The 72,089-nt window shown below is 39.0% G+C and overlaps 1 protein-coding gene across 1 annotated transcript; it reads left to right on the plus strand.

The window, feature by feature from the left end:
• Positions 1 to 7,585: 7,585 nt before the first annotated feature.
• LOC147633370 (uncharacterized) lies at positions 7,586 to 47,272 on the plus strand. Its single transcript, XM_086805725.1, has 3 exons — positions 7,586 to 7,898; positions 7,999 to 8,129; positions 47,213 to 47,272. Exons 1-3 carry the CDS (start codon positions 7,586 to 7,588, stop codon positions 47,270 to 47,272), a joined length of 504 nt encoding a protein of 167 aa, XP_086661851.1.
• The last annotated feature ends 24,817 nt before the right edge of the window (positions 47,273 to 72,089 follow it).

The following is a 72,089-nucleotide window of genomic DNA, read 5'->3' on the forward strand; positions in this document are numbered from 1 at the left end:
ATTTACAAGATCAAGATACTTTGTGTAATGCCTCAAGATCTATCTAGTTTCTTATTTGGAGTAAAATTTTATGAAATTAAGACCACTATGCTCTTACTCTAGAGTTTAGGAGGCCTACTAAACTCTAGTGTATACATAACTAGCTTAACATAAAATCATTTATCAAAGATATGAATGAAAGAGAGCAAAATATCGAGAGAAAAGAATGCTATAGTATTGCGATTCTAATAGATACAATGATTACCGAGTATGTTGATTTTATCAAAGAGATAGCTAAGAAATGTAAAATAAAGTTAAGATCTTAGACAAGCAAGTTGTCAAGTCGTTCTTTCTAAGGCTACTTGAAGAAATCTCAAGACGAAGACATATGGATATTTATAGTTTTCTTAAAAGTCAAAAGCATATGACTTCTCAAGTACTATATCAAGTATAATAGCTAAGTAAGAAAAAACTATTTGTCAAGGTCCAATGATTGAGGATAAGATGCTTTTATTGTCGAGGAACGTTGATTTCTTAACGCGGAGAGAATGTAACATACCTCAGACATTAACCAAGTTATGATTAAAGATAATGCTAAGTTTTGGATGCTAAAGATTTCAGTAATGAATTCTAGCAGGTTTTCAATGTTTTTTTAGCAGTAAAGATTCTAAGTGTTAAAATTAAGTGAAAATTCAAGATTGAGTTTTAAATTATTTAGTCTGCTCAAAGGAAGCCTTTAAGTGTGTAGATGGACATCCAAATCAAAATTATTTAGTCTGCTCAAAGGAAGCCTTTAAGTGTGTAGATGGACATCCAAATCAAAATTTGATGAAAAAGTAAAACGTGACCTATTTTTGGAGACGACTTTCACATAAAGCAGATTTTAGCGATTCCGCCGCCGGTGGTGGGTTGTAGACCGCATACATTCTGGTAATTTTAAGTATACACATGACTAGTATATCTGATAATCGTACGCAAAGTTATACCAGATTGTAGCCCTGATAGCAGCAGATCTAAGAGGCTTGCCAAATTAACAAGCAGCTCTTCCACAACTTTGGGAGGGTAGGCATGGATTGTCAATCAATCAAGACATCAACAAATTTATCAAGGAAGTACACAAACACTCTTTCTATTATTTTTCTTTAAATTCTTTTGAGACTAAATAAATATATCGATAAGCTTGTATATGGGAGAATCTGAGTCAATGTATGGCATGCTTAACCATGGCAATGATGGGGAAACACCGCGAGAAAAGGAAAGGGGGGGTTTCCCACAAAGAACTATTGTTGATTGCCTTAGTCCGACCCATAGAATAAACACTTTTGGAGTTCAAGAATTAGAAGATAGAATATTTGACTAGTTTGTGACTAGATTCTAGGTGTAACCTTCATTAGGGGATGTTTTATAAAGCATTTATCTTTCCGTGTGTTCAGAATCAGATTTTGACAGTTCCATGCTAAAAACACAACTTTGACTATTTCGAATGCTCTCAAAGAGACCTAAGAACTCATTCTTAGAGAACTATCAGTGAGACGCGCTTTATAGAGCATTAGAAGTCCTAAAACTCTGTGGTTTTAACTTTTCTCTAATTCCAAATAGATTGGAAGATATTACTCTTTCAACAAAGAGACCAGTTATTAGGCTTTGCCTTAGAAATTATTATCAAGATTGACTATCTTATCTTTATAGACTAGATGGACTAATGCATAAGCATATTTAAGACTTAGCTATAGTGACTGGAGATGACCTTGCTCATTAGAACATGATAATTGATTATGTTAAAAACAAGGACTCCCATGTGACTTAAAAGATAAAGAGAAGTTAAAGATTGTTTAAATTAAAAGCTTGTTTTATACTTGAAATCGATTGTGATTGATTTGAATATGCATGCCTTGAAAGATTATGGACTAGAGATGATATGTATGAGTTATGATTGCTTTGTTTTGAGATAAATGATTGATATGCACGCGTATGACTGATTGATATGCATGTGTATGGTGAGACTCGACATGAGATTTTGGGATTCGGGCTGGCCGTCCTTAGACAGGGAACGCCGGACGAGAGAGAACGTGATTTATGCCCTCCGAAAGCCATTTGGTAAAACCCAGAGTGGATGCGATTTACTAGAGGTATACTCGAGGAGATAGCCGCCGCGATGTCGAGAGATTGGGTGGACGGGCATCGGAGAAAGTCGTAGATTGGATGGATTTTGGTCATTATGAGTCTAACCATGTTGTCGAGCATGGTGATGATGATAGAATCTTTGAGATAGACACATACATGGTGATTGATTGAGATGCTATGTTTTAATTGTTAGAGATTTCTATTATATGAATGTTTATTTGAGATTCTATGATTCTTTGCATATGTGATAAGAATCTTAGAAATGATATGCATGCTTATTTTGCTATTTAAGAAGGTTGATTTGATTGTGCTAGTATCTGGAAATTGTTGGAGCTATATATAGCTAGCCCTAACTCACTCTAGGTCTTGCCTATATATATGTGACTTGTGACTAATATGATTCATTCTTGTGGAGCGTATGTGGTGTCGCTTGTCTCGTCTCTCTCCCTCTCTCAACATGGTATCAGAGCGATTCTAATCATAAGGGAAGCATCTACTAGGTCTTCTTGTTCAATTTTTTATTATGATTTCATGTCTTACAAGATTGATCTTTGTCAACAAATTTGTGTAGGGTTGATTGGTTCTTTGATTTTATGTTGTCTACATGTTTTTATAGCTCCACTTTTTGTAATCAGAATTGTTTCTTAATTGCATCCTTAAAACGGTAGAGTGCTAGTGAATCCTACTAAAACGGTTTGTCAATCGGAGTTCTAAGTCAAAAGTTAGGACAGTTCACGCAAACTGCATCTAAAACAATAAAACAAGTTCTTTGTGAGAGCAAACAGGTAGTTGTCTTTGAGTCGTAAGCGGGATTTGATCGTCAAAGATTTCCGTGAAAGCTTCAGATGGATGCTTGATGTACAAGCTACAATTCGATACAAAACTTGCCATGCAAGTTGCGTCATAACGCGATGCTTTTTCTTAACGCGGTGCTTTTTCTTAATGCGGTGATTTTTCTTATTATTATTTTCATCTTTTATGGACCTCTAAGTTTGCTTACGTGCATGAGACACGGGTCTCCACTTTTAGAGTTCTAATTTTGGTTCACGTTCTATTCTTTACACAATCACTTTATGCTCGTCGTCTGGTGCATGCCTATTTTTGGCTATGTTTCTCATATCTCGTACATGGTCTGCAAGTTGTCTGCAAGTTTTGCAATCTTATCTTGTACGTGTTCTCACAACCCGACATGGCAAACACCATACTTGCTAACGAATTTCCTTCTGGGCAGCCTTCTGTTCCTCTTTTCCAAGGCCAAGGATTTGGTTAGAAATACAAGATGTTATTACTTTTGGAAAGGATAGGAATCACTACAAGGGATCGGGCTCATACCCGCGCTCCTAGCCGCTAAAAATGACTTGTGAAAAAAAAGTAGCGGGCCCGTGTATTAGCGTGTGTATCATCGCGGCCAGAGACATGCGTGTAAAAGCGCGTGTATGGGACTGCTTAGACGCGCTCATAGACGGGCGTATACACACGTTCTGTCACTTCAGATGCATTTAGACACGTTGATACAAGCGTCTATACACACGTTTTGTTACTTTAGATGCGCTTATACACGCATATTCCTCAGATTTGACGCGTTTATACACGCGTATTTTACAGATTTTCTGCGTATATACACGCGACTTTTTGCAGTTCTGACGCGTTTATACACGCGAACAGAGAGCCCAAAAAAAAATCCAGAGAGTGCTATTTGGTGCCTGAATGCTGTTCCAGCATTCCAGCACCCAATAACACTCTCTGGATTATTTTTTTTTGGTGCATTAGACCATCCACGAGGAAGATTAAGACAAGAACGACATGAATGCATACATTGTCAATACACGATTCAAGACAGACATGAATGTAATACTATCAATTCACGATTCAATATTACTATCAAAATTTCACACATATATACAAGGGAGTCCATATCTCGAAGTAGCCCATGGCTTCAGTTTACAAAAAAATATATACAACCACATCCTCAATATGGAATGTGATACTATAAGTCTGAGTACTACTCAGACCCAGATGATGACTCGGTGCTCCCTCCATGCTCAGATGAGCTCACATCGGTCGGAATGTCTGATGAGTAGTGCTCACGTCCACCCTCTACAGTGGCGGCGGGTGGATCATCACCAGCTTGTGCCTGTTCAAGTAATATATAGTATATAAGTATATATATATGTAATTCAATAAACCAAAATCATTCGTTTAGAGTTTTCAAGTACCTGTCGACCGTATGGTCTCATGGCCATCTCAAACTGCGTGTCCGTAATACGTCCCTCGGCTCTGAAGATGGCCCACATGTCACGTCTGCTATGCCGGTGAGCATACGCAGTATCGTGGGTTGTGGGCTTCCTCCCTGTAACCCGTCTCGCGAGATCATAATCAACACAATTTGTAAGATTAAAACAATCATAGAATCAATGAATTAAGTAAACAATCAAATAAAGTGGCAAGATACTTACGAACTCTGCCTCCCGTGACTTGACGCCGCCAGATCCGAAATGCGAAGATCCAATGGTCTCCATCTGGATCCGTCGTGCCTCCACATGCTACCTGCTCTTCACGCCACCCTCTGCTCATTTCTTTGCCTCCTTCCACTCGCGTTTGTGCGCAGTGGTGGTAGGTTTCTCGGCAGGATAGCCACCCGCAGCTACATTTAGCCCATCATCGTACGTGAGTTTTTTAAGGTGAGATCTTTTATTACTTAAGATCTCCCTTATTCGCGTCCTTCCCCATACATCCGCCGAGAATGTAGCATGTGGGGGATTGGGGTACCGACTATGTACAGCCTCTATCACCTCCCCAACTAATCGGCTATTTTGATCTTTAAATTTAATAAAACAATTTCTATACAAGTTTGATACTACCCCACGCATGTACTCCATTACCTCCCTCCCCCTCGCATCCATCACTATCCCGCCCCTATCCGTCACATCATAGCAGATCACTCCCTCCACATCTCTCATCTCCTCCTCTTCCAAACTGTCTCCTCTAACTCTTCTCCCTCTATCTCCTCTCTCACCGTGTGCCCTACTACCTCCCCCACTTCCCCCACCAAAGCACCCACCGCATCCTCCACTCCCACTCTTCCTACTGCTGCGGGTGGAGTCACCACTGGGGGATTGTCTACGTGACGGTGGCTGTGAGCCCTGACGTGACGGTGGCTCTGAGGGAGCACGTGATGGTGGCTGTGAGCCCTGACATGATGGTTCTTGGGAGGGTGTACGTGAGTGTGTCTGGGACGAGGTATGTCTCCTCGGTGGACATGGAAGAGGAGAAGCTGCATGCCGTCTCGTCAGACTCGTAGGCATAGACGGCACTGGAGTGCCCTGGATACTCGCGGTAGGGGTATAGACACCAAGCATGGAAGGAGGGGGATGGGCATACATGTACTTTGTAAGCTCAAATGGACCAGGATGGCGCCCAAAATGATTTAGCATCTCCATCAGCCAATTGCTGTACGCAAATGGATCGGATGAAGAACCTGGAATATCCATAAAGAATCTGTAAAAATAATCCTCATGTACATCATGGGCTGTCTCTTGACTCACACAAATATCATCATTCAAGTCACCTATCAGCCTGCAAACCATAGAAACAGGAAACGCTGTCTCGTGTATACACCCGTCCAGAAACGCGTGTATACACCCGTCAAAAAATGCGTGTATACACCCGTCCAGAAACGCGTGTATATCCATGTGAATAGTCTGTGCAGATAGGATACACGCGTTTATACACGCGTTTCTACACGCGACCTAAGCAAAAAAAAATTTGAAAGCGACCGACCTCCGACAATGTGTTCTTATAAAAGGCCCACTGTCGACCCTGTCAGAATCGTTCACCCAAAATCGTGTGCACAGAAGCAAAAGGACGGAGACAAACCCAAAAAGCAAAGAGAAAATAGCATAAACAAATCCGAGGAAGGAGACAAGGCAAAGGATAAACTGACTCACCTCTGAAAAAGTGAGTCTTCTTTCTTGGTCGGTTTCCTCCTGTGTGTGCTCCTTCTCTGCTCCCTCTTTGCACTTAGGTTTCGTTTCTGTTGGAAGAGGCGAAAACGAAAAAGAACAGATATGTTAGTTCAAAATCTTTATTTGGGGAAGGCGGCCTATTTTTAGTTTAAACAGATCGTCACGTGTATGATAACTTAGCTGTGTTTATACACGCATTTTACAGAAATTACCCGCGTTAATACATGCGATTTTTAGGAAATAGCCGCGTTAATACACGTAATTTTTAAGAAATAGCCGCGTTAATACACGCAATTTTTAGGAAATAGCCGCGTTAATACACGCGATTTTTATACTTTCATTAAAAATATATTATGATTTTGTGTTTTCTGGTTTGTACATAGGATGTCATCAACCTCCTCAAGCAGTTCTGGGGAAGATGAGACAATGCGTCATCGTAATCGCGATGTGTGGTTGGGACAACGGATCAAATGTATGTGTAATCGATGTCAAGGATGCATTGTACGAGCACGTCGAATTACCTTGAATCACATCTCCATGTATGGAGAATGGAATCAAAGAGGTTTAGAGGTGAGTAGATGTAAATTGATGGTATTCAAATGACTCATGGTATCCAAATTAAATTAATAGAGTTGTAATATATAAACTCTAATTGAAGCAGGATGCAGTACCACACCCTAACATGGTGCCCTACGCGCGACGAGAGCACGCAAAGCGTCGACGAGATGATGCTGGAGCTTCGGGATCTATTGTCAGAGATGAGTGGGAAAGGGATGACAATAGCCCTGCACCCCACAAAGTTGTGGAAGAGGAAGTTGCGGAATCTTTTTAAGGATGATCCCAACGGTATGGACGACGATGATATGGAACAAGAGCATCTTTACAAGGCTTCATCGACACCGGTTTTTGAAGGGTGCACATTCTCTATTTTACGTGCTTCACTTGAACTACTCAATATACAAACAGTTTATGGATGGAGCAATGCAAGTCTTGACGCGTTATTCAAGTAAGCATTCTAACTTACAAATTTGAATTAGTGGTTTAAGGTTTAGGATTTAAGACTAATTATAATTGATGATATTGGATGCAGGCTATTATCAAACATGCTTCCAAAGGGAAATAGACTACCCACCTCAAGAGACATAGCGAGGCGCTATGTGACATCTCTTGGAGGATTGGATTATGATCGCATACATGCATGCATCAATGATTGCATTCTCTTTCGTGGGACGCATAAGGAGGCTCCACATTGTCCCACTTGTGGTGAAGCAAGGTATAGAACAGATATGAAGAGTTTTGATGTACCTCCTAAAGTCTTGCGACACTTTCCTATAATTTCTCGCATTAAACACATGTTCAAGTGCAAATCCATAGCAGAGCTCATGTCATGGCATTCCTCACATCGATCGGATAATGGCATGTGGAGAATTCCCGCAGACACTCCTGCTTGGAAGCATATTGAAGATGAGTGGCCCAGCTTTAAAACAGAGCCCAGAAACTTGAGACTTGGCCTAGGTATGGATGGAGTGAATCCATTTGGTTTCAAAAGCACCGCATACAGCGTGTGGCCAGTGGTGTTGGTGAATTACAACCTTCCACCATCAATGGCGATCAAGAAGGGACATCTTATGTTATCCCTTCTAATTCCAGGGAAACATAAAGTCAAGCATATGGATGTTTATCTTGAACCGTTGATTGATGAGTTGGAGGAACTATGGAGAGGTGTTGCGGTGGTGGACATTAGTAGGCCTCCCTCCTCTCGACACTTCGACTTAAAAGCAGTGTTGATGTGGACAATGCATGACTTTCCAGGATACAGCGATTGTTCTGGTAAGAATTCTAATTACCTCCCTACTCTAATACTATTGGCTATATATATTAATTATAAATATTGACTTTATTATTCTAACTTTTATTTATATTTTAACAGGTTTGAAAACATCGGGTAAACATGCATGTCCTGTTTGTGGCCCTTCGTTAGTACATGAGTATGCTGACGGTTTGTGTAAGACCATATTCGATAATCATCATCGATTTCTCCCCTCAGATCATCCTAAATATGTTGCTAGTAAGAGTAACATTCCTCCACAAACACTTCGTGCAAAAGATTGGAAGCGTATTTGGGAGTCTACAAATATTCTTCCTCCAGATGGCATGAACATGTATAGTAATGTTTTTTCAATCTTGTTTTGTGTAGTCTCTAATGGAAAAATTAGTAGCTTTGAGGGAGCTAATGGAAAAAATAGATGATTATTGTGGCACAATCCAAGACATATTTAGGCTTGACTTTCGTCGCTTCTTTGTGTATGTTTTGGATGTCAAATGGCAAATGAACGTGGTGGAAAAAGGACCTGATGCAACGATAAAATGCCATGCAAGTGGCTATGTAACTATTGACTCTACAAAGTTTTGGCAAACAAAGAAAGATAGGCTCGTATTGCCACAACAATGTGAGCAGGTATGCATTTTTTTACTAATGTGTTTCATGTACATATATATCTAAGCTCGCGTACCCCTTGACTTTTGATATGCTAATTAATTACTGTAGTATGTGTATTTGAGTAGGTTATCTATCTACCAATGGTGCATGACATTAAATGGTGGTACGTCATCCCTATTGCACCACGTTCCAAAGTGATGTATAATACATTCACTGATATGGAGCATATGGAGGATGTAACAAGCCGCAATGAAGATGATGTCGAACATGCCAATGAAGATGTTGTGATCGATGATCAAGAAATAAGAGATGATCATGATAATGAGGATGAGCGTGCCATTTCTCAAGATCATGAGAATGACCCTACCATTGAGGATGATGGTGATGTTGATGAGGATGATCAGGACATCGATACCATTATCAATGGAGTACAGAATATCGATAGTGGAATAAATTTAATCGTAGCCTTACAAATTGATCAAATGGATATTGATGTTGATCGTTTGGCAAGGATGGATCTTATTGAAGATGAGATCGAACCCTAACCAATCCGTCACTGTATCGTTCTAAATTGATGACATTTCTATTGTATGTGTTGTCTTTTAATTATCATCTCATATGCATGATTTATTTTTGAATATATTTCATTGTTGTAAATGCATGCAGTGGGATTGTGTAATGGTATATACTGTAATGTACTATGAGATGGTTTAAAGAAAATAGTTTTTAATTTTGTAAAGAAATTCAAATTTTCTTCAGTTTTTCTTTACCAAGCGTGTATGGCAGCGTGTATTGATGCGTGTATTATTACGTGTATATAAACGCGCTTATACACGCACTGATAAATGCAAATATACATGCGAATTTTAATGCCAAAATACACGCGCCCGATTCTATTCAAATACATGCACGACCATACACGCGCTCGTAATTTATCGCATGTATGAAACGCGTGTATGGCAGCATTGTCTTGTAGTGAATTGGTAGATATTGTTCTTGGTATTCTTGCATGCCCTCCTCAACCTATTGATCCACTTCAAAATAATGTTATTATTACCGAAGGTCCTATTTTTGAATAGTGGAAAATTGATCATTCACACTAGATTCGTTGTGATGAGGCTACTCATCGGTATATACTAACTACCCTTAACAATTCACTCATGCTAGATGTTTATCCATTATCCACGTCATATGCTATATGATGGGACTATCTTATCACTAAGCTTGAGAAAAAAACTGTTACAGAGATTCTGTATCTCCGTAATCTTCTGGGCGAGCTTCAATTCAAGGCAAGTACATCCATGTCTAGTCACATTGAATCATTCAAAGGTATTATGAATCAACTTTCTACTGCTGCAGGGGATCCTATTCCTCGAACTCAATTGGTTACACACCTTCTTGATATGGTGAAGAATCCTTTGTATGATAATATTGTCACTATATTATCTAACAAGGATGGAATTGACTTTGAGCATACATGTATTTCTTTGATTGAATATTCTCAGTGTCATGATCATCAGACGTCGGCGGTAACTCATGAAACGATCACTTGGTATCTGAATGTTGGGCACGAGAGTACGATGAAGAACATGGTAGTACAAATAAGCAACCTCATTTATCAAGGGGTTCTTCCTCTTCTACAACCTGTGAATATTGTGGGAGCACAAGGCATTCATCTAGTCGATGCTTCAAGAGGCGTTATGACATCTGAAGCTCGAAGTCAAGCTTATGCTACTCAACAAAATCCTCATGATGAAGACAATGTTCATCAAGAGGCTAATTTGGTTCATTATAATGTCTCTCCAGAAAAGGTACTACATGTTCGTGATGGTTCTCTCTTTATTGTTGATTCTGGTGCTACTGGGCAACATGTTATATCAATTGCAATGGTTACACAATTATCATCCAATTCCTATCAAGAAAGTGGTTTATCTTGCTGATAATACAACTTGCCAAGTAATGGGTATTGGGGCGACTTGTATTTGGGAACTTCTTCCTCAACCAAAATATTGCGAGGAGTTTAATATGTTCCTGATTTACAAAGAAACTTACTTTCTGTTGTGCGGCTTGTGGATCTTGGTCTATTTGTTGGATTTGATAATACAAACTGTCACATCGAAAAGGATGGCACCACTATTGCGGTTGCTCCTCGACATGGTAATCTCTTTAAACTTTCATTGAATGAGGATGTTGCAAATGTTGTTACAGCTCTAGGAGATCTAGATTGTAAGCTATGGCATCATTGGTTTGCTCACTCAAATTTTTCAAAGCTTCTAGATATTCATCGTCATGATCTTGTGAGAGGTATGGACCTAGTTGTAAAAGATATGAAGGAGGATACATGTGGTCTTGATATGACTTCATGTCTTCAAGTCAACATTATCGAAGGCCCATCTTACATGGTGGATCCTATGGCTTTCGATCATGGGTCACTCAATTGTGACAATAAGTTCACAGTGCCAAACGCCGGATGGGTAGATGTCAGCCATGTAAGATTCCTCCGCAGCCTAAATAATGAATAAGCTTTTACCTCAATCCCCTGTAATCATTCCCTATTTTTGAATGCAAGAAAATATTATTTTCCCATGTTTTTTCCTAGAGAGAAGAAAATTTATAGAGAGAGGTGATTCAATATTGAGATATTTTTGGATATAAAAAATCTCCTAATGACTAAAATATATTTCCTTGAAACAAAAATTTAAAATAGATTATCTATTGTGCATTAGGAATCAACTAAAAATGTGTATTGAGGACCTTCGCCTAAGGGTCCATATTTTAAAAAAAATTTAGATTATGGTCCAATTAAGGTTCCTATGGGTCAATAGAATTAAGGTTTCTATGGGCCAATAGAATTAATCCAAGTGTTGGGATAAGATAAATCCAAAGAATAAAATAAAATAAATTTTTTGGATTATGGTCCAATTAAGGTTCCTATGGGCCATCAGAATTAATCCAAGTGTTGGGATGAGATAAATCCAAAGAATAAAATAAAATACCTAAAAAATGAGTAAATGCTCACATAAGATGAAGAGTTGACTGAGTACAAGGTTTATTAGTTAAAAATTAAGAGATATTAGTTAAAAAAAGAGATATTTAGAGGAAATGATGCATTTTTGACACCTCAATAAATAAGGAGAGAATGCCACATCAAGGAGGCACCTTTTTCTTCATGATTACTTGAGTTTTTTAATCCAAAAAATGTGATATTTTTCTCTCTTCTCTCTCCTAGAACAAACTAGATCAAAAAGGGAGACAAATTGGTCCAAATCTTGTCCAAATTGAGTCAAATCGAAGCTAGAAAATTCTAGAACCCAGTTGGACTTGGTTAGTGCCCTCCCTCACCTATAAATAGACTCTAATTCCTTTGTATTCTCATCCTTGAGCTATACCATGCCAGTATTATAATAATTATATTTTCTATTATCCCTTAATTTTCCTCTACTTTTGGGGAGCTTGGAGCTTCTCTCTCTCTTCAACAACTCTTGGACTTCTCTTCTCCTCTTGCTAACCAATTGATTGGTTGGGGGATTCACTACTAAAGGAAAGATTCAAGCCAATCTTAAAGGTAAGAATGATTTATATGGTTTTTTCTAATTTTTCTCAATGACTTTCTTCTTCTCAACCCCTCTCAAGCTTGAGAAGCTTTCCATATGATTGTTTTAATTCAAATTAAGCTTTCCCTAATAATATTAATGTTTAATTAAGAGAAAGTTATTCTTGATGCTTATTTGTAATGTTTTCTTTAGTAAATCTCTCTCTCAAAAAGAATAGTCATCTATGTGGCTGATTCTTTAACAAAAGAATGTTTCTAAAAGATAATCTCTTATTTCAAAACTAAACTCTAGGCTTGATGAGCTAGAGATTAAGAGAATGATATTTTCATGATTTTGTGCTATTAAAATAATGGTTAATTCTTTTAGATTATTTATGTGAGCAGTTAAAAAACTACTTTAACTCATTCTAAATGAGAAATGGATTATCGTAACAAATTGGAAAAAGAGGAATGTTGAAATTAGCTTAATCTAGTGGGATAATCATAATTATGGTTGGGTGTGATGAGATGTGAGTGGATGTGGTGAGATGTGAATGTGATGTAATGAGATGTGAATGGATGTAATATAATGTGGATCTGGTTAGATATGAATGGATGAGATATGATGTGGATAGATGAGATGTGATGTGATATGGACTTGGGTAGATGTGAATGGATGTGAATAGATGTGAAGTGATGTAAATAGATATGAACGTGATGTGATGATATGTGGATGTTATGTGGATCTGAATAAATGTAGATGGCTGTGATGTGATATGAATGGATGAGATGTGATGTGGATATATTGTGATGAGGATAGATGTGATGAGATGTAATATGATGTGATTGGATGAGAATGGATAAAGGACGATGGGAATACATATGACTGGATGTGGAATAAGCAATGTGGATTGTTGTAGAAGAATGTGGAATAACGAAAAATGATGTGGAACAATGTGGAAAGATGAGAGTTCGTTAGAAACTGTATTTATGAAACCTGTTTTTAAATGAGTGTTTTATGTCAAGAATGTTAGGGAAGCATTTTGACCATCTCGTAAATGAGGTCGTGGTGGAGACATAAGTGATAAAGTTGCAAGAGCTGACGAAGAGTCAATGGAGGACGTCTCCTGTAGTAGCAAGGTCAGTCGGGGTCTTGACTAGCCTTAGTTTGATCTAAATGGTTAGCTTTTGGTACGATGGATGAGGGACCAAGGAAGCAGCCTATGAGTGAAGTGCTATAGGTGGCCTGCGAGAAGGAGCCTAGAGGGTGCTCACCATATGGTTTTTGGGCTCTGGGTCACCAAAGATACCCACACGTGCATTGAGGAAGAAAATGGAATAACGTGTTAGAGTTGTTTTCTGAACTCGAGCATGGATCTAGTTGATTGGCCTTGCTGGTCTTCAACGGATGAGTCCATGGCTCTTTTATATGAATCTGTTGGTTGATCTTGCTGATCTTCAATGGAGAGTCCATTTAGATTTTCTTACGTGAATATATTTTCAAGTACTATGAGCTAGGAAGAACTATTGAAAAGGCCCTTGACTGAACAGGTGGTGGTGAGTGTTCTGGTTGCCAATGATGCCATAGGTACATCGATGAAGGAATGATTGTAAATTGGAATTCAAGCTAGATATTTTGGAGGATTATGATCAGTGATACTATGGTTTCATTAAAAGATTGTTTTAAAGACAACTGAATCTGTGAAACAGGCAATTTCATATTGGGTGTGTAAGTGGTTTGACTATCTTAAAGTTTGCTAGATGCGTCGGCCATGGGGCCTGGGAACTCTTTTCCATGGCACCCGAGGTAAAACATAACCAAATTCCTAAATGGATCCTATCACTACAGTGGTTGTAACCCATGGGATTGGATGGGGTTAGGCTCGTTTGATGGATTCTAAATTGAGACTCAACGCTGTTATGTACGATAGATGAAGTAAATCCCCGATATTCTTGCTCTATGGAAAAGAATCAACGGCTATGGAATTTTTTTATTATAAAAGTGTTATTCTTATTAAAATTGATTTCTATGCATAGAAGGATGCATAAAGGAATTTTTTAATTATAAAAGTGTTATTCTTATTAAAATTGATTTCTATGCATAGAAAGATGCATAAAGAAATTTTTTTTATTATAAAAGTGTTATTCTTATTCAATTTGATTTCTATGCAGATGCATAATGTAATTTGTTTAATTATAAAAGTGTTATTTTTATTAAAATTGATTTCTATGCATAGAAAGATGCATAAAGGAATTTTTTTTATTATAAAAGTGTTATTCTTATTAAAATTGATTTCTATGCATAGAAAGATGCATAATGAAATTTTTTATATAAGTGTTATTCTTATTAAAATTGATTTCTATGCATAGAAAGATGCATAATGGATTTTTTTATTATAAAAGTGTTATTCTTATTAAAATTGATTTCTATGCATAGAAAGATGCATAAAGGAATTTTTTATTTTAAAAGTGTTATTCTTATTAAAATTGATTTCTATGCATAGAAAGATGTATCATGGAATTTTTTTAATTATAAAAGTGTTATTCTTATTGAAATTAATTTCTATGCATAGAAAGATGCATAAAGGAATTTTTTAATTATAAAAGTATTATTCTTATTAAAATTAATTTCTATGCATAGAAAGATGCATAAAGGAAATTTTTTAATTATAAAAGTGTTTTTCTTATTAAATTTGATTTTTATGCATAGAAAGATGCATAATGGAATTTGTTAAATTATAAAAGTGTTATTCTTATTAAAATTGATTTCTATGCATAGAAAGATGCATAAAGGAATTTCTTTAATTATAAAAGTTTTATTCTTATTAAAATTGATTTCTATGCATAGAAAGATGCATAAAGGAATTTCTTTAATTATAAAGGTGTTATTCTTATTAAAATTGATTTCTATGCATAGAAAGATGCATAATGGATTTTTTTTTAATTATAAAAGTGTTATTCTTTTTAAAATTGATTTCTATGCATAGAAAGATGCATAAAGGAAATCTTTTTTAATTACAAAAGTGTTATTCTTATTAAATTTGATTTTTATGCATAGAAAGATGCATAAAGGAAATGTTTTTTATACTCTTAGATTTGCTGCTGTCAGGGCTACAATTTGCAACAGGTATAACTTTGTCTACGGTTATCAGATATACTAGTCATGTGGATACTTAAAATTACCAGAACTCATGCAGTCTACAACCCAACGGGGGTCGCTAAAATCTGTTGTATGTGAAAGTTGTCTTCAAAAATATGCCATGTTTTACTTTTTTATCAAATTTAGATCTGGATGTCCATCTATAGACTTAAAGGCTTCCTTTGAGCGTACTAAATAATTTAAAACTCAATCTTGAATTTTCACTTACTTTTAACACTTAGAATCTTTATTTGCAGAAAAAACACTGAAAAGCTACTGGAATTCATTACTAAAATCTGTGGCATCCAAAACTTAGCATTATCTTTAATCATAACTTGGTTAATCTCTGAGGTATGTTACATTATCTCCCCGTTAAGAAATCATCATCCTCAATGATAAAAGCATCTTATCCTCAATTATTAGACCTTGAGAAATAGTTTTTTCTTACTCAGCTATTATACTTGATATAGTACTTGACAAGTCGTATGCTTTTGACTTTTAAGAAAACTATAAAAATCCATATGTCTTCGTATTGAGATAGAAAGTGAAACACTTTCAAACTTTACAACAACAAATGTGGCTACATAATCTTTGTACTGACAGACTTGCGTTCTACACAATAGATATAGATTTTCCAATCTACACTTATTTACTTCACAATGATAATTTACTACTTAATGAGAAAATAGTATACTACATGAAATACTTTTCATGCTCTGTTGTAAAGTAGATATCATTCTTAATTCTACATCACATCTTTGACCCTATAAGTAATAATCCTTACTATCATCTCCAATCATGCAAACCCGCTTCTCATGAAACAATATCTTGGCCCTTCTAGGCACTAACCAATCTATCCCTAATATGGCATCATATCTTCCCAAAGCCAACACATGGAAAATCAGCTTTTGACTTGAGGTCGTCTATGAACGAAAAGCATATTCTTGAGGTACTCATTACATGTCTATTGCTTTCTCAAAGCAAGCTCTACCATAAGATTCTTTTGGTAAAATTAAGCTATTCCTAACTATTTTACCACATGGGTAAATGAATACTATGGGTACTTCTCGAGTCAATCAACACTTGAAATACACTATTCGCAATCTTGATAGAAATTTTAATAATTGAATCTTGGTTTTTTACCTTACCTGTATAAATAGCAACATTGACATGTGCATATTCTTCAATCTCCTCGGTCACAATTGTAGAACTTTTTCTCTTTCTCCACGAGTGTTGTCATTACTTGAAAATACACGTATATTCTCTCGTATATTTTGCCTTGTTTTTTGATCTCCTTTTCTATCATCTCTGGGAACAAATATGTGACCTATTTGCATTCTTTTATTCTGCATAAAATTTTTCTTCTCATCATAAAATGAATTTGTAAGCCATCTTGTGACTATAAAATAAAATTGAAAAAGCTTTTTCAAAGAAAATAAACTTCTAGCTATATTACAGAAAAAGAAATTAATAATATTAATCATCCAAGACCTGCAACATCCGCAATTAAGTGCAGACTACCCAACCTATGCTGCTCTGATACCAACTTTGATGGTCCCATAATCTAGCCATATCTTAATCGTACAACTTAGTCTAAGAAAACATTAAAGTCACTTAATCGTGCTATTTCCACATAGCAACACAATCAAATCAACCTTCTTAAATAGCAAAATAAGCATGCATGCCATTTCCAAGATTCTTATCACATATGCAAAAAATCATAGAATCTCAAACAAACTTTCCCCATCCTTGCCATGGTTAAGCATGCCATTCATCGAATCTGATTCTCCTATATACACGCTTATCGATATATTTATTTATTCTCAAAAGAATTTAAAGAAAAATAATAGAAAGAGTGTTTGTGTACTTCCTTGATATATTTGCTGATGTCTTGATTGATTGGGAATCCATGTCTACTCTCCAGAAGTTGTGGAAGAGCTACTTGTAGATTTGGCAAGCCTCTCACATCTATTGTCCTCAGGGCTGTACTCTGCAGCAACAGGTATAACTTCACGTACAATTATCAGATACTAGTTGTGTGGATACTTAAAATTACTAGAACGCATGTGGTCTACAACCTAAAATCTACTAAAATCTCATCTATGTGAAAGTCGACTCCAAAAATAGGACACGTTTTACTTTTTTATCAAATTTCGATTTGGATGTCCATCTACACACTTAAAGGCTTCCTTTGAGTATGCTAAATAATTGAAAACTCAATCTTGAATTTTTACTTAATTTTAACACTTAGAATCTTTACTACAGAAAAAACACTGAAAACCTGTTGGAATTCATTTAGTGATATCTGTAGCATCCAAAACTTAGCATTATCTTTAATCATAACTTGGTTAATCGCGGAGGTATGTTACAGGTATGATGGTATGGGGAAGATATGGATTTTCCATGGCCTCTTAAGCACCAAGAGACTTGAGAAATCCGCACCGGGCACTAATTAATAACCCAAACATGCTCCGATCATGACCAAACTTTGCAAGCATGTGGGGGTGGGCCCCCCACATGCTTACAAAGTTTGGTCCCCATCAGAGCATGTTTGGGAATGATTGTATGGGGAAGACTTGGATTTTCCATGACCTCTTAAGCTCCAAGAGACTTGAAAAATCCACACTGGGCGCTAATTACTAACCCAAACATGCTCTGATGGTGACCAAACTTTGCAAGCATGTGGGGATGCCCCCCCACATGCTTAAAAAGTTTGGTCCCGATCAGAGCATGTTTGGGTACAACGGCATGGGGATTTTCAACAAAAAATATGATAGCCAAAGTGTTAAAAAAATAAAAAACCATGAACATTAACTAAAATGTAATGATACTCAATAATGAAGAAACTCATAATGATATAAACATCAAATAAGTACATCAGAATGTGAGCTAACCCAGCTACTATGGGTTTAGCCACTAACTCAAAAGATCAAGGCATAATGAAAATGAGCTACCCCATCTAGTCTGAGGTTAGTCACTGCCCATAAATCTAAGTATAATGTAAAAGAGCTAGCCTAGCTAGTCGAGCTACCTAGCGAATTAAAATTCTCATCTCTGATTGCTGGTCGACGTGCACGTCGAGGCTGCTATGCACATTGAGGAGGCTGTGCCGGCTATAGGGGTCATCGAATATCTACGAGGAGGTCTGCCTCAAAGGTAGGATCATGAGCTGGTGCTGGTGTACTCAGGAGCTCAAGTCCCATAAGCTGCTATAGACCTCTCCCTCTCTCTACGTCGTGCTACTGCAAGACGTCTCTGTCTATAACCCCAAAATCTGTAATCAGCAATGGTATGTGCCTACCACTCTACGCGTGTAAGCTCCTCCTCTTCTATAAGGACATGCTGCTCATGAGAAGGAGCATTGCTACTAGCACCATCACCTGAGGTGCCACTAGGACCAACACCACCCACACACCCCTATGTTGTGATTTAGCTCTTGTGAAGGACTCTTTGGTATGCATCAAACTCGTGTGCACTCCACTCAATCTCTGGAGGCACCTAAGGCTCCTGAACTTTGTCATCGACGGCGTCGAGTCCCAAGTGAGTAGTTGAGGTAAAATCAAGAGGCTTGCCAGTCCTAGCATCTACTCAAGCGAAGCCTGGGTGAAGATCGTCAATGCCCAAAACTCCGTATGTCGCTAGGTCTAGGGACATGCTGAGAAGCATACTAGCGCCTAGGTGATGCAAGACAAATGGAAAAAATGTCCACATCCCAGAGCATATCCACCACTAGTACTGTCAATGTCCTCAATACAAAGAGCGCAATAGGCATCATGGAGGAATGGTGGTGCATCCTGAGGGAGAGGTCGTCAAAAAACCTCTGTAATAGGCCGTGGATATAGAGGCAAGTAAGGCACTGTCACGTCTAAGGATCTGCGGAACTCCCAAACATATAACATCAACTGCTCTATCCTTAACTTTGCAATCCGCTCCATAATCATGTGGTGCTGCGCCTTAGCTCTAGAGCTCCGTATCTCAGTCTGAGCCTACGCAAAAAGTAAAGCATAAAAATAATTGATTAGTCTCTCTCATTAGGTATTACTTAAAGAAATTTATAACTTAGGACCTTAATTATAACTCTTTTATGTATAAGAGAGGCCTACCTGCTGGATGTCAGACTCTCTCGCATGCCGTGCCTCTACAGTAGCTACCTCTGTTGTTCTTGCAATGTAGCTCTAAGGCGGTCAATCTTTGCTCTCGCCTCTCCCAACTCGTGAGTGAGTCTCTCAGTGGTGGTAGGTGTGTGACCTATGTGAAACAATCAACCATGCTGCTCATGTAAAAATATAGAAAAGTACATATAAACATGTGAATAAATAACTAAAAAAACTTAAGAAGTAATAAATGTGTAAATACCTCGATATCTATCGCCAGTATCGATCGTAGAACAAGCGCACCACATGTTGGATGCTCTCCATGGTATTCCGTACGTTGATGCCAACTTGGGTTCCAAGAGCCTCGACCGTCAACATAGGCACAAATGCCAGATCTATAGGAGCTACACGAAGGGCTGGTGGAGGCCGCCTACCCAGTCCTAGAGACAACCTTGTCCAGCACCACCACCAGGTCGATGGCCAGTGTAATCCACCTCCTCCCCTAAGACAAACTCTGCATATAATTGCTTTGCGAAGTATATGGAAATCCGGCTGTTGTTCCGACATCCTCCCATATGCGGCAATATATAAACTATAGATATGTGCCGCCATACGAGAATGCAAACACCGCGAAATAGTAAGGGGCTTACCCATCCTAGGCCTCATTCCACGGCTATCGAAGAAAAGATCTAAGTAGGCTCCATGCCTAATCGGACTAAGGTCACAGACCTGATGATATGTCAGGCCATGTGACACAGGAGCAGTGCGATGGTGAGCTATCCACTCATCTACATAAACAATATCATGAAGGCTACGAAGGGACGATAGCATCACCTCCAAGTCTGCCACGATATGTAATGTTGTCTAGCACTCCTACAGATAGCAGCTAACTCGTGGTCTATGTCCGCCGATGAGGTCCAAAATAGACGAGCAGCCCTCGTCGTGGCCCTCCTCACATGACTCCATGCTAAAACCTAAGCCTAACACAAAGGTCCAATGTGTAAGGTCCAATGCTTAGTGCTAAGTAGCACTAATGAAGCTATAAAACAATGCTAATGGGCCCACTAATGCTAATCCAAATCAAGAAAGCAAGGAAAAAGAAAACAACTTGTGAGACAATGAGGGGAAAAAAAATTCTGGTTTTATAACCTTGAATGAGGTTCGGTGGCATCATGCACTTTAGGGTTTGCAAGATGTACGCTCTCGATTTTAGGGTTAGTGAGATGAACGACCAAGATATGCACTTAATTTTAGGGTTGGTGAAGGATCGACGACTACAATTTGAATTTAGTACCTCGTTTTCGAGGTACATTAATGGCTTAGATTTTAAGTCATTACCCACGATTGAGGTATGTTTGACGATCGAGATTCATTTAATACCTCGATCGAGATATGTAAACGGCTGGGATTGTATCTTCAAATGTGCGTGAATTGATGGGTAAGATTCTATAGATGTACCTTGTTTGAGGTTTTTTAACGGTCTTGATTTCATCCCTATACCTCGAATGAGATATGTGGATGGATGAGATTGCATCTCTATACCTCGAACGAGATATGTGGATGGATGAGATTGCATCTCTATACCTTGAACGAGGTATTTCAATGGTCGAGATTATATTTATGTATCTCATTTGAGATATGTAGACAATGGAGATGGGATGATTAAATATGCAGAATGTACATTTGAGGAGGATGTCTAGGGGGATCCACAGTGGCATTGATGTGGATCCGAGTGGCATGAATATCTTGATCGAGATAGTGTGGTGGTGGTTACATGTACGGGTGGTGACATGGATGGTAACTTGACACCTGGACCTACTAGCGTGGAGTAAGTTGGTATCTCGTTCAAGATATGTCGCTTTCGGCTTGGGAGACATGTGTCGTGTTTTAATTGATGCCATCATCCGATCGATGTGAGGAATGCCATGACATGAGCTCTGCTATGGATTTGCACTTGAACATGTGTTTGATGTGAGGAATTATAGGAAAGTGTCGCAAGACTTTACGAGGTACATCAAAACTCTTCACATCTGTTCTATACCTTGCTTCACCACAAGTGGGACAATGTCGAGCCTCCTTATGCATCCCACGAAAGAGAATGCAATCATTGACGCATGCATGTATGCAATCATAATCCAATCCTCCAAGAGATGTCACATAGCGCCTCGCTATGTCTCTTGAGGTGGGTAGTCTATTTCCCTTTGGAAGCATGTTTGATAATAGCCTGCATCCAATATCATCAATTAGTCTTAAACCTTATACCCTAAAACACTAATTCAAATTTGCAAGTTAGAATGCTTACTTCAATAATGCATCAAGACTTGCATTGCTCCATCCATAAACTATTTGTATATTGAGTAGTTCAAGTGAAGCACGTAAAATAGAGAATGTGCACCCTTCAAAAACCGGTGTCGATGAAGCCTTGTAAAGATACTCTTGTTCCATATCATCGTTGTCCATACCTTTGGGATCATCCTTAAAAAGATACCGCACCATATCATCAAACACTTCCTCTTCCACAACTTCGTGGGGTGTAGGGCTATTGTCATCCCTTTCCCACTCATCTCTAACAATAGATCCCGAAGCTCCAACATCATCTCGTCGATGCTTTGTGTGCTCTCGCCGCGCGTAGGGCACCATGTTAGGATGTGGTACTGCATCCTGCTTCAATTAGAGTATATATATTACAACTCCATTAATTTAATTTGGATACCATGAGTCATTTGAATACTATCAATTTACATCTACTCACCTCTAAACATGTTTGATTCCATTCTCCATACATGGAGATGTGATTCAAGGTAATTCGACGTGCTCGTACAATGCATCCTTGACATCGATTACACATACACTTGATCCTTTGTCCCAACCACACATCGCGATTACGATGACGCATTGTCTCATCCTCACCAGAACTGCTTGAGGAGGTTGATGATATCCTATGTACAAACTAGAAAACACAAAATCATAATCAGTTTTTAATGAAAGTATAAAAATCGCGTGTATTAACGTGGCTACATCCTAAAAATCACGTGTATTAATGCGGCTACATCCTAAAAATTGCGTGTATTAACGCGGCTACATCCTGAAAATCGCGTGTATGAACGCGGCTACATCCTAAAAATCGCGTGTATAAACGCGGCTGATTTATTATAAACGTGAAAATACACGCGTTTCTACACGCGACGACCTGTTCAACCTAAAAATAACCCACCTTCCCCAAATAAATATTTTCAAAAAATAGATCTGCTCTCCTTTGTCGTCGCCTCTTTCAACAGAGCACTAAACCTAAGTGCAAGGAGCAGACAAGGAGCACACACGGGTGAAGGAAACCGACCAAAAAGAAGACTCACTTTTTCAGAGGTGAGTCAGTTTGTCCTTTGCCCTGTCTCTTCTCTTTCCTCAGATTTGTTTATGCTATTGTCTCTTTCCTTTATGGGTTTGTCTCCGTCCTTCTCCTTCTCTGGTTGCCATCTGGTGAACGATTGTGACAGGGCGACAGTGGGCCTTTTATAAGGACGATTTGTCGGAGGTCGATCGCTTTCAAAAAAAAAAAATCGCAAGCCGCGTGTAGGAACGTGTGTATGTCTGCGTGTATCATGTCTGCACAGACGGTTCACACGCATATACACGCATTTTTTGATGGGTGTATACACGCGTTTCTGGACGGGTGTATACATGCGAGCGACTGTGTTTACCCCATTCTATGGTCTTAGAGCTGATAGGTGGCTTGAATGATGGTATTTATGTTTGTGCTGATTCACTTGGTACTAATGTGGAGGTGAACTATGGCTTATGTGATGAATACAAGTATGCTATCATGATGACTTATCTCTCAATGTGAGTCAAGAGACAGCCCATGATGTACATGAGGATGGTGATAGTCATGGTGATGGATGTTGTGGTGATAGTGATGTAGTTTTTGAAGAGTTGTAGGAGGATAACTCTATAGTTCTGAGTGTTGTTGAAGATGTGAATTCTCTAGATAGTGATGTCAGTTTGATGGTGGAAAATCATATGTGCTAGCTTGCATTTGTTCTTTGATGCAATCATGTATATACTTTTATTTTTGCAGATTCTTTATGGATCCAGGTTCTTCATCCGATCCATTTGCGTACAACAACTGGCTGATGGAGATGCTAAATCATTTTGGGCGCCATCCTGGTCCAGTTGAGCTTACAGAGTACATGTATGCCCATCCCCCTCCTTCCATGCCTGGTGTCTATACCCCTACCGCGAGTATCCAGGGCACTCCACTGTGCCGTCTATGCCTACGAGTCCGACGAGATGGCATGCAGCTTCTCCTCTTCCACACCCACCGAGGAGACATACCTCGTCCCAGACACACTCATGCACACCCTCCCAACAACAAGCACGGTCACGTCAGGGCTCACAGCCACCATCACGTACTCCCTCAGAGCCACCGTCACGTCAGGGCTCACAGCCACTGTCACGTAGACAATCCCCCAGTCGTGACTCCACCTGTAGAAAGCAGTAGAAAGAGTGGGAGTGGAGGATGCGGTGGGTGCTTTGGTGGGGGAGGTAGTAGGGCACACGGTGAGAGAGGAGATAGAGAGAGAAGAGTTAGAGGAGACAGTGAGGATGAGGAGGAGATGAGAGAGGTGGAGGGAGTGATCTGCTATGATGTGACGGATAGGGGCCGGATAGTGATGGATGCGAGGGGGAAAGAGGTAATAGAGTACATGCATGGGGTAGTATCAAACTTGTATAGAAATTGATTTATTAGATTTAAAGATCAAAATAGCCGATTAGTTGGGGAGGTGATAGAGGCTGTACATAGTCGGTACCCCAATCCCCCACATGCGACATTCTCAGATGTATGGGGAAGGACGCGAATAAGGGAGATCTTAAGTAATAAAAGATCTCACCTTAAAAAACTCGCGTACGATGATGGGCTAAATGTAGCTGCGGGTGGCTATCCTACCGAGAAACCTACCACTGCGCACAAACGCGAGTGGAAGGAGGCAAAGAAACGAGCAGAGGGTGGCGTGAAGAGCAGGCAGCATGTGGAGGCACGACGGATCAAGATGGAGACCATTGGATCTTCGCATTTCGGATCTGGCGGCGTCGAGTCATGGGAGGCAGAGTTCGTAAGTATCTTGCCACTTTATTTGATTGTTTACTTAATTCATTGATTCTATGATTATTTTAATCTTACAAATTGTGTTGATTATGATACACCGACAGGTTACGGGGAGGAATCCCATAGCCCACGATACTGGGTATGCTCGCTGCCATAGCAGACGTGACACATGGGCCCCCTTCAGAGCCGAGGGACGTATTACGGATGCGCAGTTTGAGATGGCCATGAGACCATACGGTCAACAGGTACTTGAAAACTCTAAACAAATGATTTTGGTTTATTGAATTACATATATATATACTTATATACTATATATTACTTGAATAGGCACAAGCTGCTGATGATCCACCCACGGCCACTGCAGGGTGGACGTGAGCACTACTCATCGGACATTCCGACCGATGTGAGCTCATCTGAGCATGGAGGGAGCAGCGAGTCATCATCTCGGTCTGAGTAGTACTCAGACTTATAGTATCACATTCCATATTGAGGATGTGGTTGCATATATATTTTTGTACCTGAAGCCATGGGCTACTTCGACATATGGACTTCCTTGTATATATGTGTACACATAAAATTTTGATAGTAATATTGAATCGTGAATCGATAGTATTGCATTCATGTCTGTCTTGAATCGTGTATTGACAATGTATGCATTCATGTCGTTCTTGTCTTAAATCTTCCTCGTGGATGGTCCAATGCACCTAAAAAAAAAATCCAGACAATGTATGCATTCATGTCGTTCTTGTCTTAAATCTTCCTCGTGGATGGTCCAATGCACCCAAAAAAAAAATCCAGACAATGTTATTGGGTGCTGGAATGCTGGAACAACATTCAGGTACCAAATAGCACTCTCTGGATTTTTTTTTTTGCTCTCTGTTTGCGTGTATAAACACGTCAACCCTGCAAAAAGTTGCATGTATATACGCAGATAATCTGTAAAACACGCGTGTATAGACGCACCAAATCTGTGAAATACGCGTGTATAAGCGTAGCTAAACTGACAAAACGCGTGTATAGACGCTTCTATCAACGCATCTAAGCGTAGCTAAACTGACAGAACGTGTGTATATGCCTGTGTATCAGTGCGTCTGAACAGTCCTATACACGCGCTTTTACACGCATGTCTCTAGCCGCGATTATACACGCGCTGATACACGGGCTTGCTACTTTTTTTCACAAGTCATTTTTAGCGGCTAGGAGCGCGGGTATGAGCCCGATCCCTTGTAGTGTATGGGTATAGAGGCCCCCATCCGCAATCATAGGCTTAGATGCATATGCAAGGTGTACATTTGAAGGAGTCCATTTTGGGGACTCAGGCTGACAAGGTAAGTAAAACATAATACCTTCTCTTATCTACATGTTGTTTTTTATTGTTTTATACTTACCTTACTCCTGTTTGGATGTATATAGGATGAGGAATAAGAGGAAGAGATCATTCAGACTATGAGCACGAAGTGGGTAAAGCAAGTAAAGATGGAGATGAGTTAGAGGATTTCGATCCAGATTCTGATTAGCCATACCTTCCTTTGACCTTTTTTATATATGGCCAAAGGCCTTAACAATCGAGCAAAATAAAACACATTATGTTCACTTCCTAGTTTTAATTTATTTTTTTCAGTTTCTGTTTGTATAAAAAAGACCTAGGGAAGGGGAGTTTTCTGATGACTTCCCCAGGTTTTCTTTACATGCAATGCAATTGCTACTCAACAAAGTAGTGAAAATAGCAGCAAAATATCATTGATATTTTTGCTGTTGAGATTAGCGATCCCATCAATGAGAATAGCAACGTGTATAGAAGTAAAATACGCCCGACATCTCTGTACCCTTGTATTTATGAAAGCCCAACTATTTTTGCTACTAGACCCTCATTCAGTTGTAGTGATCACCACATCTGCATAGACCTATCTTTCTTTTTTACAAAAACAATGGGATGATGTCCACGGTGAAGAACTCAGGTGTATAAACCCTTTCTTCATATACTTGGTGCTAACTACCGTTTCACGTCCTTTAACTCAGAGTGTGGTGGAAACCCATTTGGGAGATTATCAAGAAACATATTCCTAAAACTCTTGTAATAAATCACGCAAAGCAATACGTACTTTTTTTTATTGTCTTAGCTTTTAGCCTTGGTGCTTATGTTTTGTTCACAAGAATACAAAACAGGTTTTGGAAAATAGCGGTCTCAACCAAGGCGATTTAAATTCACAACTTAAATTAGTTTCAACTACAGAAACTTTATCAATCACATTCATTTCATCTATAGAATAAATTGATGCAAGAGAGTACAAATATATACCTATTGTATATCATCAACGTCAATCAACGTCAATGGCACGCCACAACTCTAGGGACAAAATCATGGGTGTAGCTGGAACCTCCACCTCACCATGTAGCATTACCACTCTCCCATCATGCACAAACTCTAGGCTATTATCCTAGTAGTATCTATGACTGTAGCTAGGGCCAACGCTATAGAACCAATCTCTTCCCAGGTATATATCGGCTCTAGCTAAGTGCATGACCTGAAAATCCAAACTCGCCACAAAGCCCTACATAGATAAAGGTACCCCCAAGGCCATTATGTCCCAAATAGTTTTATCATGACCATTAGCCAATGATACAATGTGCCTATGGCTGCTCTTGTTCTCTGGCAATTGAAACTTCTTAACTAGTCCGTAGTTTTAGGAAGTTGTTATTGGCTTCATTATCAATCAAGACGGTAATCCTATGGCCACCTAAGCTACCATACAAGCAGACCAAATCATGTGGTCCCATGGATGGTTGTCCACATCGCTTGGGTAATACAGCAAGTGTGGGTACTCTTTATCTGTCCTAGAGTCACGTTTCTGAACTCTGTAAAACTAAGACATAACCACTTTTAGATAGTACGTGGCTTCCAACAGGATTTACAATTCGTCTTGGCATCGCTCGAACTATCTTCAACTCCCGGCTTTGGACATGTTGCCTTGCTATGTCCAGCCTTGAAATAGTAAAAGAATAGTTTTTTCTTTCTAACTATCTTGTATTACTCCTTCTTAGTGGATTTAGATTGGTTTTTCTCTATAAAAAATGGCAGGTTTGCTACGCCTAGTTCCCACTTTGCCCTCTCTACTTCTCATCGGCGGAGGCCCGTTTCCCCATGTTGCCTTGAAAGAATTTCCTCTTAAAGTTGGAGCCCTCTGTAACCTTAGTTGTCTTGCTAATATTGTATTTAGGGAAGCATGAAATGGTGTCTCATAAATTTGTGCATACTTTATGGTCTCATCAAAATTTGTTGGCTTCTTAGGCTCTACAAAAGTCTCATAGTCCGGGTGTAAGCCTCTCATGAATTCATGTAAAGCTTGGAACTCATCATTTTCCTTTAGTTTTAACACAATGTCATGGTAGTTGGAGATGTACTATTTGAGGGAGATTTTGTGCATGGAGCATTTATCCCAATCATGCCAGGACCTCTGTAACTCATGGTAGTTGCACTACAAGGGATTGGGCTCATACCCGCGCTCTTAGCCGCTAAAAATGACTTGTGCAAAAAAGTAGCGGGCCCGTGTATCAGCGCGTGTATAATCGCGGCCAGAGACATGCGTGTAAAACCGCGTGTACAGTACCTCTCAGACGCGCGTATACACGGGTGTGTAGCCGCGTTTTTTTTTATAGACGCATTAATACACGCTTGTATACACGCTTCTTATTATATTAGACGCGGTTATACACGGGTGCATAGCCGCATCCTGTTCAGTTCCAATGTATAGACGCGTTTTTACTTGCGTCTATACACGCGTTTCTTTTATTTAGATGCGCTTATACACGCGTTATTGCCAGTTTATACGCGTTAATACACGCGTAATTTCCAGAGTATCCGCGCAGATACACGCAAGTTTTAGCAGTTTTGACGCGTTTATACACGCGAACAGAGAGCAAAAAAAAAATCCAGAGAGTGCTATTTGGTGCCTGAATACTGTTCCAGCATTCCAGCACCCAATAGCACTCTCTGGTTTAGGGTTTTTGGTGCATTAGACCATCCCATTAGACCATCCACGAAGAACATATGCACGAGGGAGATTAAGACAAGAACGACATGAATGCATACATTGTCATTACACGATTCAAGACAGCCATGAATGTAATACTATCGATCAATCAATTCAATATTACTATCAAAATTTCATACATGTATACAAGGGAGTCCATATCTCGAAGTAGCCCATGGCTTGAGTTTACAAAAAAATATATACAATCACATCCTAAATATGGAATGTGATACTACAAATCTGAGTACTACTCAGACCCAGATGATGACTCGGTGCTCCCCCCATGCTCAGATGAGCTCGCATCGGTCGGAATGTCCGAGGAGTAGTGCTCACGTCCACCCTCTGCAAGCGGCGGCCGGTGGATCATCAGCAGCTTGTGCCTGTTCAAGTAATATATAGTATATAAGTATATATATATATATATATATGCAATTCAATAAACCAAAACCATTCGTTACGAATTTTCAAGTACCTGTCGACCGTATGGTCTCATGGCCAACTCAAACTGTGCGTCCGTAATACGTCCCTCGGCTCTGAAGATGACCCACGTGTCACGTCTGCTATGCCGGTGAGCATACGCAGTATCGTGGGTTGTGGGCTTCCTCCCCGTAACCCGTCGTCGCTGTATCATAATCAACACAATTTGTAAGATTAAAACAATTCATAGAATCAATGAATTAAGTAAACAATCAAATAAAGTGACAGGATACTTACGAACTCTGCCTCCCATGACTCGACGCCGCCAGATCCGAAATGCGAAGATCCAACGGTCTCCATCTGGATCCGTCGTGCCTCCACATGCTGCCTGCTCTTCACGCCACCCTCTGCTCGTTTCTTTGCCTCTTTCCACTCGCGTTTGTGCGCAGTGGCAGGTTTCTCGGCAGGATAGCCACCCGCAGCTACATTTAGCCGGTCATCGTACGCGAGTTTTTTAAGGTGAGATCTTTTATTACTTAAGATCTCCCTTATTCGCGTCCTTCCCCATACATCCGAGAATGTAGCATGTGGGGGATTGGGGTACCGACTGTGTACAGCCTCTATCACCTCCCCAACTAATCGGCTATTTTGATCTTTAAATTTAATAAAACAATTTCTATATGAGTTTGATACTACCCCACGCATGTACTCCATTACCTCCCTCCCCCTCGCATCCATCACTATCCCGCCCCTATCCGTCACATCATAGCAAACCACTCTCTCCATCTCTCTCATCTCCTCCTCTTCCGAACTGTCTCCTCTAACTCTTCTCCCTCTATCTCCTCTCTCACCCCATGCCCTACTACCTCCCCCACCTCCCCCACCTCCCCCACCAAAGCACCCGCCGCATCCTCCACTCCCACTCTTCCTACTGCTGCGGGTGGAGTCACGACTGGGGGATTGTCTACGTGACGGTGGCTGTGAGCCCTGACGTGACGGTGGCTCTGAGGGAGCACGTGATGGTGGCTGTGAGGGTGTACGTGAGTGTGTCTGGGACGAGGTATGTCTCCTCGGTGGACGTGGAAGAGGAGAAGTTGCATGCCGTCTCGTCGGACTCGGAGGAATAGACGGCACTGGAGTGCCCTGGATACTCGCGGTAGGGGTATAGACACCAGGCAGGGAAGGAGGGGGATGGGCATACATATACTCTGTAAGCTCAACCGGACCAGGTTGGCGCCCAAAGTGATTCATCATCTCCATCAACCAATTGCTATACGCAAATGGATCGGATGAAGAACCTGGAATATCCATAAAGAACCTGCAACAAACATCATCATGTACATCATGGGCTGTCTCTTGACTCACACATTGTCATCACACAAGTCAATTGCTTGCAAACCATGAAATCTGAAACACCGCAGTTTTTTGTCTGCAGAAACGCGTGTATAAACCCGTCAAAAAACGCGTGAATACACCCGGCAAAAAACGCGTGTATCTGCGCGTGAAAAAACTCTGCACACAGGTTACACGCGCTTCTACACGCGTTCGTACACGCGACCTACGAAAAAAATTTCTCGAAAAGACCGACCCCCCGACAAAGACAGAATGTCCTTATAAAAGGACCAGCCATTGTCGCCCCTGTCAGGATACAGCAACCCAATCGTGTGCAAAAAGACAAACCCAAAGAGCAAAGAGCAAAGTAAACAAATCTGACAAAAGAGACAAGGCACAGGACAAAGTGACTCACCTCTGAAAAAGTGAGTCCTCTCTGCTCCTTCTCTGCTCCCTCCTTCTCCCGTGTGTGTGCTCCTTTCTCTGCTCCCTCCTTGCTGTTGGAAGAGGCAAAAACAGGCGAAAACGCATGCACTGTTGATTTCTAAGTTCAAAATCTATATTTGGGGAAGGCGGGCTATTTTTAGTTTAAATATGCCGCCGCGTTTATGTTCGCGTTTATAAACGCAGGTATATTCGCGTGTACATGATTTTAGCTGCGTTTATACACGCGTTTTGCAGAAATTAGCCGCGTGAATACACGCGTTTTTTAGGAAGTACCCGCGTTTATACACGCAAGTTTTAGGAGATAGCCGCGTGAATACACGCGATTTTGTGCTTTCATTAAAAATATATAATGAGTTTGTGTTTTCTGGTTTGTACACAGGATGTCATCAACCTCTTCAAGCAGTTCTGGGGAAGATGAGACAATGCGTCATCGTAATCGCGATGTGTGGTTGGGACAACGGATCAAATGTATGTGTAATCGATGTCAAGGATGCATTGTACGAGCACGTCGAATTACCTTGAATCACATCTCCATGTATGGAGAATGGAATCAAACAGGTTTAGAGGTGAGTAGATGTAAATTGATGGTATTCAAATGACTCATGGTATCCAAATTAAATTAATAGAGTTGTAACATATAATTTGATAAATTGAAGCAGGATTCAGTACCACACCCTAACATGGTACCCTACGCGCGACGAGAGCACGTAAAGCGTCGACGAGATGATGCTGGAGCTTCGGGATCTATTGTCAGAGATGAGTGGGAAAGGGACGACAATAGCCCTGCACCCCACGAAGTTGTGGAAGAGGAGGTGCTTGATGATATGGTGCGGAATCTTTTTAAGGATGATCCCAAAGGTATGGACGACGATGATATGGAACAAGAGCATCTTTATAAAGCTTCATCGACACCGGTGTTTGAAGGGTGCACATTCTCAGTTTTACGTGCTTCCCTTGAACTACTTAATATACAAACAGTTTATGGATGGAGCAATGCAAGTCTTGACGCATTGTTGAAGTAAGCATTCTAACTTATAAATTTGAATTAGTGGTTTAAGGTTTAGGATTTAAGACTAATTATAATTGATGATATTGGATGCAGGCTATTGTCAAACATGCTTCCAAAGGAAAATAGACTGCCCACCTCAAGAGACATAGCGAGGCGCTATGTGACATCTCTTGGAGGACTGGATTATGATAAAATACATGCATGCGTCAATGATTGCATTCTCTTTCGTGGGACGCATAAGGAGGCTCTGACATGTCCCACTTGCGGTGAAGCAAGGTACAGAACAGATATGAAGAGTTTTGATGTACCTCGTAAAGTCTTGCGACATTTTCCTATAATTCCTCGCATCAAACACATGTTCAAGTGCAAATCCATAGCAGAGCTCATGTCATGGCATTCCTCACATCGATCGGATGATGGCATGTGGAGAATTCCTGCAGACACTCCTGCTTGGAAGCATATTGAAGATGAGTGGCCCAGCTTTAAAACAGAGCCCAGAAACTTGAGACTTGGCCTGGGTATGGATGGAGTGAATCCATTTGGTTTCAAAATCACCGCATACAGCGTGTGGCCAGTTGTGCTGGTGAATTATAACCTTCCACCATCAATGGCGATCAAGAAGGGACATCTTATGTTATCCCTTCTAATTCCAGGGAAACATAAAGTCAAGCATATGGATGTTTATCTTGAACCACTCATTGATGAGTTGGAGGAACTATGGAGAGGTGTTGCGGTGGTGGACATTAGTAGGCCTCCCTCCTCTCGACACTTCGACTTAAAAGCAGTGTTGATGTGGACAATGCATGACTTTCCAGGATACAGCGATTGTTCTGGTAAGAATTCTAATTACCTCCCTACTCTATTACTATTGGCTATATATATTAATTAGACGGTTTGACTTTATTATTCTAACTTTTATTTATATTTTAACAGGTTTGAAAACATCGGGTAAACATGCATGTCCTGTTTGTGGCCCTTCGTTAGTACATGAGTATGCTGATGGTTTGTGTAAGACTATATTCGATAATCATCATCGATTTCTCGCCTCAGATCATCCTAAATATGTTGCTAGTAAGAGTAACATTCCTCCACAAACACTTCGTGCAAAAGATTGGAAGCGTATTTGGGAGTCTACAACTATTCTTCCTCCAGATGGCATGAACAGGTATAGTGATGTTTTTTCAATCTTGTTTTGTGTAGTCTCTAATTGGATTAAAGGTCACATAGAGCAATCCCTTGTGCAGGTACTCCATTTTTTTCCGGCTGCCATATTGGACCCATCTTAAGATCAACCATCTTCTTGATCCCATGCACATCTTCAAGAATGTGGGATCTGGTATTTGGGAACATATTACTGGTAAACGAGACAATGTTAGCGTACGTGAGGACTTGCGGGTCGCAGGACGTATGCGTCAAGCTTGGCCACGAGAGGTGGGTGGGCACGTTCGTCTTCCGCCTGCACCATGGATTATATCAAAGAAAGAGGAGAAGCAGATAAAGCAGGCCATCACCACTTTGCGTACTCCCACTGGATGCATGAGATCATTGAAGGGAGCCTTTACAACCACTAAGAAAAGAGGCGTTGAGCAACTATATGGGTTGAAGTCCCACGATTGGCACAAGATGCTTCAAGTAAGTGTTTTCCAAGTCTTGTACGTACGTTGAAATTAAATTTTGTAATGCCATAAACCATAAATGTGCTCTTATGTGCGCAGTTCATACTACCTACTAGCATCGACCATTGTGCGAATAAGAGTTTGAAAAAATGTATTTATAAGATGGGCGAGCTTGTGAGGTATGTAAAACCCATGCTCAGATCACCCTTCATTATACCTTGCAAAATGAACGTGCATGAGGTATAACGTACTATTTATTTATTTTTCAGATATGTTAGTTCCAAAGCAATTGATCCAGCCACGTTGGATGATGCGCGTGTTATGGCAGTGGAGGTGGTTTGTTTGGTAGAGGAGACTTTTCCGCGAACCATTCTCACAAGTCAACTACATCTCATTGTGCATTTAGTGGACGAAATTGCTTTATGTGGTACTGTGCATGCACGTTGGATGTTCTTCCTAGAGCGCTTCATGAAGACCTTAAAAGACTTTGTGAGGCAAAGTGCAAGGCCTGAAGGAAGCATGGCCGAGGGTTGGTTGATACAAGAGTCTCTTGTATATATTTCAGAATTTCTTGGTCAGGTGGACAGCTCTTTGCCACGACTATGGAGCAATGAAGAGGACTTGAGGATGACCTCTATTGTGCCTCAAGGAAAAGGACAGAGTAAAGTAATTGACAGAACATTGATTGATGATCTCAATTTCACTTGTATCCTTAATAGTGATGTGATGAGCAGATGGGTTACAAGATATGAGGATGCAAAGACAAAAAGGCAAGCAGAAAGAGCTCTCTTTCGGAGGCAACATGGCTCTCGGAAGGCGTACCCTAAGCATCTAGCAACACTTCCGAATGATATCCATGTTGATTGGTTGCATGAGGAAATGGAGAGAGCAGAGAGCGACGAGGGGCTGCATATCACGGCGGAAGAATGGGAGTATGCACGAGGATGCATGTCAAAGGTACATAGAACTAATGTTTTGCATTAGTTGTAAGTGATTTGCTTTTAATATTTATTCACATTGCTTACACAAATATTGCTTCTATTTTGGTCCAGTGCACTATGTTCAATGCTATATGGTGTGAAGGCAAGCATTTTCGAACACAAAGAATTGATGAAAAGAGAAGTACACAAGATTGCGGTGTCATTAGTAGCTTTGAGGGAGCTAATGGAAAAATGGATGATTATTGTGACATAATCCAAGACATATTTAGGCTTGACTTTCGTCGCTTCTTTGTGTATGTTTTGGATGTCAAATGGCAAATGAACGTGGTGGAAAAAGGGCCCGATGCAACGATAAAACGCCATGCAAGTGGATATGTAACTATTGACTCTACAAAGTTCTGGCAAACAAAGAAAGATAGGCTCGTATTGCCACAACAATGTGAGCAGGTATGCATTTTTTTACTAATGTGTTTTATGTACATATATATCTAAGCTCACGTACCCCTTGACTTTTGATATGCTAATTAATTACTGTACTGTGTGTATTTGAGTAGGTTATCTATCTACCAATGGTGCATGACATCAAATGGTGGTACGTCATCCCTATTGCACCACGTTCCAAAGTGATGTATAATACATTCACTGATATGGAGCATATGGAGGATGTAACAAGCCGCAATGAAGATGACGTCGAACATGCCATTGAAGATGTTGTGATCGATGATCAAGAAATAAGAGATGATCGTGATAATGAGGATGAGCATGCCATTTCTCATGATCATGAGAATGACCCTACCATTGAGGATGATGATGATGTTGATGAGGATGATCAGGACATCGATACCATTATCAATGGAGTACAGAATATCGATAGTGGAATAAATTTAATCGTAGCCTTACCAATTGATCAAATGGATATTGATGTTGATCGTTTGACAAGGATGGATCTTATTGAAGATGAGATCGAACCCTAACCAATCCGTCACTGTATGTTCTAAATTGATGACATTTCTATCATCTCATATGCATGATTTATTTTTGAATATATTTCATTGTTGTAAATGCATGTAGTGGGATTGTGTAATGATGTATACTGTAATGTACTATGAGATGGTTTAAGGAAAATAGTTTTTAATTTTGTTAAGGAATTCAGTTTTTTTTCAGTTTTTCTCTGCCATGCGTGTATTAATCCGTGTACAGTAGCGTGTATTTTTCCGTGTATAATAGCGAGTATTACCCCGTAAATATTATCGTGTATTTATGCGTGTATTACTGCGTGTATATAACCGCGTTTATACACGCGTAGATAAATGCAAAAATACACGCGAATTTAAATGCTAAAATACACGCGCCCGATTCTATTCAAATACAAGCGCGACCATACACGCGTTCGTAATTTATCGCGTGTATGAAACGCGTGTATGGCAGCATTGTCTTGTAGTGTTGGAGATGTACTGTTTGAGGGAGATTCTGTGCATCGAGCATTTATCCCAATCATGCCAGGACCTCTGCAACCCATTCACAGGGAAAAAAACTTTCCAAAACATTGTTTCAAACTCTGACTAGGTACTCAGAAGGTTGGCGATCTTGGCCAAACTCATCCACCATTTATATGCCTTATCTTTAAATGAGAGGCTGGCCTCTATGGGCCTCACCTCTTTTAGGGCCTGCGAGGTTGTGGATATCTGACCACTTTTAGAGAAAGATGTTTACCGAGTCCTTGTTTCATTCTTTCTCCTCTCTCCCAAATCTCGGTGGCTTGAGGTCTTCCTTGAAGAGTTTAGCGATCGTTGTAGATTGCTTTGCAGGTACTCTAGCCTTCAATTTTACTCAAGGCACTATATCCTTATTAGGAGGAAAATGTACCCTCCTCTATGATGCAGATCGCGATGCAATAACACTCCCTACAGGAGTACCACGACTAGCATCCAAACGAGCATGAATATTCATAAGCTTATATAAAACCTCGGTCAGATTTCTCTTAAATGCATTGGTCCTTGCAAACAATTGGGCTATGGACCCCCTTGAGATATGCATCTTTGCCTCTAACTCCACATCCTTGGGTCGAGTATAATCTCCATAGGCATCCTCATCAAGAAGATCATTCTCATCATCAAGAAGATCATCCTTGGAGTATATCTCGTTAGTGTTGTCAACTTGAAAAAGGGTTGCTTGACCACTAACTCCATGTTGTCCGGTCATTGTGGATGAACCTATGGAATCATCTAACTATGGGCATGGAAACATCAAGAGCTACGTCAATGGGAGCACCCCCAACCCCTCGCAAGTCCGAAGGAGATCGCATCATCTTGGCTTGGCGAGAGGTCACTGCCACGAATACAGTTAAGCTCGTCCTGGGATAGGCTGGACACAAAGAACAAGATATGAGAAAACCCCCTTAATCCACCTAATGGGCGGTAATGAACTACCCCTACTATACCCATGTTGGAATCGGATTTGCAAGTCTTGTTCTTTTTATTTTTATTTTGTAGATGAATAAAAAAATATGATAAATAAATAAATAATAGGGGAGAAATCAGAACTAGCTACCTGAGTCCCATAGAGTGTGCTGGACAAGGTTGATGTTGTGTGTGCTACAATGACGAATTCGATCTCTCGCACATCTAGGTTTTGCACTCTATTAAGATAAATTGCAACACTAACACTTTCTAACTTCACGTGTACTCACCAAGTTCTTGGGGATCCACAATGTGTTGGGCATTCAAACACCTCTCGGGAATTTGCCAATTCTGTAAGATATGGAGCATTCACTGCATATCTCTTAGGCAAACCCTTTTGCACCTGCTACACTTTTAGGCATTCAATTTGCATGAACAGCAATGGTTATACACAATTCTTGTTGCACACTCCTGTTTTAATGTGTGCTAAGATTTCAAGCTTTCGATCACAAGGTATTATAAATGCCTTTGTTCTGTAGTTAAAAGCGGCTACCTTGGGTTGTCGATCTTTCTTGCGTAGCTGGGTGGCCGATTTTCCTTGCTGCTATGCCCGTTGGAGAGAGAGAGTGTTAGGCTCCTGGGGGTAAGCTCCTGACGCGTGGCCTTGTTACCTTGGAGAGAAGACTTAAAGTCTAAAGCCCACTGGCGTTTGTGACCTATGCAAGTGCAGAGATGGCGAGCTAGAGGGCACGGATGTGAATTGCAAGAGAAGGAGTTGCGGGCTTCCCACGTATCTTGGTGAGGTGGGCTCGTGGTGCACCATAGTCAGCGTACAGCGTAGAGATGGGCTACTGTGCAGACCGAGACAGAGAGAAATATAGTTGCGCCTCCTCGCTATGGCGGCCTCTCTTCTCCTCATGACCCCATCCAATTTTGCTTCTTTGGTGGCTACTGCAAACCCAATGAGAGAGAGAGCTACGCTTTTGGCTACGGTGATGAGAGAGAGTTGTCCTGCACACCCACTCTGCTTGCTGCCCACGCAAGCAAAACCATGAAGATATTTCCTTCCTTGGTGGCAGCAGCCTCCTTGCCCTCCACTGAGTTGTGCTCTTCAAATAAGGTATTATTCCCGACCACATCAAAAAAAATCTTTATATGGTTGATAACTTTTGTGGCCCGGACCCCATTCATGCACTGAAGATGAGAATTCAAGATTTGATACCAATGTCACCCTACGGTAGTGGCAACTCGTTCAACAAGAGAGGATGAGAGCTCTGGATCACCACCCAACCACCATAGAGGGAATGAGGATAGGGATCCTCATCGTCGGACGTATATAGTGGCCTACCTACCCACACCTGTTCATCCCCTTGGGACTACACCCAATCCCCTGAACTAGAGTATTGGATAAGCTTGTATGCATAACATAGTGTGTGTGTGTGTTTGCATGCCATAAGGCCATAAGCCTTTCATGCATATGCCTTAACACATAAGCCATAAGAATTGGCATAGGTTTATGGATTATGGCCTTATGGCTTATGTATTAAGGGCTATACATGCAAGGCTTATGGTCTTGCATGTGTTAAAGCATATCCCATAACCATAAAGCCTTGTGTTCATAGCCTTACATAGCATTGTGCATAGCCTTACATAAGCCTTGTACACATTGTGCATAGCCTTGCATAGCCTTACATAGCCCATATCCATAAAGCCTTGTGTGCATAGCCTTGCATAGACTTGCATAAGCTTTATATGCATAGACCATAAGCAGCCTTGTGAATATAGCCCATAGCCTTACATAGCCTCGTATATCCCATAAGAATAGCCTCTTTTTATATCCCATATGCATATAGGCATAGCCTTATGGCTTATGGCTATATGCATAGGCCATAGCCATAAAGCTATGGCCTTATGGCCTTGTGTGCATTGCGGTACATAGCCTTGTATGCATAAACTAGAGCCTTGGATAGCCTTACATAACCTTGTATAGCCCTTAAGCATAGTCTCTTTTGGGGGAATGAAAGTACATGCTAAGATAGTTCCAACAAGCTATATATTATCGAAATCAATCGAGTTTTGGTCACCCTATAGTCAACTTTCCATTTTCAGCAGTACTTCATAAACCCTAAAATAGAGAGTATTTGCCTCATCCGAAAACTTTATGTTTTTTCTTATTGTGTTAGTACATATCATTAGATATCCATAGAGCCCTTGATCAATCAATTACAATCTTGTTTGGCCTTTCATCCATTCCAATCCCAAAATTGCAGCTATGCCTCGGGGAAGGCCACACAAGATTGCAGATGAAACTTAAGAGATGTTGGAACCTATTTAAGGGCACTTGTGGAAGACATGGATGGTCCACTTGACATTAAGAATGATGCATGTGTTGAGACAATGCCGATACATGGATTGATGTATGAAAAAATGCATGGAGAGGGCAAAGGCAAGAAGGGTTACCAATGCAAACATAGCGGTATTGAAGGGAAAAGGAGTATGTGATGATGACACTCATGTAAGGGAAGAAACTTCTAAACCTAAATAAGTACCACCCGTCTCCAATGAAATGTATCACATGATGTGCATGATGAGCGAAATGTTGGACAATTTTAATGGGGCAAGAAACCTTCTTCAAGCATATATTAGATACAAAGACAATACTTCTCTCAAGCAAGGCCAAATGGAGGTTTTTCATTTTCAAAGGGAACGGATGGAAATGCCTATCAAAGGCCTTTATCGATTTAGAGTCAAGACAAAGGACAATATACTTTTGAATACATAAAAATAATGGACCAATATGATGCAAAAGCAAGGGTTAGATTTTCTATGATGTACATGGACTTTTGCATACAATGTTGTTGGAATCAATGAATGTGCAAGCTTTTATTGAGTATTTGGTATCTATTCAAGTGAGTAGTTTATGGTTCAAAAGAGGAGATCCATTTTCACAAAGATTGTTTACATTTGATGGGGTGAAGGAGTCACTTGCATAGGACTCAAGGATTGGATTCGTGATTGGGATGTCTATTTTCATTCCTTTCATTGTGGTGATCTTGCCAAAGTGAAGAAAGTGTTTCTCATTTCAAAGGAAGAGCTAGATCTTGGTGGTTAAAGGAAATGCACAACTATGATTGGGATTGGAAAAAATTGGCATATGATGTTGTGCAATACATTGTGACCACCCAAGAGCAAAAGTGATTTGATATAGAGGGTTTTGTGCAAAGATTAGAGAAAGATTTCATGCAATTATCTCAAAGTATTTTGCTAATTGATGAGGACATTGGTCTTGATAATTATGAAATCATACACTCAAGTACAAGAACATTTGTATATCATCTCATGTACCGATTGTGTTCCTGATTGCATAGATCTTTTTTCTATGTTGAAAACATCCATATATGTTGATGTAGTGAACCATTGATGAGTTTTGTGATGGATGAAAATTCACAACTCATTGATGGTTGACTCTCTCCCCTTCTTCAAATACTCTTCACACTTGGCTTAGTGATGCATCAATTGATGATAGTTATTGACAGTATACACATGGGTTGTTGTTGCAAGATCAAGGTGTGTAGTTTGGGTAGCAAATTTGGGGGGTCAAGGTACTTCAAATGATATCAAGCAACTAATAGACAATACACATGCACTCAAATTAAACCAATACAACTTAAATTAATATAAATTAGTATAATTAATCAAAATTAAGAAAAAAAGATGAAATGATTTGGAAAATGATCTTTCCATACTTAGAGTGATCCAAAATTTTTTCCATAGATGCACCATTACAAGTACACTAGTCCATATAGGTTTTAGATGTTTTACATCAAAAATGTAATTTTACTAATTAGATTATTAATATTTGTAGACCTTGTGACAACTTGGAAGAATTTTGAAAAAGAGATCATTAAAAATCCAACCATTAGATTTGTAATTTTGACTAACCACCATATTCTACTAATGTCTCACTATCTACCAATCTTTTGATCTACAAGATTGAGCATTTTTTGTCTTAGTTATTATGGGTACAAAAAGTGGCATATATTATAACACTTTAAAGACCTTGAAATATTTAAAGAAAATAGAAAAATACCTTAAAATTTTCTCACAAAATCAAGTTAAGATCTACATTATGTGAAGATCTAAGGTGCAAAGTGGGAATCTCATATGAATTTATATGTCAAAGTTATTTGCATTTTATGAAATTAGTCAAAATTTGGACAGGGTGTATATATTGACTTTGTACCTAAGCAAATGAGGACTTTCGACAATCTAATGCTTACAAGAGGTTGGATAGTCATGCATCTACTCTGTGTGATACTTATGATGTGGACATATATGATACTAATAGTGTGGATAACTTATCTTTAATCCACCTATGGTAGGTGTTACACATGCATTGATTGGTGTGGACTGCCATGTTAGGGATTCACTTATGGATGCTTTGAAGGATGGTCTATGGACTACATTTGTGAATCCAATTTATGATGCTTTTCTGAGCTAGGAGTAGAAATTTTATGATTGTGAGCTCTATCAAACCACTTCATGTGTGGATGCCTTATCAGAGTCTTGTGTTGATAAAGATCATACTTATGATGGTCTTGAGGATTGTACCTTGGACACATGGGCAAATTATATATGTGGTGACGGTTTATGAACATGATGATTTGACATGTATTGATGAGAGTGTTGTGCACTAGAGTGATTCCTTACACACAACTATTGGAGATGCTTGTTTCCGTGATGTGTATGGTGCCTCTCCTTGTACATGGGGCATTGACAGGTGCTATTCTCATTGCCTAGACAATGACATAGAGAGAGTCATACCTATGGAGGGATTTCCAGATTATCATTGTACTACCATATGTCATGAGGATGGGGATGAGTATGATGATGCATGATTTATGCTTGATGATGGAGATTCCATATGTACAATGAGCACGTGTATTTGGATGATCACACGTATGCCCATACAGATGTCAGCTATGATATGTGTATCTTTGGAATTTTTGGATGCTGACATGAGATGATGGTTTATCCAGTTAGGAAATTCATTTTTGGATGTCATTTATGCCATTTGGAGTTTAATTTTGATGGAGAGCACATGACTATCTTCATCATAGATGATCCCTTCACATTTTTAATTTGATCCCAATAGTCATGTGGATCATCACTCTGGTAGATTATTGGATGGAGAGTCCTTTAGTACATGGGGTTATGCATGTGTGCATATGGACCACTGGGTCTTTGGATTTTCATTTGATCCACGAGACTGTGTGATGATTGAGGATCATGGCTACATCATCTTTTTGACCCGAGCGGCATCATGTTCTAAAGCTTGGGAGTTGGTCCATGGAGATTTCAGTTCGATCCACAAGGCTACGAGGACCTTTTGATGTTGATTTTTATGCGCATCAACATTCGAGGGCTTCCATTTGATGCTGTGGTGACTTGGCTCATTATATGGGATCATGTACTACTGGCACTTACTATGGTCTATGACTCCATATCTTGTGGGTCAGTTTTGGTTTGTTTTGCATGACCATCCTTTGATTTTAAGGACGAAATCATTGTAGGAGGGGATGGTTTGTAATGTAGGAAATTATGTGCACATGTAGGATGAGGGCCTAGGAACATGATATGGGCCGCCATAGACTTGGGTTTATGGGGAGCCCATGTGTGAATGGTCCTAGGAGTAAGTGACTATATAAGTCACTTATGGGATAGTTTGTACATCTTTTTGATATCTTTGTTACATGACCATATGGTTATCTCCTTTCCTTGAGCAAGCTTCCATGGTGTGCTTCTCCCACATGCAATTCTAGGATGGTGATGTACACCTTTGTTGTCTAATCCATGTGATGCCAGGCCTTATTCTTGTAGTAGAGAGAGACGTCTAGAGACCCTATTTGTAACAAAACCAAAAAAAAAAAGATTCACTCCATTGTTGGTTGTGGATATGTCAATAGAGAGAAGTGGAGAGACTCCATTTGTAAACACTTACATGCAAAAAAGAAAAAATAAAACATAAAAATAGAGAAAAAGACAAGAGCATACATTATCTAAATTTAAAATATGAGATCATTATCTCTCTTGTCATAGTTCAGGGGTGGAAAACAAAAAGAGGGAGAGAGATGCTCATAGCCTATCCTATATATATCATAGAAATGTTTTTTTTTAACTTACCTTGCTCATGGATATGCATTAGAGAGGATGAAAAGTGGTGAGAAAGTGTCATGAGAATATATTTTAAGTCCTCTTTAAGAATATTATTTCCCCCTCTCTTGAGTAATTTGGGGACGCCTAGGTTACTCTTGCGTCATGCTAGCTAGGTTAATATCGTGGGTGACACCACTATAAATATTAATACGTGCGGTATATGACGTATGCTTGGGGCCGTCTCTGATTATTTCAGTTAGGTTTGTATGGCAGGGTGATTCCTGGGATACTTACACCTGGTAGTCATGAGTTGGTGATGGTTTGTGCCTATTTAATATTTGTAATATTAATTTAATTATTAATTGGGCTTATATTTTTAGGTGATGAAGATTACGAAGATTGATGAATAATTATGCGCATCATATTTATTTTTGCAAGCGTAGCTTGTAACCTTAGTAGTTGATTTTTCCATTTTGATACATTGGGAAAAATACATTTATAATGTTCAATTTATTAAAGCCTAAAGGCTTTACCCTAGCCCCAATTTTTGGGACACTCTATTTTTGTTGTGGAAGGGTGTCGTGCTCTCTAAAAGCACACTTTGTATATTTTTGGGGGCTATGGCCTATTTTTGGTGGAAAGTTAATAAAAATACTCGTGTGGGGAAGGCCACGCACAAGGGGGGGGAAGATTGCACCCAGCTTGTTTGTCTTGGAGCTAAGTATTATGTTTGCTATGCTTTTGTTCAATTTATTTGATTTTGTTGAAACCTGCAAAGCATGTGTTTTCATGGTTGGATTTATGTGTTGAATTTCTCAAGTGTTCCACAAGCTATCCTAGAGAACGATTCTGTTTTCAGTGGTATCAGAGCTTGGGCTAGGAGATTTGTGGAAAGGTGGGAAAGGTCTTCATCAACACAACTCTCAAGAAAGTTGTAGGCTTTTAACCGGTGGGCAAAAAAAGGGTTTGTGGTCTTTAACCAAAAATTCAAACTCTCAAAGTTAACTAGCTCTTCTTCTCAAACCCACTTACCTCTTCCCAAAACCATTCTTCTTTATCAAAAAGTGGTTTTGCTCAAAGCTTCATGGATTTCAAATACAACCATATAGGTGGATTCCCCATAGCCAAAAGCCTCATGTGATTTGCTCAGTTTTTGTAAAGGTTCAAGGTAGAAGCAACCTATAATGGACGGACTGCATGCTGCGTGAGTTTTAAGCCATGAAAAATAAATAAAATCAAGCAAATTTGAGGCGTCGATTTGCAGCCTCACAGGCAAAAAAAAACGTGAGAAGAAGACCACAAAAATCAATTAAGCTACTAATTACTTAATCTCAATTAAGCCAAATCCTCAACTTAACCCAATTCTACTTTTCCCAAGCCCAATGCATGTCACATCAACTTTTGGAGCTTTCACACTACCTATTTTCCTATTTTAAGGAAAATTTCAAAGAATTGCAATTTTCAGATTTTTGGGTGCAGAAAATTGATTTTTCAGGGCTCAAAGAGGCTTTAAAAAAGGCCAAATAAATGCCAGAAAATTCTATTGAAAAAATTCTAAAAATTCTCAAAAATTATTACAGAGGTTTGGCCAAGTTTTCACAATTGTTTGAGCAATGTTCAAGGTGCAAAAAATTATTTCTTCAGCATTTCGACTAGCCCAAGTCTCCTAAATCACTCGAAATTACTCGGGACTTGTGCAAAACGAAGGAAATTCGACCCAACCATTGAACCAAAGTCTTTGTTCAGTTTGAACACAAATCAAATTGCGGGAGAATTGAGATAAGTACAATCATTTGCTTTATTTACATACATCAAATAATATCAATTTTACTTATTACATTGTTTGCATGAGCACTATGGCAAATTTTCCTATTTTACCTTCAATTCAAGAGCAACCTCTACAACAACCAATTGTAGAAGAGAGAGAGATGTGAATTGAATTGGAGCAACAGCTTCACGAGTTGAAGGCGTAAGCGTGACTCTTTGCCATCTTATGATGACGAAGACAACATCATCCAAAGAGCTATCAATGCTACACTTCAAGCACAAAATTCACGAAAAGATTCTAAAATCAGTCGTAAAGCTTTTTCATTTCAGAATTATGATGGCAAGAAAGATACTTGAGTCCTTTTGGCATGGCTTAGTCAATTGGATGACTACTTTCCAGGGGAGAAATTTTTCGAGAAGGACAAGATCAAATGTGCAGCTAATCACATGGTGGATAGCGCAGCTTTATGGTGGAGCGTCATTAAGCAAGGACGTGACAAATCGGATTCTTGGAAAAGGTTTCAAAGGCTAGTGAAAAAGCATTTCTTACCTTCACAATTTAAATCTAAAGCTAGGCATCAATGGGATACATTGCATCAACTTGAAAAAGAAAGCATGTTTCAGTATGTGGAGAAGTTTTGGAATACATTACTACAGGTACAGGTTGTGGAGAAAGTCAATGAGAAGGACCAAAAGAGAAAATTCATTTCAGGCCTTAAGTCTACAATTAGGGTCGATGTGAATATGTTTAGACCTCATTCACTTTCTACAGCTATATCTTTGGCAACAAATTCCGAACGTAAAAATGGTTTTCCTAGAGAGGCCAAGTCATTTGAGAGTAACCACTCTAAACCTTTTTTCTAAACCTTTTCATGCTTCAAGAAATTTTCATAAGCTAGGGTTTGACAAAGGCAAGGAGATGGTCAAAGGTGAATCAAATTCAAAGAAAGTCAACGGTGGCAAGCCCAAAGGTCCTCCAATCAAATGTTTTCGATGTTATAAAGAAGGACATATAGCACCGAATTGCCCATAACGTGCAAAGAATCCGACACCTGCGGCACGAGTCAATATGCTTGAAGGGGACGACAATGAAGATGAATCGCTCAAGCAAGAGGGTAACTCTGACCCCAACTATTCAGAAGCACAAGGTAAGCCTCAAGCTCATTCGCTACTCTAAATAAAAGGATGAGCATGAAGTTATTGTTTTGCATGACGATGGTAGCACTCATGACTTTATTTCTGAAAAGGCAATTAGAGCTTTAAACATTCAACCTTCACCTACACATTATAGAGTTAAAGCTGCATTTACTGGAACCAAGTATAATTGCATGAAAGAGGTGAAAGGTTTAACTTTAAGCATTAATTCCTTATTAACAAAAAAAAGGGATTTCTTAGTTGCACCTTTACAAGGCATAGATGTAATATTGGATATGCCTTGGAGACATATGTACAACCCTATTATAGACTATGATACACATAGCATTTGTGTAAGGAAGGACAATGAAAATATTTTCCTCCAATGTCTCAAAGGAGAGACAAACCCTTTATTGAGTCATACTCAAGCAAAGCGAGCTCTTAGGAAAAGGGAGAAGACTTATATGGTTTGGGTTAACCAGCTTAGTGCTAAGTTTAACACATCCAAAAGTCCAAAACTTGATCCTTATATCTCCAAATTCAGGGATTGTTTTATGGAAGATTTACCTCCAGGATTACCTAAGTCTAGGCCTGAAGACCATAGTATTGACTTATTACCAGGCAACTCTCCACCTTGTAAAGCTCCTTATAGAGTCAACAATTTAGAGCAAAAAGAAATCCAAAAACAAATCGAGGATTTGTTACAAAGAGGCCTTATTATACCTAGTAGTTCACCCTTTGGAGCTCCAGTCCTTCTTGTTAAGAAGAAGAATGGAACTTTCCGAATGTGTGTCGACTACTGAGCATTGAACAAAATCACTGTCAAGAACAGATACCCTATCCCTAGGGTAGATGACTTACTTGATAATCTTAGAGGTTCAAAGGTCTTTAGCAAGATTGACTTAAAGTCTGGTTATCATCAAGTACGCATGACTGAGTCAGACATATTCAAGGCTGCATTTAGAACCCTGACTGGCCATTATGAGTTTTTGGTTATGCCACTTGGTTTGACCAATGCTCCAGCTACATTCAGTCGTATGATGAATCGCATTTTCCTAAAGTTTCAAAGCTTTGTTGTGGTGTTCTTTGATTATATTCTTGTTTTCAGCGAGAATCGTCAACAGCATGAGCAACACTTGGAGCAAGTGTTTAACCTTTTGAGAGAAAATGAATTGTATGTCAATCCTGAAAAGAGTTCTTTCTTTCAAAAAGCCACTGAAGGAATCCGTGTGGATCCTAAGAAGATTGAGTGTATAGCCTCTTGGCCTACACCTCGAGACATTTATGACCTTAGATCTTTTCTAGGTCTATGTAGTTACTATAGGAAGTTTGTCAAGAATTTCGCTTATATTGCACATCGTTTGACAGAACTTCTCAAGAAAACTACATTTTTCCATTGGACCGAAAGTCAAGATAAATCTTTTCTAGTACTCAAGGATGCCATGTCTTGCATGGAGCCCATCACTACATGTCCCTCGGTCGTTTCATCTACATGGCGTTCTTGTGCTTTGTTTGCTCCTGTACTTGTCCCTGTACCTGTTTCCATACCTGTACCTATACCTGTCCCTGTACCTCTCCTTTTTTAGGAGGCAAAGAAGCTGCTAGCAGAGAAAGGAAAGAAGGCTAAGATGGCACAGCTCCTTTAGGATAAAAGGGACCCAATTTTTTTTGGGTCGGCTCTCTACCCAGAGAAAAGGGTAGTCCTTCTTGGGGGGCAGGTCGAAGAGCATACCTGCGGGCAGCTCTTCACTCAAGTACAGGAAGTCTTCTGCGCAGCAGCAGCAACAAGGGGGCCATCTGGGGTAGCAAGGGAACACCTAGAGTTTGAGACCAATTGTCTAGTGTACACACAAGCAGAAGGCAATAATATACAAGAAGAAGGCGACCTAATTGAAGAAGCACAGCCCTTTCAGAAGTACAAGCCTTATGGGCTGAGATGTACACAGCCTTTATGGAGGGTTTAGACCAACACATCAACTAGGACACTAGTCAGAGGAATTGTTAAGTATGTGCACAAGAATCGATCTTGGAGACTCAAGATGCAAGCAGAAGAACAATTCCAGAAACTGAATCTGGCATGGGAGTTCTCTTGGAGCAAGCCTCAGCTGAAAGTATGCTCATGCACACACACACCAGCCGCGTGAGGGCCTTAGGGCATCCGGCATCCCCTACAAGGAGTGAGGGCTTCCCTTATATAGGCTACTGGCTGGTCCTGAAATAAGTAGACAAGAGGGTTGCAATTTTGGGAAAAGAACCGCTTTCTTAGTCAAAAAGCAGACCCTTCTAGCCAAAATCAAAAAAAGGCAAAGACTAATCAGCTGAAGAGGGTGCGTGGCTGATCTGGGTATAAAAGTGTCACCAACCTATATTAAATCTACTTAATACATATACTAATGACAATTACCAAAAGCATAAAGGCTGGACACCACAAGCTCCTTAGGAGAGGTAGTCCTGAAGGTACTGTAAACTCTGTATGAGTACAAGTGCAGTATGATGGTATGATTAGTAGTAGTCAGCTTAAGCAAGGGAAACACCTGATGAAAGGTTTCTCTCTTGATTGAGATGAGCATGGGAGAGAGGGTATAAAACCCTAATCTGTCAGCTGACTATGCAGGCGTGATAAATCAGATGAGCTGGACAAAAAGAAGCTAAGTCGCTTGGATGTAGGTTCACACTTAAGTGACCTTTGGCCAGAAAGAGCCAGGCTCTACCAAAAAAGGCGCATAATAAAGTACAGCTGACCCTATCATGGGTGCATGCTAGAAAGAGCTCACTTTTACCAAAAGAGGCAAAAAAATAGCTTTTTCAGATCTGCGATTTCTTTTATCTGCTAAACCCGGACCAGCCATGTTGACTTTATGCTCAGCTAGGCTGCGCAAGCTAGAAGAAGAGCTTCACCTTTTTGCCCAGTAAATCTGCGCATACCAAAGAGCTACTCTCTTTATCCAATAAAGTGCCTTTGTCTAAAGGCGATTCTCAGCTTGGCTGGCCTCCTTCCTTTTGCGCTGAGCAAAAGGAGCCTTTCCCCTCACTTTTAGAGCTGCGATTCACTTTTGGCATATGCCTTTTTGCTGATATAAATGACCTTAGCCAGTTTTGGTGTGCGATTTCCTTTGTAGGCTAGATTTAGCTCTAACATGCACCCCCAGCCCTTATGCTCTCTCTCTCTCTCTCTCTCTCTCTCTCTCTCTATCATATGCCTTAGGGACATGGGCTGCCCTAGTGGCCTTTAGGTTTCCATACTTAGGAAATTGTAGAAGAGTTAATCCACAGCAAGCTGCGAGGAGTTAATCCACAGCAATCCACAGCTGGCTAGTATTGAACTTATCTATCCTTCACTAGCTACTTGTAGCCATACCATCTCGCTGTACTTGTGCTCATATCAGAGCCTTACAATATCTTAGGACTACCTCTCACTAAATAGCTTAGGAGCTTCTGGTGTCCATCCATGGTTCTTCTGGTAATTGTCCTTAATGTATGTATTAAATTTGATTAATACAGGTTGGTGACATCTTTAATATAGGATGAAGGGCCAGCACACATGGAACTGAGAGAGAGCATGTACACATGGTGCATCTTGCACAATTGGAACCTAGAGCAGCTATAGTGTTGGAGCGCGAGAAAGAAGACCATGTACTTCTTGGACATGGTAAACATGAAGTCTATGTACATCATGTACATGATGAGCATCAGGCTCAACCATGGCAGCTGAGGTGTGGGAAAAGGCTGTACGGGCAGTAGAACAACAGAGTTGGCTGACATGGCATAGCCGCTTTTATACGTGGCAGTCTATGCTGACTTGGCAAGATCGCTTTTACAGCTAAGTCCAGCTTTTGGGGGAGATTTAAGTTAAAATTAGCTGATCTAAAGAGCTGTATTTTTTTAAGAATACATGCTTGTTATTTTTAGAGCATATTGTAAATAAAAGCGAGAGTAGCAGGGGAACATAAAAGGGGCAGTCCACGCATCACTTGAGCATAACCTGGGGGCAGAGTAGCTTTTGGCTGGCCTTTGTGCACCTTGGTTTCACGACTTTTTCTCCAAGAAAAAAATTGACGTGTACTTGCTGGCTTTTTCAACACTTCCTTGGTTCTTGCCCAAGCACATCATACTGTGCTGTCCTTTACGCCGCATGATCTCTATTGGATCTCTCTTTCTCATGAGTTGACTACAATTTTTTTCCTTAAAATAGCTATGGCTGAGCAAGAAGAGGCTCCCCTCTTGATGGTCATCAAGAGGATCTTGAGACAAATGGCGGTAGACAGAGAGTCCATCTAGGAGGATATGATTGAGTACGCTGCCATGAATTTACCCCAGCTTGAGTCAATCATCACTCACCTCTCGACACTAGTACAGCCAGTAGCCTTTGGGGAGGGCTCTTCGAGGGATCCTATTCCCAGAGGTGGCGGCACACCCCAACCCGTGCATACACTTTTGGTGCAGACGCATGTGCAGCAGACGGCGGGCCCCAGTGTTTTGACACAGGCCAAGGGCACTCCCTTGGCATAGAGGCACCGCCGTTCGAGGTATGCATTAATCTACTCCGTGTCTAGGTGTAATTATCATGAAACCATCCAAAATGAATCTTAAAAATTATATGTGTTTTTTGTGCAGTAGTAGTAGTCAGCCATCACCATCACCAGTCCCTTCACCATGTGTGCCTCCTTCTGCACCTCCACCTACCACCTCGGAGCTTCGCATGCTATCAGGCACGATGCCCATTAGCATTCAGGTGGATCAGAGTGGGTGAGTGCAGTATGTAGACGGTGGGGCACTTTTTCGTCGCCGCTTGAGAGAGCTCGTGCACACATACATGCCCAGGATACACATCCACTGGCGGTAAGTCCAATTCTTTCATGTATTTTTTAAAATCTCTGTATACATTGATATCAAATGATAAATCTAACTAAAGTGACTTTTTTTTCAAATTGTAGGGATCAAGATGATAATGACAAGAAATATGTGTTGGCAATCCTCGCGCAGGAGTTCGGCGTTGGTTGGGACGAGACCGCTATATTGCATGAGATGCAAACGCTTCTAAAGCATCGACGGAACAATGCACGGTACAATTATTTGCTTTGCTATGTTATTCAAGTCTACTTATTTCTTTGAGTAATATGGTTGAATTATTGTTAAATTAAATAAAGAAAGTTTGGAACGTCAAACACCTGAAACGTTCTCTAGAAAGTTCACATACTCTCGCACTTACACACACACAAATCAGCCCACCAATTCTTCTTTATGTGCATAGCTCTTCTTCGCCATCTTAGGAAAAGGGTAGCTTTACTGGTCAAAAAGGCCAGCTTCTTTTGGCAGAAGCGAGTTCTTTCTGGCATAAAGTAGGTATAAAGGGTATGAGCAGCTAATTTGGCATGCGCTCGGGAAAAAGCTAAGTTTAATTATCGATAAATGGCTGGTCCCTCCTACTGATTCAGAATTTTTTAGTTAAAGAAGTCGCAGCTTGGATAAAGGTAGCTTTTTTGACAAATTTGGTAAATAATATGGCATAGAGTATATGCGCAGGTGGTCTAGGCATACCATAGCATCCATATAAGGCATAGATAACTTGCGCTGAGGAAAAAGGCAATTATAAAGCTGGATTGTGGCTCTCTTCTTGGCTGTGCACCTGCTTTAAGCATCAAGTATGCCTTTTTTGCTGGCGACTTGCCCTTCTTATGGATCAGCACATGCTTTCTCTTAGCCCTCCAGTCCAACCTTGTTAACTAGATGCATACACACCCAGCTTTGCTGCTTAGGGTTTTATACCCTCTCTCCCCTACTTATCTCGGAAACCTCTCAAGTCCAGCCTTGCTAACTAGATGCTTGCACACCCAGCTTTGCTGGTTAAGGATTAGTATTCTCTCATCCACGCTTGAGTAGGAAAGAGAATGAGCCGTAGCCCAGGAGCTGTCCTTGCTTAAGCTGACTACTCCTAATCATACCACTGTACTGCACTTGTGCTCATACAGAGCTTACAGTAACTTCAGGACAACCTCTCTCTAAGTAAGTTTAGGAGCTGGTGGTGTCCAGCTTTAATGCTTCTGGTAATTATCATTAATGTATGTATTAAAGTTAATTAATACAGGTTGGTGACAACCAGACTAAACCTCTATATGTGCGCAGCTTAACCAACCTCTGGTCCCCTTTGTGTGCATCTTGTGTACTGCCCTTGCAGCCTCTGTATCCTTGAAGCCCACAAGATGATTCCAAAGCGAGTGTGCAACATTTTTAAATATGTGCATGGGATCAAGAAAATGAGTTATTTTTAGATCTTTCCAATACTCCAACGTATACCATATGGAGGAATTCTGTGCCGTTGATTTCTTGCCTCTCGAGACGACTGCCACAAATCATATTCGTCATCGTTATCGCTTGCAAGTTCTGCCTCTGGATCTATTAGAGGTCTGTTTGTCCACTTGACATACCAATCTCTTGGAGTCATTCGCGTTGGACAACGTCCATTCTCCACTTTGCCATTAAAATGTCTCGCATTCACTTTGGAACGTAGCACATGATCTGGAGGCAGAAATCATCGATGTCAAAGGTATATATTTTTATTCAAACTTCGACTATATTTGGAGCAGCGTAGCCAATCACCGCATGGTGGACATGCTTTGTAACCCTTTGTTGATAGGCCTGAGAGAAACAAAAATTGTTTTTATGTTTTCAACATCCAAATTTTTTGATTGTATAAACAAACAAACAACTAAAGAGCCCTGCTGTACCTGATGCAAAGCCATAGGCAGGATAGTCATGTATTGTCCATGCTAAAATGCCACGAACCTTGAAACTCCTATTACCCACAGGTTTTGACATATCAATAACATTTACTCCTTTCCATATTTGTTGCAAGTCATCAATGAGCATTGCAAGATATACGTTGATGTCTTTAACTTGCCGCTTCCCTACATTGATGCATCGTTTAAATTTGACATTTTTCAAATAGAAATGAGAATATTTGTCACATACCAGGAATCAATAAAGACAATATTAAATGCTCTTTCTTAATTGATATGAATGGTGGGATGTTGTAGTTGATAAGAACTACGGGCCAAGTTGACCACTTGCTCGATCGCATGGAAAAGGGATTGATTCCATCCAAGCCAACTCCCAATTTTATATGGCGAGGCTCCCAATGAAACTATGGCCATGTAGCATCGATATGCTTAAATGCTTTGCTATCGCTTGGAATCCTCATGACTCCATCTATACTTGCATTTCTTGAACTCCAATCCATAAGCTTGGCTATTTCGAGGCTGCGGAAGATGTATTCAACTCGTGGTGCCAAGGGAAAGTGTCGCAAAACTTTCATAGGGACATTCAAGGTTCCTGCCTTGAAACGAGCACACCGCATTTGGGACAAGTGGTTGCATTTTCATACTCTCCATGATACAAAATGCAATCATTGACACATGCATGAATTGTGTTGTATTCGAGTCCAAGGGATGCGATCATTTTCTTTGCCTCATCCCTCGACTTTGGGATCACATTGTTTGATGGTAGAATCTTGTTCGAAAGAAGCCTACCACTCAATTGTAAATATTTAATGAGCACAAAAGTGATTGAGAGCCATTATTTTTATGCAAACAAAATACAAATATAACTTACAATAGTAATGCAGAAACCGATGCATTACTCCATTGGTAGCGTGTTTGGAGATTCAAGATGAGTAAGGTCACACTCAATCTTGATATGGATGCACCATCGTAGATGGGCCTTGAAGCTTCTTCTCGTAGAAATTTTTCATGCGGACAGGTTTCTTCTTCACTACTTGCTTGGAACCAATCGTCGATAAACTCATTGATGTCATCATCAACATGTCCCTCATTAGTCGCTTTTTCTCTGCATTTTGCATTGTACTCATCTCTAAGTGGTTGATGTGTACTTGGATCTTGTGTACGTAAAAGCCTCATGTACTCCTCTAGCAAGATATGGTGACTTCGGTGAGAGCTAGATACACTCTCAACATCTGGACACTGCATGTATAAACATAGTCTACATGAAGAAATGATTTAAAGTAACAACAATCGAATTATTAAGTGATATAATCATAACATTAAAACCCTTTTTACAACACAATTCAAGCATATTAGCAGCAAAAACCTATACTCAAGATAACCTTAGACAAGACACTAAAATACCCTTAGTTGTATTACTAACGAGACAATGAAATATATCATCAAATATTTGTCAAAATTAAATGCTGAGTGGGCTACAAAGCTGGATACATTATTTGAAACATACATAATTTAAGAGGCCGACACTTTATCTCAAATTTCATTCTCAAAGAGGGGCTGGTGATGGCCGACGCCATCCATAATTTACAAATAATTCCTCGCCAACTTGTAATGATCTTGTAGCACACACTACTATATATATGGGTACATCTCTAATCATATAACGTGGCTCGTGACTATTCTCACACTCCATAAAGGTACAATTTGTTCTCTCATTTCTCCCTCTACTACTATTGATTAGCCCTGCTATATTTCCTTGAGCATAGGGTCTTCCATCAATATAAAGCCGCGATCCACAATTATATCTAATGTTTCTTTCGGTGACTGAGGCCGCATTAGCACAAAGCCCATATGTTGTCGTACTTCTGATAAAGCGAACAAGTGCATGCCATGTGTCCCAACTATAAATGGGCCCACAAAATGACATAAGAGTCACCTCTGAGTTTGCGGGCACGCGTAAATCCTATGCAATAAAAAAAGAGACCTCGTCCACCATTGGGAACATGGTAGATGGTGCAATCACATATTGAGCACCCCAAAAGCTGAAAACCTCTCCGTCTGCTGGAAGGGCTGCTCCCAACCATCCTCCATAGCATCTACGATCGTACGTTTGAATGAGAGATAGAAGACGATCAGGCAATGGGATGATCACCCAATGTCTCTGATTGGGCACTGAGGGGCAAAGAAGTTGATGATGCCTCCATTTGCGCAACTAAAAAATGGCTTGACCATATCATGTGTGTGGAAGGAATCAAGGATCAATTCCATGGTCTTCACAATCCTCATGAAATCGAGGATGTAGAACTGGTACGTTCTGAATAATGCATCATTGTTGATTATATGAAGGGTGAGACACACATGGAACACGATTAATAGTGCGGAGTAAACTTGGATATGAATTTATACATAGTTCTAAAATGACATCACTTACCATGGGATGCTCCCATTCCTCTTGCGGTGGCATATCAGGACATGGACCATACTGCTCCATATGGGCAAAACATATGCGTCGCATTCGTCGATGAGTGCCATGGCATGCTGCACACCAACATGGAATTCTTTCAATGTAATATGTTTGTGAGTCACCTAGTGTCGTAGATGATGTGGAAGAAGAGGAACCATCTCCTCTCTCAACTATAGATGGACGCACAGGAAGAGTGGGAGGAGGCGGTGTCCCAGAGGATGACCCGGAATCTGCATTCATAAAATATTAATGTCATATTAATATCATTAAAAATCAAAGAAAACTTGAACAAAAATAATACACATACAAAATCATCCTAGAAGTGTTTGTAAACGCTATGTCATGGGTTGTGTGTGCCATCATGGGCCAAGAATTCCACGCGGGCAGAGAACTCCACATGCGGACTAAGAGCATCCTTGTTGGTTGGAAGCTTCTTTTATTGGTTGGAACACCAAAGCTGGAAGCGCAAGTTTGGTATCATATTTTGAGAGTACAATTAAGTGTGGCCAGCCAAAAGAAGGGTCTTCGCAAGAGGTGTCCATGAGAGTTGTTATTGCTTCTCAGAGAGGGTTTGACAACCCTGTTTGTACCTTTTGATTCGATAATAAAAGTAAATAAATACATGCGGGGATGCTAATCTCTCACAGCAAGAAACTCGGTGCTTAGCCGGTTCCCCTCCCAAATTGCTTAATCCTCGAGAACGTTATCAAATCTTGCACAAAATAGTTCATCAAGGTGTAATTGACATGCACCCAAATGCGTTAGCATAGCATATACGGACCGTCGGCCGGTCCGTATGCACTATGGATGTGCAATTGGTCCATTCAAAGAGCTAGTACGCTCTCAAATGCACCCAATTGAGCATCCATAGCGCATACAGACCGCTACATTTATCTATTTATCTATCCACCTACCTATGTATATGTGTTTATATATTCATCTATATGTTTATTGATCGTAAATTGTGAAACCTTGTAACACACTGTTGTTAAATGCTTAGGAAATTTGCGGCCATCTCCCCTGAGCATACACGCCCACCTGCGATGTGCAGAGGTTCTTGGCAGCACTTCAGGAAAGAGATTCGCTTGAGAGTGACATGGCCTCAACAGAAGGTACACAAAGTTAATTCACTCAATGCATAAATGATAGGTACTTCTCGAATAGCATTAATTATATATTCATATAAAAGCGCATTTAATTTGCAGGAGGCAGCATAGGCTCGTGTCTAGTCAGGGCACACCTCTCGGCTTGGCCGGATGGGCTCTAGTGGCTTTTGAGCACTCTTTGTAAGTGCACAAATTTTTTGTTCGTCTATCTATAGCTATTTGTATATATATATATATATATATATATGTATGTATGTATCCATGTATCTATGATCTCATATGCATTCAATTCACTTCTTACTTATATATATGCAATGTTTAAATGATAGAGAAAGGATTATGGTCGAGCACCATCTGCATATGAGATACGGAGAGCCTTAATTTACGGCTACAGAGCGCTACAGAAGGAGATGCCGACACCCGATGCTTTTGTAAGTAATTCTATCAAATATTATTTTATGCCAATCAAGATGTGCATGTGTTATATGTTATGTGGTTTTTTTTATACTCAAATAGCTAATAGACATTTTTAATTGCAGGAGCAACATGGTGAGAACGACATGGACAAGGTTGCTCGACAGGTAGCAGCAGGGTTATCATCGCAACCGCCCAAGAACGTACAAGAGGAGGACTCTTCCTCCGATGACTCCGATTAAAATTGTCATGATAGAGCCATTTAGTGCTAATTTTGTAGACATAATTTTTTGGTACATAATACAGTCGCTCATTCAGAATGATGGCGCTCTTCTATTAACATTTTCTTTATGTATGTGTGTTTTGGCCATGACACACATGTGTTACATGAAGTGTCTACCTCCCAAATCTGCAGATTTAAATGTTAATTGATTGCAGAATTTAATTTATACTTACCGTAATCGATGTCGGCCATTGCTTTTTCAAAAGTCGATGTATGTCGATTCTTGGGTCTTTTATCATACACGAATGCGCGTGCATATGTGTGTGTGTGTGTGTGTGTGTGTGTGTGAGAGAGAGAGAGAGAGAGAGAGAGAGAGAGAGAGAGAGAGAGAGAGAGAGATTTTATGATGTTTGTATATGTACGGATGTGTGTGTGATAAAGAGGCAAGTGTGTATGAGAGAGAGAGAGAGAGAGAGACCAATGTTTGTGTGAAGTGTGTGTGTATGTGTGAGAGAGAGAGAGAGAGGGAGAAAGAGAGAGAGAGAGAGAGACTAATGTTTATGTGAAGTGTGTGTGTGTGAGAGAGAGAGAGAGGAAGAAAGAGAGAGAGAATGTGTGTGCAAGAGACACAAGTGGAGATAATGTGTATGACACAGAGAGAGAGAGAGAATGCACATCGACTAAAAAAAACGTTCAGAACAAAGGTCTTTTAAGCGATCCCAACGGCTTAAAAAAATCATACAAATTGGGTCGCTTATGCCACCCAAACTTGGGTGTTTATGCCACTCAAATAGGGTCGTTTATGCCACCTTTGCAGCGTCGTTTATGCCACTTAAAAACGTGGTTTATGCCACCCTCGTAACGTCGTTTATGCCACCCAAACGCGATGTATATGCCACCCTCGAAACATGGTTTATGCCACCTACTAAAAAGCATCGTTTATGCATCTCAAAAACGTCGCTATAGAGGTCGTTTAAACGATGGTCAAGAGCGACCTTTGGAATGACTTCTATAGCGACCCCCATAAGGATCGCTACAGGTTTCTACTCTTGTAGTGCATTAACTCATGCACCAGTTCTTACACTACTTGACTTTCAAAGACCATTCTTTGTGGTAGTAACTGATGCTAGTGGCAAAGGTTTTGGTGCTGTGCTTATGCAAGACAACCATCCTATAGCCTATGAAAGTCGAAAGCTAAAACCTGCTGAAACAAATTATAGTACATATGACAAGGAATTAGCAGCAGTTGTGCATGCCTTGAAGATTTGGAAGCATTACCTAATAGGTTCAGAATTTCTTATCAAGACTGATCAAGAAAGCATTAGGCATTTGCTTTCGCAACCCCTTATTTCAGATAGGCACATCAAATAGGCATCTTTCTTACAAAGTTTCCAACCCATGATTCAATACCAACCTGGAAAGGAAAATGTTGTTGCCGATGCTTGAAGTAGAAGACCACATATCAACAACATTTTCGCTATTGAAAGTGAACCATTTGTACTTATGAAAGAAACTTATGAAGTAGATCCAGATTTTTCTGAGATATGGATCGAATTGCGTGAAAAAATTGGACACCTCAAGGAAATTATTCTCATAATGATGGCTATCTTTTCTTTGAGAAAAGATTATGTGTTACTCAACCCTATAGACAACTTGTCTTGGAAGAGATGCACCAACCACCATTCATGGGACATAGAGGAGTTTCCACAACACTTCAAGTAGTTTCTCGAGAATTCTTTTGGCCTCATTTGAAAAATGATGTAGCAAAATTTGTAGCTAAGTGTAACATTTGTCAAGCAATTAAAAGCTACAAAGGCAAAGCTTTGGGATTGCTTATGTCTTTACCCATTCCAGATCGACCATGGGAACAAGTGTCTATGGACTTCATTACAGGCTTTCCTACTACTTCCAGTCATCATGACATGATTTAGACAATAGTGGACAGGTTTACTAAGCAAGCCTATTTCATTCCACATGTAAAAAGACACTAACTTCTCAGCAAGCTGCGACCATATTTGTCAAGCAAATCTTTGTCCATCATGGTCTACCCAAAGTGATAGTTTCTGATAGAGATTCCAAATTTTGTAGTCACTTTTGGATTGCTCTTTTCTCAAACTTAGGCACTAAGTTGGATTTTTCTACGGCTTTTCATCCTAAATCAAATGGACAGACCGAAGTCACGAATAGCACTATCTTGGATATGCTTAGAGCCTATGTTTCCCAGCAACCTAGTTCATGGGATAAGTACATACATCTACTCCAATTTGCTTATAATAATACTCCTCATTCTGCTACTGGTCGAGCACCATTTGAGATTATCTATGGTAGAGCTTTGCCTATTCCGGCTACTAGACTCTCCCATAAGATTGAAGCTGCTGACCAATATACTCGAGACTTTGATCGCATTTTATCTGAAGTGCGTGATTGTATTGCAAGAGCTCAAGAGAAGTATACATTTCAAGCAAATAGGAAGCGTAAAGATTTTTCATTCCAAGAAGGTGATTATGTACTTTTGAGAATTGAGAAGAGATGATTGAAGAGTGTGGAAAAATTCCCTCCACTTAAACTTGCACCTAGATACTATGGACCATTTAAAATTATTGAAAAGATTAACGATGTGGCCTATAGACTAGAGTTGCCATCTAATTGGAATATCCACAACTCTTTCCATATTCATCTCTTGAAACCCTTTCGAGAAACACTTCCTTCTCACCCAATTTATGAGGAACCACCTCTTGTTGAAGGAGAGGAAGAAGTCTTAGTTCCTGATGCTATTATTGATCAAGAGACAACAACAACAAGAACTGGGAACCAATACATCAAATATCTTTTGACATTCAAAAACCATGCCAAATGGATGCCCGAGAAATTTTTTCGAGCTTATCCCGAGATCCTTCGTTCTTTTCAAACCCAGCAAACCTGCAATTGAGGGCAATTGCAAACTCAAGCAAGAGGGATGTCATGAGAATATATTTTAAGTCCTCTTTAAGAATATTATTTCCCCCTCTCTTGAGTAATTTGGGGACGCCTAGGTTACTCTTGCGTCATGCCGGCTAGGTTAATATCGTGGGTAACACTACTATAAATATTAATACGTGCGGTATATGACGTATGCTTGGGGCCGTCTATGATTATTTCAGTTAGGTTTGTATAGCAGGGTGATTCCTGGGGTACTTACGCCTAGTAGTCATGAGTTGGTGATGGTTTGTGCCTGTTTAATATTTGTGGGATTAATTTAATTATTAATTGAGCTTATATTTCAGTTAGGTTTGTATGGCAGGGTGATTCCTGGGGTACTTACGCCTAGTAGTCATGAGTTGGTGATGGTTTGTGCCTGTTTAATATTTGTGGGATTAATTTAATTATTAATTGAGCTTATATTTTCAGGTGATGAAGATTACGAGGATTGATGAATAATGTCGAGGAGAATGTTTCTTATGTGCACCATATTTATTTTTACAAGTGTAGCTTGTAACCTTAGTAGTTGATTTTTCCATTTTGATACATTGGGAAAAATACATTTATAATGTTGAATTTATTAAATCCTAAAGGCTTTACCCTAGCCCCAATTTTTGGGACACTCCATTTTTGTTGTGGAAGAGTGTCGTGCTCTCTAAAAGCACACTTTGTATATTTTTGGGGGCTATGGCCTATTTTTTGGTGAAAAGCGAATAAAAATACTCTTGTGTGGGGAAGGCCACGCACAAGGGGGGGGGAAGATTGCACCCAGCTTGTTTGTCTTGGAGCTAAGTATTATGTTTGCTATGCTTTTGTTCAATTTATTTGATTTTGTTAAAACCTGCAAAGCATGTGTTTTCATGGTTGAATGTATGTGTTGAATTTCTCAAGTGTTCCACAAGCTAACCTAGAGAACGATTCCGTTTTCAGAAAGAGTTGGAAAAAGTTGAGAGAGAGAGAGAGAGAGAGTAAGGACAACAGGCCCATCAACAATCTACTTTGCTTTCAGAGTAAGCAAGCTAAAACCAAGCCTAGGGTACATTTATTTTTATTTCGACAAAGAATCATGTTGTTAGAGTCTATCTGGCATGTCCTCCTATTTATTTAATTTTTTGTGTTGCATCATGAGAGTCTTCATTATTGACAATTCATAATAGAGCATGATAGTCTCTGCCATGGCTGTAACTTCAAAAAAATAAAGATGAGAGTTATCTCCATTCTTGACAATTTCTTTTTAAGCATGGGAGTCTCCATGATTATAACTTAAGAAAATAAATCATATTATTTTTTTTCCCTAGAGTTTGAGTGGCCAAGGGCACAAGAGAAATGTTTCGTAGGGAAAGTACTTTTGATTCAATTAAGATAAGATATTAAAATGTTTCAAATCTAGCTGTAATAACAAGTCAAACAAATAAAGTTTCTTCTAACAAGTCAAAGGTTTTTTGGCATTAAGCTATAAGATCATTTCTTGTGTGGAAGGGTACGGTGGTACTAGAGTTTGCGACTCGTACAACCTTTGTTCTCCCTCTCCATTCTCTTATGGTAGACTCAAAACCCAATGCTCTTTTTTTAAATATCGCACCCTTAGGTGCTATGAGAGTACTTTATGCATGCAGAGAGGACTCTTGTTATAAACAAGCATATGCAAATAATATTCTCGTGTTATATTTTACTTCCTTCTTGTAGTTCATCACACTTCTTTGATTAGTTTGACACTTATTAGCTCTCCATTCTCTTATAGTAAGCTCTAAAACCAATACTCTTTTTTTTAAATTTCACATTGAATTTATATAAATTCCACATTGATTTTATATAAGGGTTATTACCTTATGCATAGAGCTTGCTTTGAGCTCTAAGCATAAGGTAGAGATGAAACGGAAAACCATGGACCTCGAGAAGCGTACTAAATAGAAAATATAGATGAGAGAGAGAAACACCAAATTGGGTCCCTATTTCTCCCCCAATCGTGTGCCAAAAGCATCCCTGCTTGAGTATTTATAGATTTTATGTTACATGTATATATTCTATTATATTTTTTATGATTTAATAATCATAAAAAAATATGCTTGATTTAGTGTGTGCAGGAATCAGCTTAATGGAATGTGCAAATGTGCACAAGGTTATTATATATGTGTGATTGTGCACAAAGTTATTTCATGTGTAAAGGCCCAATAGCATTTATATTTGAGTAAAGGCTTCTCTATGTACAAACCTTAGGAACTTCCGTATGGTTAAGAATATGTAAAGAAATACCCAAAAGTGGGAAAAGCAAGCCCAATTTGTACACACATCTATTATTAGCTCCTTGGGCTATTTTTATGAATACAATTCTCTAAATACTCTTGTTGTGGAAGTGGAACTACACGCATGGGGGAGGGGAGGGAAGGATTGCACCCAATCTTGTCTTGATGGTGATGTTATTCTATTTCTCTTGTCTTATGTTATGCTATGCTCTTTGATATTAAATTGATTTAAGTCTTTGTTTTAATTTTTGATGTATTTTGTGAGTTTTTAATTATTTCTTCAAGAAGTACAAAAGGGTTCCGTGAAAATGGTATTAGAGCTTTGGTTTAATTCAATCTTCTTGAAGCCAATCAAAGACTTGTGGACAAAGAGGTGAAAGAGACAAAGGCAAAGGTGAAATTTGTAATTTTTCAATTTAATTTGAAGAAGAATGTGTTTATGGTTATGTATGGTTGGAAGGAGGCTTGCTTTTAATCATTGGACAACAAATTTCTATCAATCTTTGGTCCAAAGGGTAAAGCAAGGTGGAAAACCATTAGTGGGTTTGTGAAAACTACAAAACCACCTTTAATTTCACTAATCCATCAGTATGGATGGAATCAACAAATTGAGGAGGTGAAATCCCTGATTTCAAAATTGCTAAGCTTATCCGCCTCTTAATTTGTTTAATGGAGGACTAATATAAATTTTGCATACTCAAAGATTTTAGAATTATCCCCTCTTGAACAAAAACATGCTACACCGATTTCAAGAGAGGAAAGAAGATTAAAGTCCTATATATATATATATATATATATTTCCCTCCAAATTTGCTCTCGTGACGGCAGTATGACGATCTCAAGTGGACGCAACATCTCAAGAGGGCGCAACAAGCTATTTCTCCCCTCCATTCGGTGATGGCAAAAACGATATTCTTTTTTAAATTATAATTAGCGCTGAGCATTGTTTATAAAAGAAGACAAGATTCTTTGAAGAAGCTTTATTACAAGCTTTGGTTAAAGCTTTTGCTAAAAGCTTAGGCACAGTACTATCCACAGGGTGCGGATGCTGAAATAGCAGCGGGCGATTTCTTCTCCATTAAATTCGTGTCCGCCCTTCAAACCATGGGATTTTTATAAAACTTCAATAAGCTTTACTTAAAATCTTTACTAAGATAATTAAACCTTAGTCTTAAAGCTTCAAAAGTTAAAGCTTTAGACCTTCTATTAAGCTTCTATCTCCTGTTTTCATTGTTTGAAATATATAAGCAGAGTTTTAAATCCTTAACGCTTTATATTATAATCCCTTCAAATTAAATTCAAAGGCTTCCAAATACCCGAGACATAAAGAAGTTATTACTTGGGTTTATTACTTGGACAAGTTATTACTTGGATTTATTTCAGCGTAAAGAAGTTATTTTCTACATCGGATGCATTTATTAAACAATATTCTCAAGCTTTTGGAGATTTTGGGATCCATGATTCCATAGTTATTAGTTGATTTTTTGACAGTAACAAATATTATTCTTCCCACTTACTCTTCAACATACGAGCTTACGACCTTTTACGAATTGTGGGTGAAAGCTAAGTAATAACTACACTTTCTAAATTTTATAAATTAACAATTGAAGTTTGATATTATATTATAAATTGAAACTAACCTACGGATTAGTATATGCAAATCTACGATGATTTACCAGTTAAGTATTCACCTTGTGTAATTTGATTACTTGTATAAAATAAAAATTGTTATTTATCAATTCATTTTCTTCTAACTGATATTTTGTAGTTCAACCCAAGTAAGTTTCTCCATTTTTCATAAATTTAATCATCAACAAATTAAAACGTCACATATGCTTGTGATACTTGTGTCCTTTTAATGATGTATTTTGTAGCAAAGCTATCCAAAGCTTGCAAGTAAGTCACTATCCTCCATAACTTAGTAAATAAGTTTTCTAATATTTCTATGTATGCTTTATCTTTCAGACAGTGATTCTTCGAACACTTTCCAAGTAAGTTTCTCATTTCTATCCTTACAAAAGTGATCATGTTTAAATATTATGCATAGAATTTCAAACCATATTACTATAAGTTTTTTTTCTTATAAGTTCATAATTTAATATAACCCTAGTTAGGTTTGGAAGAATAATTATATTTCAATCCATTCGCATTGCTTTCTCATTTTTATCAATGTAAAATATCATTGCAATCGAATATATGTAAGGTACGACCTTCTTACGCTTAACTCAACCTTATGATTGCTAAGTTTCATATTTATTATTCACATTTATTTCAACTTCAAATGCATATTAATCCTGTTTACTTAATCAAGATTGTTACAATTGTTACTAGTCATTCATATTTATATTTCTACTTAAACTTTTGATGTATTGAAAAATCAATTTTATCTACTCTTCATTTATAATCTCACACCCTCTCAAACAAATTTTCAAGTGAAGATTAGTATTTTCTATCCTTATATCCATAATCAATTTATCTTTTATTCTTATAATGATTAGTTTCTCATGAATTATGTAACGTACTCATATGTACGTATTTTTAGATCCATTTGATTCAGTGATTTTTAGCATCTATATTCAATGTTGAAAAGTAGGAAATACTTAGAGGACATAAAAGATTAAGTTTGATCACAAATTTAGTAATTTAAATATGTCAATTTCGAGAACTTTTATGCATGTTTTGTGGTGTCATTTATATGTGATTTCTATTCTATACTTAACCATGTTAGATAATGTATAAGAGGGTCATAGTGAGTGGTTTAGCCTAAAGGAAACTCATATGGGGCTTTACATAATAAATATAACCGCAATGAGTACCCGAAAAGGGATCGGGATACCAATTTGACCCTTAATTTTTAGTAACGGCATCGCATGGGGTGTAGATAACTTTATTTGTCAGAGAGACATAAAGTTATCTACAACCTTATGCGAGGCCGTTACTAAAAATTAAGGGTGAAATTGGTGTTCACGTCTCGTTTTGGGTGCGAGGTTATATTTATTATGTAAACCCCCATATGAGTTTCCTTTAGGCTAAACCACTCACTGTGATCCTCTTATACATTATCTAACGGTTAAGTATAGAATAGAAATCGCATACAAATGACACCACAAAACATGCATAAAAAAGTCTCAAAATTGACACAAAATCAAAATATCTAAATTACTAAATTTGTAACCAAACTTAATCTTTTATGTCCTCTAAGTATTTCCTAGTTTTCAACATTTAATATAGATGCTAAAAATTACAGAATCAAATGGATCTAAAAATATGTACATATGAGTACGTTACAAATTATGTTTAACAACTCACATCTCTTTGGAATGTCAAAATTCTTTTTGACAAACAATTTCAATGACACCACAACAAAGGAGGTATGTATATATTCACTTCCTTTTATATCCCTTTTTCATAAGTATTTCTTTTTATAACCTAAGAACCTAATTAATAAACCATAGATTCAACATTAAGACAAATTCAAGTCCAGTAACTTAAATAAAATTTCAAGATAAAGAAAGTTTATGTCAAAATTTATGTTTCGGAGGGCTCGTGATCATTTTTGTTAATCATGTAGGAGAATAGCCTTTCATGTTGCTAGGTTATTTTGTGTATATTATTTGTGATTTGACAATGATGAGTGCGAGGATCACCAATTCAGGTGTCGCACAATTTTTGTTGTTGCAACCCATGTTCACATCAGCCTTTGAGTCGGTTTATGGTATTCCATGTCCATAAGAACCTCTGAGCCATGCCTAATCAGCCTCTAAGCCATGTTCGAACCTCTGAGTTTACCTTGCAGGTTCTAACATCGTTACCTATGAACATAATCTTGTTGCTAGAGGATTTTCTTCTACACAACTGAGGACAATTGTTTCCTCTCAAACGGGAGGACTGTTATAGGTATATATTTTTGATGAATTAATAATCGTAGAAAGTATGCTTGATTTAATGTGTGTAGGAATTGGCTTAATGGAATGTGGGAATGTGCACAAGGTTATTATATATGTGCGAGTGTGCACAAAGTTATTTCATGTGTAAAGGCTCAATAACATTTATATTTGGGTAAAGGCTGTTATATGTACAAACCTTAGGAACTTCCATATGGTTAATAATATGTAAAGTAATACCCAAAAGGGGAAAAGCAAGCCCAATTTGTATGTACATCTATTATTAGCTCCTTGGGCTATTTTTATGAATATAATTCTCTAAATAATCATGTCATGGAAGTGGAGTTACACGCATGGGGGGGGAGGGAGGGAGATTACATCCAATCATTTACACATATGTAATAGAGATTATATCAAGGACTTCTATGAGTAATAAATTCTAGTGTCCCATATCCCACCAGAAATCATTTCACACAAATCTAGAGATAAGTATGCATCGAAATACTTCATAATACTGGATTAATTTAGTGTCCCCATACCACAAGACTAATACATTAGTGAGAAATTCATAAAGTATAGTTCAATATGGAAGGGCCAATCGCTCCAAGAAGTTCTACTTTTGATGCATAAGAACTCTCCTTGAATTTTACAAAAAGTCTACAATAAAATTTATTGTAAAGATAATCAAATGAAATGAATAAGTTACTTCAAAAACTTTAAATTCAAAAAATACTAATAGGTTTTGAAATAGTTTAAATAAATAAGTTTAAATCTATATCATTAGCTTAATGTTAAATGAGATGATGATGAAAAGATTAATTTGCAATAAAAGTTAAAAAAAACTTGAATATGAAACTTGACAATGCAAAAGTAAGAAGGCCTTACCTTGATGTATTTTTGGCTACAAAATGAAAAAGTCAGGAGAAATAGAGAATTTAAAACAGTTCGTTTAATTACTCAAAATGTAATTATTTGATAAAGATGTGGACTTATCATGCATTAGTCAAGTTGATAATTATCAAAAACTCAACATGGTACCATGGTATAGATCATTGGTATAACCTGCAAATCATGCTTACACCACACACAACAACATGCCCACCCTCATGCACAAAATCAAGACTATTATCTTCATGATTACGACAAAAAACTGCTTAAGAAATAATCACACAACGTAGAATAATGTTGGCCTTGAGCTAGGTGCATAATCAAAAAATTTACTCAAGTATTAAATCTACAGAGTTCAAGAAGACAGATCGAATTGGGTTTGGTCTAACCGTACAATAATATTCGTTTTTGGTCTCTTCTTCTTCTTCTTTTTCCTTTTGGTTTGATATAAATAAATTTCTTCTTTTCTTTCTCTTCTTGTTTTTCTTATTCTTTATAACACCATATTGGGGAATATGGGAATTTCTCACAAGTTTGGGACACGTGGTCAAAAGTTTGGATTAACCATAACTTGAACACCACTAATCCAAAATGAGCGCTTTATAGCTCTTTAGATTCCATTTTTCAAGCACTTTCCAACGATAGGTCATATGATAGGGTTTTGAGAAACTTACAAACATGTTATCCAAGTCCCCTTTTTTAAGTATTCAAAAATGGGAATTGGGAAATTTCCAAATTCACTAATATTGTGTTTTATTCTTCTCCTTCTTGTTTCTCTTCTTTATCTTCTTCTTTTTATTATTATTCTTCTTCTTTCTTTCTTTTTCTTCTTCTCCTCCTTCTTTCTCCTCCTCTTCTTCTTCTCTTTCTCTCTCCTCCTCCTCTTCTTCTTTTCCTTCTCTCTCCTCCTCCTCCTCTTTTTCTTGTTCTTCTCTTCCTTCTCTCTCCTCCTCCTCATCTTCTTCTTCTTCTTCTTCTTTTTCTTCTCCTCTCTTCTTCTTCTCCTTCACGCACATCAACTCATGCTACCACGCAGCCTCTTGTTTCTTGTTCTTCTCTTCCTTCTCTCTCCTCCTCCTCCTCATCTTCTTCTTATTCTTCTTCTTCTTCTTCTTTTTCTTCTCCTCTCTTCTTCTTCTCCTTCATGCACATCAACTCATGCTGCCACGCAGTCTCTTGTTTGTCGCACATGACTTGTGCTCGTTTTGCTGAAGAGGGTATAAAGGTAAGAATGAGTTGTGTATGGTATTTGTCTCTTAAGGAGACGTGTGCATAGTGCGCACTCTTTCCTGCCCTTTATCGGTCCACACTTGTAAACCAGTGTTGATTCTCATGCTTGTTGTCGACGGTGCTTGTTGTAGGCAGTGTGGGGTCCCTTTGGGTGGCCGATTTGCACCTGTCACTTGTTCACTTCTATAGGCGGTCCTAGTCACCGCTACTTTGACATGTCTCTATCCATGCTCGGCTACTTGGGCTTCGTGTGTCGCCATTCCTCACCTTCACATAGAGGACCCGTTGGTCTCGGGCCGTCTAAGTTCCCCAAACACTCACCTTTTTACGGACGAAGTGTAGCGAGGCTCTGATACCATTGAAACATAAAATCATGGACCTCGCGAAGTGTGCTAAACAGAAAATATAGATGCAAGAGAGAAACACTAGATTGGTTCTAAGTGCCGCTCCAAACATGTGCCAAAAGCATCCCCACTTGAGTATTTATAGATTTTATTACTTCAAAAATAAGTTACATGGCTATTTTAGCCCTTGCTTGCTCTTCAAGTTTTTATTTTACAAAAATTGGATAATAATGTTTTAAAAACAAATCGCACTCCCATGATAAGAGAGCTCTCATCCAAATGCAATGAGTTCTATGCATTTGCATAGGTAATCCTACCTTATTAATATAGCTCTCTATAAGCTCTATGCATAAGGCAGAGATCCCTTACAAAAATATAGAGAGGGGTCTACCAAATGCATGATAGTTCTATCCATTTTCATAAGTGTCTTAGCTGATGCATAAATGTATCTTTGAGATCTATTCATAAGATAGAGTCCTTATGTAAATGCAAATATTAATTTATCAAATTCTTGAGATCTCTATGCAATTGCATAAGGGCTCTTACCTTATATACATATAGCTATATTTCATTTACGTAAGGGCTCTTACCTTATGCATGAGTTGTCTTTGAGATCTATGCGCACAAGGTAAAGCCCTTATGCAAATGCATATAAGAATCTACCAAATGCATGAGGACTCTATGATTTTTCATAAGGGATCTTACTTTGCACATAGATATCTCTATGAGAAATATGTATAATGTATATCCCTTATGAAAGAACTTATTGATCTCTATGAATCCATAGGGCTTGCTACGTATGCAAAGGATCTCTATGCATGCACAAGGATCTCATGGATATAGATCTCTTTGTTGAGATTCAAGCTCGATGTCAGTGTGAGCCAGCTATGCTATGTGCTGGCATGTTAGGTAGGAACATGTGTGAGACATAAATGACCGCGTGTCCAGCTGGTCATAGTGTGTGGACATTAGCTAGGGTTAGTAGAATGTGGACACAATTCATAGTGTTGTGTGTATTTTGGATTATTGCATTATGCTTTGTGTGAGAGTGGAGATGGCTTCCCTCTATGGTTAGGGTTTGCAATATACATTAGGGTTTGCTCCTGTGTGTGTGTCTCCTCCCCCTCTACCATTCTTTCAACATGGTATCAGAGCCTTGTGCTGTTTATTAGGGTTTATGAGTGAGTGAGTGAAGAGGGAGAAGAAGCTGTGAAGAGAAGCTGTGAAGTTGCCATTGGAGCTGTGAAGCTTGGAGCACACAAACTACTATCAAATCTGAGAGCTTGGCCTACCGGGTAAGGTCTTCTAAACATCCTTGAGCGGATTGCAGGTGATACAGGAAAAAACAAAGCAAGTTAGAGCAAATCAAAGCAAAGAAAAATTCTGGTTTTTTGGAAGCTTTCCATTAAAGCTTGGAAGCATTGATGTATGGTGGAAATACATGTAAATCTGGCAAAGCAAACATGTATCTGACAATGAGAGATGTATTGGCAACTTCTATGCAAGGCCTTCTGTGACTTTGGAGCAAGTTACATGCATTTGAATGAGTGAAATTACTGGTTTTTTGAGCTCTCACAAAACAGAGAAAAGGAAGCCAAAAATTGATGAAATTGGAGCATGTTTTTGGCAAAAATCAATGCATTGATGGATTGCACACATACCTAGGAGTGTTGGGAACTTGATTACCTCATCATTTAGCGTTACAACCACTCCCAAAGCCCTCAAGAGCAGGCGGCGCAGACTGCACAGGGAAACAGAGCAGATTTTTGATTTTTTGGCTACGAGGAGATCGATTTCTACTTGGGTGCTTGGTTCCTTTCACAATTGCTTTAGCGATTGGTTGCTATACGCTTTGGAGAAGAGGGCTATGTGATTAGTTTGATCAATTATCATCAATTGAGCTGGGAATGAGCTGATTAAACAGGCTGTCCACTGGTTGCAGAGAAACAGGGTCATTTTAATTAAGCAATTAATCTTTGGTCTTATACAATTGGACAAATTTCTCTTACATGGAGTTGATGGACACTATTGCTAATCTAATGAATGCTTGGTTGCTCAATTTGGACAAATATTGAAGAAATTAGAGCCATTTTACTACTGGTTTTTCTGGTTTTTTCCAAAACAGAGAAAGGGTTTTTCAAAAATTGATATGTACACATGTTAGATGGTGTTGATACTCTACATTGAGGTTGTTTAGGTGTCAATGCAAGTTGTACATACTTGATTACACCACTAAATTGTGATTTGGAGCCTTGGAAAGCGCATCAAAGCAGGGTATCTCGGACTGCGTGAGCCAGTTCATCTTGGATGCATACAGGTTGATTTTTTACATCAAATTTGAAGATTGTTGGCTACTTTGGCATATCTGGAACATTCATTGGAGTGCGGTTGAGCTGAGGAAGGCTCGGTTACAGATTTGGACGAGTGTGGAAGGTGCACATTGAGCAAACATGTTAGATAATCCAGTACAGATTGTTGGTGAAAAGCTGGATAGGAAGAACTTCCAGGCATGGAAGTACAGGATAAAAAGTTTCTTGAAAGGAAAAGGATTTTGGGATCTCATTATAGGTGCTGAGTGTAAGATTCCTCCCCAGCCTCTCAAAATGTCTAGCATCTTCCCCTGTAATCAATCCCTCTTCAGAAATATAAAAGACTTGTTTCTAACTGTTTTAACCTAGAGAGAGAATATTCAGATTTTTAATATTTTTGGATAGAAAATTATCTCATCTTATTAAAATAAGTTCCCCTGAAACAGAAATTCAAAAATAACTTTCCAATGTACAATTGGAATTAATTGGAAATAGGTATAAAGGACCTTAGCCTAAGGGTCTAGATTTTCAAAAAAATTTGGATTATGGTCCAATTAAGGTTCCTTTAGGCCAATAGCATCAATCCATGTGTAGGGAGGAGATAAATCCAATTTGTAAAAGAAGATACCCAAAAATGAGTAAATGCTCACATAAGATGAAGAGTTGACTATGTACAAGGTTTATTAGTAAGAAACTATGAGTAATATCAAAAATATGAGATATTTTGGGTATCCAAAAATGAGTAAATGCTCACATAAGATGAAGAGTTGAAAATGTACAAGGTTTATTAGTAAAAAACTATGAGCAATATTAAAAATATTATGTACAAGGTTTATTAGTAAAAAACTATGAGCAATATTAAAAATATGAGATATTTTGGGTATAATGATTCCATTTTGACACATATGTAAGGAAGGGGAGTTCTTTAAAGGATGTGCGTATTTCACATGCTTGAATGAGTTTTAAACTCATAAAAATTGAGATATTTCATCTCTCCTCTCTCCTCATTCAAGTCTGGTTCCAAAAAGTTAGCTTAACTGACCTAAAAATGGTCAAATATTGACCAAACTAATTTAGAAAATTCTAGAATCAGTTTGTTTGGTTAGGAGCTCAATTTTTTCTATAAATAGAAGCCTCCCCCTTGTTGAAAAATATATAGTGTTTATGCATCGTTACTCTACTCCACCTAAGCCAAGAACTATGAATTCATTAATAATTCACTAGTTTTTGGAGCTTCCCTCTTTCTTCAATCCCCATTGGTGGCTCCATCAACATACTTAACCAATTGATTGGTTGGGGGCCTCTACCGTGAACAAAGAATCAAGAAATTTGTAAGGTAATTAGTGAATTTTGATCATTTTCTATAATTTCTCAATGTTTCTCTCTTCTCAACCCCTCTCAAGCTTGAGAAGCTTAATTGGAATGGTTTTTGAATGCTATTGAAGTTAATTGATGAATGGTAGTGAAGAGTTACATAATTTGATGAATGCTATTGAAGTTAATTGATTAATGATAGTTAAGAATTACATAAATTTCTATTTATGCTTAATTCTAATGATTTTTATGTAATTTTTCTCTCTCACTCAAGAAATGGTCATACTCATGACCCATTCTCAATCCAAATGAAGCTTTTCATAAAGCTTTTCCTTAATCCAAGATTAAT

The sequence above is a fragment of the Cibotium barometz genome, chromosome 12 (genome assembly GCF_041138505.1).
Source record: "Cibotium barometz isolate CiBa-2024 chromosome 12, ASM4113850v1, whole genome shotgun sequence".
Lineage (NCBI taxonomy): Eukaryota > Viridiplantae > Streptophyta > Polypodiopsida > Cyatheales > Cibotiaceae > Cibotium > Cibotium barometz.

Excerpts from the sequence above, each read along its gene's own strand:
- LOC147633370 (XM_086805725.1), top strand. The coding sequence starts at position 7,586 with ATGGATGGAGTGAATCCATTTGGTTTCAAAAGCACCGCATACAGCGTG. Across the intron at positions 7,899-7,998 it reads AGGATACAGCGATTGTTCTG|GTTTGAAAACATCGGGTAAA; the intron begins GTAAGAATTCTA and ends ATATTTTAACAG. Across the intron at positions 8,130-47,212 it reads CCTCAGATCATCCTAAATAT|GAGGCAAAGAAGCTGCTAGC; the intron begins GTTGCTAGTAAG and ends CTCCTTTTTTAG.